Source organism: Kogia breviceps, chromosome 11, assembly GCF_026419965.1.
Source record: "Kogia breviceps isolate mKogBre1 chromosome 11, mKogBre1 haplotype 1, whole genome shotgun sequence".
Lineage (NCBI taxonomy): Eukaryota > Metazoa > Chordata > Mammalia > Artiodactyla > Physeteridae > Kogia > Kogia breviceps.
The window spans coordinates 29,784,659-29,856,588 of NC_081320.1; the positions used below are offsets into that span (position 1 = coordinate 29,784,659).

At 47.9% G+C, this 71,930-nt stretch overlaps 1 pseudogene; it reads left to right on the forward strand.

Annotated features, from left to right (window-relative positions):
* The first annotated feature begins 47,227 nt into the window (after positions 1-47,227).
* On the forward strand, positions 47,228-47,336 carry LOC131766122 (5S ribosomal RNA; annotated as a pseudogene).
* The last annotated feature ends 24,594 nt before the right edge of the window (positions 47,337-71,930 follow it).

Here is a 71,930-nt window from a genome sequence, read left to right on the forward strand (position 1 = left end):
ACCACTTGCCCACAACAACGCACTTGTCTTTTGCTAAGAGGCCCATCAGGAAAGGGTCTGAATGGAAGCATCCTGTAGCCCAAAGCGGAAGGCTATATTTATAAAGATCAGAAGCTTCCTGCACACTAGTCCGGGGCTGACCTTTCACTTGTCCTCAGCAGTGAGCACTGTGGGTCCTTGAAGGTGCCGCGGGTCACTGGTATTCGTTACAGCTGGGAAAGTGCTCAGGTGTATGTGCTGGGCAAGCCCCAGGGAACATGTGGCAGCCAGGGGAAGTTGTGCGTACACCATGCCTCTTGGACAGATGCCCGGTGTCGGTGTACCTCGTGCACTGCCCTCTCAGGGAACGTAGGACAGGTTAGAGTAAATGCAGAAGGTCTGGTGAGGGATTCTCTCTCAGACAACCAAAGAGATTGGTCTCTGGTGGAGAACCGGTAGGGAAGTATCTCTGAGGGCAGCAGCACGTTTGCATGGTTACCCTGCCATGGAAACTGTGAGAAGGCCTGTGAGGTCATCACTAGCCAGTGAGGTCCTATAAGGAACGTGTGAGTTGAGGGGCAGGCTTCAGGAGGAGGGGCAGTTCTGTGGAGGAGAGCAGGGTGGAGGCAGTGGTACTCTGCCTGGGCCCTCACACCGGGGCCTCCCCACCCATGCCCTAGTCTAGTAGACACCCCACGTGGGGCGTGCCGGTGGGCTGGCACAGCCCCAGGGGCCACAGGAGGGCAAGAGAGACCCACATCGTGAGATCGGCTTGAGAGGCAAGATGAACGTGAGGAGGCAGCTAGGTTGTAGGGCCCTGACCCTAAGAGGCAGAGATTTGTGTGGACTGGGGAATCAGGGAAGGCTCCTTGGCAGTGGGCCTGAAGGACAAGTGACATGTGAACCCATGGGGAAGAGAGGGCAGACATTCCATTTTGGAAGAAGAATAGCAGAGACACACTCTTCTCGACCTTGTCCTGCCCCAAATATAAATTCATAGAACCCTCCCATTTTAACACCCGAGGGCTTCAAAAACCCTAGAGGTGAAGGGGCCTCCCCAGTGTTAACACAGGTCGTGGAGAGGTGTTGCACTCAATGGTTAGGTTCATGTTGGGCCCCCGGATTCACAGCTGATAGGAACGTGAGGAAGAGCTCATGCCATTTCAAACATTTCCAAGGTGATACTGAGAGAGATGTTAAAGGTGCAAAATGAGGGTGCTGAATGACCCCACAAAGTGGGAATGGTGGGCCCACGTTAACGTGAAAGTCCAAACAAATTCCTGTCGAAAGGACATCATACCGAATGATCACATAATCATGACACTCGCCCTCTCCCCTAGAGGTAAATATCATTAGAATCCTCTCTCTCCCTCTCTCCACCATGAAAGGATGAGAGAAAGGCTCAGCAGCAGCCCCCGTGAAAGACACGGTCAACACTGTGAAGAGGTGTTACTAAGACGATTTGGTCCGACTCAGAGAAGGAAAGAGATGACTCTGCTCTTAGCCTGAGCAGGCCCACAGGAAGGAAGCACATTTGGGGCAGCCTTGGATAGTGTGGCAATGAGAGAGAACCTTCTTTAGGAAGGGACTCCCTGTTGCCGACCTTGCAAAAGCCAAAATGGGACATTCGTGTACTTGGGCTGTTGCAGAGGGGATGTGCCCAGAGGTGGGGCCACTCTGCTTGAGCATCACAGCACCTTGTAATCCTAGTAAGCTGCTTGACTCCTGCAATCGCCGGATTTTCGGTCTGGAGCAGCAGAGATCTCCGTCCAACTCCTCCGGAGCACGCTTTCTCTTCAGAGCTCGTCTGGGGACTGGCTTCTTGGCTTCCACCTTTGCTGGTGTGGCCAAAGGAACATCCCCGTAGGCCCGGTAGCCACCAGCCAGGCAGTAGGTCTCCCCGTGCCAGCCCAACTGCGTTTCTTCACATCCCCGGTAGAGGACGTGGTAGTGACCAGGTGTTGGAGGAGAAACGGGAGCCGCTGCTGCTGCAAAGAAAATCAGAAGTGATCAGTCCCTTCGGCTGTACACAGTCTCCTGGCAGGATTTCCCTCTCTCAAGTCTCTCCCAGTTTCTGGCCGAAGACCTTTCATCTACTGGACATCCAAAGCACAGCCTTGGCCCATCACCTCTCTGAGTCCCTGGAGAAGGGAAACTGGCTGCAAAGGCAATTCCTGGAGCCTACGGCTGCAGCCCATGAGGAAGTGTCTTCACCGTTTCCAGGGAAAACAGTAGAAGCCGAAAGTCATTGCACTCATGATCCTCTCCATCTGTCCCTTCCACAACAGAGAAACCAACCATTTCTTGCTGTCTGTCATTTCTGAGGCTTTCATGGAAATGCCTTTCAAGATTTCGAAAACAATCATCTAATATAACTTGGTTCAGGACCACTCCCACCTTGGCCACCCCTCTTGGGCCCCATGTATACTGCCTGTTTCAAACACACTGAACTCTCACCCTGGGATCCTTGTCTCTAGAGTAGCACGAGGTCCACTACTGAGGCAGAGTGAACAGGAGACTTAGAACCCGGCTTCTGGGTACCATATCTAGGCTCACATCAACCCAGCCTCCTGGGGCACCATCTCCTCAGCCCTCCGGTCTCACTAGCACTTCATCACCCCCCGCCCCTTGGTTCTTCCGCCCTTCCCATGACTATGGCACCACCCTCTCCCCTAGTACTCAGCAGCTCAGTATGGGATGTGTCTGAGGGGACCGATCTCGATGTCTCCGTGCCAGCACAGAGGTGCCTGGGTTTGAAGGTGTGGTTCAAGAGTGGCCCTCTTCCTCAAACTGCTCCATTTACCACTTGCCCACAACAACGCACTTGTCTTTTGCTAAGAGGCCCATCAGGAAAGGGTCTGAATGGAAGCATCCTGTAGCCCAAAGCGGAAGGCTATATTTATAAAGATCAGAAGCTTCCTGCACACTAGTCCGGGGCTGACCTTTCACTTGTCCTCAGCAGTGAGCACTGTGGGTCCTTGAAGGTGCCGCGGGTCACTGGTATTCGTTACAGCTGGGAAAGTGCTCAGGTGTATGTGCTGGGCAAGCCCCAGGGAACATGTGGCAGCCAGGGGAAGTTGTGCGTACACCATGCCTCTTGGACAGATGCCCGGTGTCGGTGTACCTCGTGCACTGCCCTCTCAGGGAACGTAGGACAGGTTAGAGTAAATGCAGAAGGTCTGGTGAGGGATTCTCTCTCAGACAACCAAAGAGATTGGTCTCTGGTGGAGAACCGGTAGGGAAGTATCTCTGAGGGCAGCAGCACGTTTGCATGGTTACCCTGCCATGGAAACTGTGAGAAGGCCTGTGAGGTCATCACTAGCCAGTGAGGTCCTATAAGGAACGTGTGAGTTGAGGGGCAGGCTTCAGGAGGAGGGGCAGTTCTGTGGAGGAGAGCAGGGTGGAGGCAGTGGTACTCTGCCTGGGCCCTCACACCGGGGCCTCCCCACCCATGCCCTAGTCTAGTAGACACCCCACGTGGGGCGTGCCGGTGGGCTGGCACAGCCCCAGGGGCCACAGGAGGGCAAGAGAGACCCACATCGTGAGATCGGCTTGAGAGGCAAGATGAACGTGAGGAGGCAGCTAGGTTGTAGGGCCCTGACCCTAAGAGGCAGAGATTTGTGTGGACTGGGGAATCAGGGAAGGCTCCTTGGCAGTGGGCCTGAAGGACAAGTGACATGTGAACCCATGGGGAAGAGAGGGCAGACATTCCATTTTGGAAGAAGAATAGCAGAGACACACTCTTCTCGACCTTGTCCTGCCCCAAATATAAATTCATAGAACCCTCCCATTTTAACACCCGAGGGCTTCAAAAACCCTAGAGGTGAAGGGGCCTCCCCAGTGTTAACACAGGTCGTGGAGAGGTGTTGCACTCAATGGTTAGGTTCATGTTGGGCCCCCGGATTCACAGCTGATAGGAACGTGAGGAAGAGCTCATGCCATTTCAAACATTTCCAAGGTGATACTGAGAGAGATGTTAAAGGTGCAAAATGAGGGTGCTGAATGACCCCACAAAGTGGGAATGGTGGGCCCACGTTAACGTGAAAGTCCAAACAAATTCCTGTCGAAAGGACATCATACCGAATGATCACATAATCATGACACTCGCCCTCTCCCCTAGAGGTAAATATCATTAGAATCCTCTCTCTCCCTCTCTCCACCATGAAAGGATGAGAGAAAGGCTCAGCAGCAGCCCCCGTGAAAGACACGGTCAACACTGTGAAGAGGTGTTACTAAGACGATTTGGTCCGACTCAGAGAAGGAAAGAGATGACTCTGCTCTTAGCCTGAGCAGGCCCACAGGAAGGAAGCACATTTGGGGCAGCCTTGGATAGTGTGGCAATGAGAGAGAACCTTCTTTAGGAAGGGACTCCCTGTTGCCGACCTTGCAAAAGCCAAAATGGGACATTCGTGTACTTGGGCTGTTGCAGAGGGGATGTGCCCAGAGGTGGGGCCACTCTGCTTGAGCATCACAGCACCTTGTAATCCTAGTAAGCTGCTTGACTCCTGCAATCGCCGGATTTTCGGTCTGGAGCAGCAGAGATCTCCGTCCAACTCCTCCGGAGCACGCTTTCTCTTCAGAGCTCGTCTGGGGACTGGCTTCTTGGCTTCCACCTTTGCTGGTGTGGCCAAAGGAACATCCCCGTAGGCCCGGTAGCCACCAGCCAGGCAGTAGGTCTCCCCGTGCCAGCCCAACTGCGTTTCTTCACATCCCCGGTAGAGGACGTGGTAGTGACCAGGTGTTGGAGGAGAAACGGGAGCCGCTGCTGCTGCAAAGAAAATCAGAAGTGATCAGTCCCTTCGGCTGTACACAGTCTCCTGGCAGGATTTCCCTCTCTCAAGTCTCTCCCAGTTTCTGGCCGAAGACCTTTCATCTACTGGACATCCAAAGCACAGCCTTGGCCCATCACCTCTCTGAGTCCCTGGAGAAGGGAAACTGGCTGCAAAGGCAATTCCTGGAGCCTACGGCTGCAGCCCATGAGGAAGTGTCTTCACCGTTTCCAGGGAAAACAGTAGAAGCCGAAAGTCATTGCACTCATGATCCTCTCCATCTGTCCCTTCCACAACAGAGAAACCAACCATTTCTTGCTGTCTGTCATTTCTGAGGCTTTCATGGAAATGCCTTTCAAGATTTCGAAAACAATCATCTAATATAACTTGGTTCAGGACCACTCCCACCTTGGCCACCCCTCTTGGGCCCCATGTATACTGCCTGTTTCAAACACACTGAACTCTCACCCTGGGATCCTTGTCTCTAGAGTAGCACGAGGTCCACTACTGAGGCAGAGTGAACAGGAGACTTAGAACCCGGCTTCTGGGTACCATATCTAGGCTCACATCAACCCAGCCTCCTGGGGCACCATCTCCTCAGCCCTCCGGTCTCACTAGCACTTCATCACCCCCCGCCCCTTGGTTCTTCCGCCCTTCCCATGACTATGGCACCACCCTCTCCCCTAGTACTCAGCAGCTCAGTATGGGATGTGTCTGAGGGGACCGATCTCGATGTCTCCGTGCCAGCACAGAGGTGCCTGGGTTTGAAGGTGTGGTTCAAGAGTGGCCCTCTTCCTCAAACTGCTCCATTTACCACTTGCCCACAACAACGCACTTGTCTTTTGCTAAGAGGCCCATCAGGAAAGGGTCTGAATGGAAGCATCCTGTAGCCCAAAGCGGAAGGCTATATTTATAAAGATCAGAAGCTTCCTGCACACTAGTCCGGGGCTGACCTTTCACTTGTCCTCAGCAGTGAGCACTGTGGGTCCTTGAAGGTGCCGCGGGTCACTGGTATTCGTTACAGCTGGGAAAGTGCTCAGGTGTATGTGCTGGGCAAGCCCCAGGGAACATGTGGCAGCCAGGGGAAGTTGTGCGTACACCATGCCTCTTGGACAGATGCCCGGTGTCGGTGTACCTCGTGCACTGCCCTCTCAGGGAACGTAGGACAGGTTAGAGTAAATGCAGAAGGTCTGGTGAGGGATTCTCTCTCAGACAACCAAAGAGATTGGTCTCTGGTGGAGAACCGGTAGGGAAGTATCTCTGAGGGCAGCAGCACGTTTGCATGGTTACCCTGCCATGGAAACTGTGAGAAGGCCTGTGAGGTCATCACTAGCCAGTGAGGTCCTATAAGGAACGTGTGAGTTGAGGGGCAGGCTTCAGGAGGAGGGGCAGTTCTGTGGAGGAGAGCAGGGTGGAGGCAGTGGTACTCTGCCTGGGCCCTCACACCGGGGCCTCCCCACCCATGCCCTAGTCTAGTAGACACCCCACGTGGGGCGTGCCGGTGGGCTGGCACAGCCCCAGGGGCCACAGGAGGGCAAGAGAGACCCACATCGTGAGATCGGCTTGAGAGGCAAGATGAACGTGAGGAGGCAGCTAGGTTGTAGGGCCCTGACCCTAAGAGGCAGAGATTTGTGTGGACTGGGGAATCAGGGAAGGCTCCTTGGCAGTGGGCCTGAAGGACAAGTGACATGTGAACCCATGGGGAAGAGAGGGCAGACATTCCATTTTGGAAGAAGAATAGCAGAGACACACTCTTCTCGACCTTGTCCTGCCCCAAATATAAATTCATAGAACCCTCCCATTTTAACACCCGAGGGCTTCAAAAACCCTAGAGGTGAAGGGGCCTCCCCAGTGTTAACACAGGTCGTGGAGAGGTGTTGCACTCAATGGTTAGGTTCATGTTGGGCCCCCGGATTCACAGCTGATAGGAACGTGAGGAAGAGCTCATGCCATTTCAAACATTTCCAAGGTGATACTGAGAGAGATGTTAAAGGTGCAAAATGAGGGTGCTGAATGACCCCACAAAGTGGGAATGGTGGGCCCACGTTAACGTGAAAGTCCAAACAAATTCCTGTCGAAAGGACATCATACCGAATGATCACATAATCATGACACTCGCCCTCTCCCCTAGAGGTAAATATCATTAGAATCCTCTCTCTCCCTCTCTCCACCATGAAAGGATGAGAGAAAGGCTCAGCAGCAGCCCCCGTGAAAGACACGGTCAACACTGTGAAGAGGTGTTACTAAGACGATTTGGTCCGACTCAGAGAAGGAAAGAGATGACTCTGCTCTTAGCCTGAGCAGGCCCACAGGAAGGAAGCACATTTGGGGCAGCCTTGGATAGTGTGGCAATGAGAGAGAACCTTCTTTAGGAAGGGACTCCCTGTTGCCGACCTTGCAAAAGCCAAAATGGGACATTCGTGTACTTGGGCTGTTGCAGAGGGGATGTGCCCAGAGGTGGGGCCACTCTGCTTGAGCATCACAGCACCTTGTAATCCTAGTAAGCTGCTTGACTCCTGCAATCGCCGGATTTTCGGTCTGGAGCAGCAGAGATCTCCGTCCAACTCCTCCGGAGCACGCTTTCTCTTCAGAGCTCGTCTGGGGACTGGCTTCTTGGCTTCCACCTTTGCTGGTGTGGCCAAAGGAACATCCCCGTAGGCCCGGTAGCCACCAGCCAGGCAGTAGGTCTCCCCGTGCCAGCCCAACTGCGTTTCTTCACATCCCCGGTAGAGGACGTGGTAGTGACCAGGTGTTGGAGGAGAAACGGGAGCCGCTGCTGCTGCAAAGAAAATCAGAAGTGATCAGTCCCTTCGGCTGTACACAGTCTCCTGGCAGGATTTCCCTCTCTCAAGTCTCTCCCAGTTTCTGGCCGAAGACCTTTCATCTACTGGACATCCAAAGCACAGCCTTGGCCCATCACCTCTCTGAGTCCCTGGAGAAGGGAAACTGGCTGCAAAGGCAATTCCTGGAGCCTACGGCTGCAGCCCATGAGGAAGTGTCTTCACCGTTTCCAGGGAAAACAGTAGAAGCCGAAAGTCATTGCACTCATGATCCTCTCCATCTGTCCCTTCCACAACAGAGAAACCAACCATTTCTTGCTGTCTGTCATTTCTGAGGCTTTCATGGAAATGCCTTTCAAGATTTCGAAAACAATCATCTAATATAACTTGGTTCAGGACCACTCCCACCTTGGCCACCCCTCTTGGGCCCCATGTATACTGCCTGTTTCAAACACACTGAACTCTCACCCTGGGATCCTTGTCTCTAGAGTAGCACGAGGTCCACTACTGAGGCAGAGTGAACAGGAGACTTAGAACCCGGCTTCTGGGTACCATATCTAGGCTCACATCAACCCAGCCTCCTGGGGCACCATCTCCTCAGCCCTCCGGTCTCACTAGCACTTCATCACCCCCCGCCCCTTGGTTCTTCCGCCCTTCCCATGACTATGGCACCACCCTCTCCCCTAGTACTCAGCAGCTCAGTATGGGATGTGTCTGAGGGGACCGATCTCGATGTCTCCGTGCCAGCACAGAGGTGCCTGGGTTTGAAGGTGTGGTTCAAGAGTGGCCCTCTTCCTCAAACTGCTCCATTTACCACTTGCCCACAACAACGCACTTGTCTTTTGCTAAGAGGCCCATCAGGAAAGGGTCTGAATGGAAGCATCCTGTAGCCCAAAGCGGAAGGCTATATTTATAAAGATCAGAAGCTTCCTGCACACTAGTCCGGGGCTGACCTTTCACTTGTCCTCAGCAGTGAGCACTGTGGGTCCTTGAAGGTGCCGCGGGTCACTGGTATTCGTTACAGCTGGGAAAGTGCTCAGGTGTATGTGCTGGGCAAGCCCCAGGGAACATGTGGCAGCCAGGGGAAGTTGTGCGTACACCATGCCTCTTGGACAGATGCCCGGTGTCGGTGTACCTCGTGCACTGCCCTCTCAGGGAACGTAGGACAGGTTAGAGTAAATGCAGAAGGTCTGGTGAGGGATTCTCTCTCAGACAACCAAAGAGATTGGTCTCTGGTGGAGAACCGGTAGGGAAGTATCTCTGAGGGCAGCAGCACGTTTGCATGGTTACCCTGCCATGGAAACTGTGAGAAGGCCTGTGAGGTCATCACTAGCCAGTGAGGTCCTATAAGGAACGTGTGAGTTGAGGGGCAGGCTTCAGGAGGAGGGGCAGTTCTGTGGAGGAGAGCAGGGTGGAGGCAGTGGTACTCTGCCTGGGCCCTCACACCGGGGCCTCCCCACCCATGCCCTAGTCTAGTAGACACCCCACGTGGGGCGTGCCGGTGGGCTGGCACAGCCCCAGGGGCCACAGGAGGGCAAGAGAGACCCACATCGTGAGATCGGCTTGAGAGGCAAGATGAACGTGAGGAGGCAGCTAGGTTGTAGGGCCCTGACCCTAAGAGGCAGAGATTTGTGTGGACTGGGGAATCAGGGAAGGCTCCTTGGCAGTGGGCCTGAAGGACAAGTGACATGTGAACCCATGGGGAAGAGAGGGCAGACATTCCATTTTGGAAGAAGAATAGCAGAGACACACTCTTCTCGACCTTGTCCTGCCCCAAATATAAATTCATAGAACCCTCCCATTTTAACACCCGAGGGCTTCAAAAACCCTAGAGGTGAAGGGGCCTCCCCAGTGTTAACACAGGTCGTGGAGAGGTGTTGCACTCAATGGTTAGGTTCATGTTGGGCCCCCGGATTCACAGCTGATAGGAACGTGAGGAAGAGCTCATGCCATTTCAAACATTTCCAAGGTGATACTGAGAGAGATGTTAAAGGTGCAAAATGAGGGTGCTGAATGACCCCACAAAGTGGGAATGGTGGGCCCACGTTAACGTGAAAGTCCAAACAAATTCCTGTCGAAAGGACATCATACCGAATGATCACATAATCATGACACTCGCCCTCTCCCCTAGAGGTAAATATCATTAGAATCCTCTCTCTCCCTCTCTCCACCATGAAAGGATGAGAGAAAGGCTCAGCAGCAGCCCCCGTGAAAGACACGGTCAACACTGTGAAGAGGTGTTACTAAGACGATTTGGTCCGACTCAGAGAAGGAAAGAGATGACTCTGCTCTTAGCCTGAGCAGGCCCACAGGAAGGAAGCACATTTGGGGCAGCCTTGGATAGTGTGGCAATGAGAGAGAACCTTCTTTAGGAAGGGACTCCCTGTTGCCGACCTTGCAAAAGCCAAAATGGGACATTCGTGTACTTGGGCTGTTGCAGAGGGGATGTGCCCAGAGGTGGGGCCACTCTGCTTGAGCATCACAGCACCTTGTAATCCTAGTAAGCTGCTTGACTCCTGCAATCGCCGGATTTTCGGTCTGGAGCAGCAGAGATCTCCGTCCAACTCCTCCGGAGCACGCTTTCTCTTCAGAGCTCGTCTGGGGACTGGCTTCTTGGCTTCCACCTTTGCTGGTGTGGCCAAAGGAACATCCCCGTAGGCCCGGTAGCCACCAGCCAGGCAGTAGGTCTCCCCGTGCCAGCCCAACTGCGTTTCTTCACATCCCCGGTAGAGGACGTGGTAGTGACCAGGTGTTGGAGGAGAAACGGGAGCCGCTGCTGCTGCAAAGAAAATCAGAAGTGATCAGTCCCTTCGGCTGTACACAGTCTCCTGGCAGGATTTCCCTCTCTCAAGTCTCTCCCAGTTTCTGGCCGAAGACCTTTCATCTACTGGACATCCAAAGCACAGCCTTGGCCCATCACCTCTCTGAGTCCCTGGAGAAGGGAAACTGGCTGCAAAGGCAATTCCTGGAGCCTACGGCTGCAGCCCATGAGGAAGTGTCTTCACCGTTTCCAGGGAAAACAGTAGAAGCCGAAAGTCATTGCACTCATGATCCTCTCCATCTGTCCCTTCCACAACAGAGAAACCAACCATTTCTTGCTGTCTGTCATTTCTGAGGCTTTCATGGAAATGCCTTTCAAGATTTCGAAAACAATCATCTAATATAACTTGGTTCAGGACCACTCCCACCTTGGCCACCCCTCTTGGGCCCCATGTATACTGCCTGTTTCAAACACACTGAACTCTCACCCTGGGATCCTTGTCTCTAGAGTAGCACGAGGTCCACTACTGAGGCAGAGTGAACAGGAGACTTAGAACCCGGCTTCTGGGTACCATATCTAGGCTCACATCAACCCAGCCTCCTGGGGCACCATCTCCTCAGCCCTCCGGTCTCACTAGCACTTCATCACCCCCCGCCCCTTGGTTCTTCCGCCCTTCCCATGACTATGGCACCACCCTCTCCCCTAGTACTCAGCAGCTCAGTATGGGATGTGTCTGAGGGGACCGATCTCGATGTCTCCGTGCCAGCACAGAGGTGCCTGGGTTTGAAGGTGTGGTTCAAGAGTGGCCCTCTTCCTCAAACTGCTCCATTTACCACTTGCCCACAACAACGCACTTGTCTTTTGCTAAGAGGCCCATCAGGAAAGGGTCTGAATGGAAGCATCCTGTAGCCCAAAGCGGAAGGCTATATTTATAAAGATCAGAAGCTTCCTGCACACTAGTCCGGGGCTGACCTTTCACTTGTCCTCAGCAGTGAGCACTGTGGGTCCTTGAAGGTGCCGCGGGTCACTGGTATTCGTTACAGCTGGGAAAGTGCTCAGGTGTATGTGCTGGGCAAGCCCCAGGGAACATGTGGCAGCCAGGGGAAGTTGTGCGTACACCATGCCTCTTGGACAGATGCCCGGTGTCGGTGTACCTCGTGCACTGCCCTCTCAGGGAACGTAGGACAGGTTAGAGTAAATGCAGAAGGTCTGGTGAGGGATTCTCTCTCAGACAACCAAAGAGATTGGTCTCTGGTGGAGAACCGGTAGGGAAGTATCTCTGAGGGCAGCAGCACGTTTGCATGGTTACCCTGCCATGGAAACTGTGAGAAGGCCTGTGAGGTCATCACTAGCCAGTGAGGTCCTATAAGGAACGTGTGAGTTGAGGGGCAGGCTTCAGGAGGAGGGGCAGTTCTGTGGAGGAGAGCAGGGTGGAGGCAGTGGTACTCTGCCTGGGCCCTCACACCGGGGCCTCCCCACCCATGCCCTAGTCTAGTAGACACCCCACGTGGGGCGTGCCGGTGGGCTGGCACAGCCCCAGGGGCCACAGGAGGGCAAGAGAGACCCACATCGTGAGATCGGCTTGAGAGGCAAGATGAACGTGAGGAGGCAGCTAGGTTGTAGGGCCCTGACCCTAAGAGGCAGAGATTTGTGTGGACTGGGGAATCAGGGAAGGCTCCTTGGCAGTGGGCCTGAAGGACAAGTGACATGTGAACCCATGGGGAAGAGAGGGCAGACATTCCATTTTGGAAGAAGAATAGCAGAGACACACTCTTCTCGACCTTGTCCTGCCCCAAATATAAATTCATAGAACCCTCCCATTTTAACACCCGAGGGCTTCAAAAACCCTAGAGGTGAAGGGGCCTCCCCAGTGTTAACACAGGTCGTGGAGAGGTGTTGCACTCAATGGTTAGGTTCATGTTGGGCCCCCGGATTCACAGCTGATAGGAACGTGAGGAAGAGCTCATGCCATTTCAAACATTTCCAAGGTGATACTGAGAGAGATGTTAAAGGTGCAAAATGAGGGTGCTGAATGACCCCACAAAGTGGGAATGGTGGGCCCACGTTAACGTGAAAGTCCAAACAAATTCCTGTCGAAAGGACATCATACCGAATGATCACATAATCATGACACTCGCCCTCTCCCCTAGAGGTAAATATCATTAGAATCCTCTCTCTCCCTCTCTCCACCATGAAAGGATGAGAGAAAGGCTCAGCAGCAGCCCCCGTGAAAGACACGGTCAACACTGTGAAGAGGTGTTACTAAGACGATTTGGTCCGACTCAGAGAAGGAAAGAGATGACTCTGCTCTTAGCCTGAGCAGGCCCACAGGAAGGAAGCACATTTGGGGCAGCCTTGGATAGTGTGGCAATGAGAGAGAACCTTCTTTAGGAAGGGACTCCCTGTTGCCGACCTTGCAAAAGCCAAAATGGGACATTCGTGTACTTGGGCTGTTGCAGAGGGGATGTGCCCAGAGGTGGGGCCACTCTGCTTGAGCATCACAGCACCTTGTAATCCTAGTAAGCTGCTTGACTCCTGCAATCGCCGGATTTTCGGTCTGGAGCAGCAGAGATCTCCGTCCAACTCCTCCGGAGCACGCTTTCTCTTCAGAGCTCGTCTGGGGACTGGCTTCTTGGCTTCCACCTTTGCTGGTGTGGCCAAAGGAACATCCCCGTAGGCCCGGTAGCCACCAGCCAGGCAGTAGGTCTCCCCGTGCCAGCCCAACTGCGTTTCTTCACATCCCCGGTAGAGGACGTGGTAGTGACCAGGTGTTGGAGGAGAAACGGGAGCCGCTGCTGCTGCAAAGAAAATCAGAAGTGATCAGTCCCTTCGGCTGTACACAGTCTCCTGGCAGGATTTCCCTCTCTCAAGTCTCTCCCAGTTTCTGGCCGAAGACCTTTCATCTACTGGACATCCAAAGCACAGCCTTGGCCCATCACCTCTCTGAGTCCCTGGAGAAGGGAAACTGGCTGCAAAGGCAATTCCTGGAGCCTACGGCTGCAGCCCATGAGGAAGTGTCTTCACCGTTTCCAGGGAAAACAGTAGAAGCCGAAAGTCATTGCACTCATGATCCTCTCCATCTGTCCCTTCCACAACAGAGAAACCAACCATTTCTTGCTGTCTGTCATTTCTGAGGCTTTCATGGAAATGCCTTTCAAGATTTCGAAAACAATCATCTAATATAACTTGGTTCAGGACCACTCCCACCTTGGCCACCCCTCTTGGGCCCCATGTATACTGCCTGTTTCAAACACACTGAACTCTCACCCTGGGATCCTTGTCTCTAGAGTAGCACGAGGTCCACTACTGAGGCAGAGTGAACAGGAGACTTAGAACCCGGCTTCTGGGTACCATATCTAGGCTCACATCAACCCAGCCTCCTGGGGCACCATCTCCTCAGCCCTCCGGTCTCACTAGCACTTCATCACCCCCCGCCCCTTGGTTCTTCCGCCCTTCCCATGACTATGGCACCACCCTCTCCCCTAGTACTCAGCAGCTCAGTATGGGATGTGTCTGAGGGGACCGATCTCGATGTCTCCGTGCCAGCACAGAGGTGCCTGGGTTTGAAGGTGTGGTTCAAGAGTGGCCCTCTTCCTCAAACTGCTCCATTTACCACTTGCCCACAACAACGCACTTGTCTTTTGCTAAGAGGCCCATCAGGAAAGGGTCTGAATGGAAGCATCCTGTAGCCCAAAGCGGAAGGCTATATTTATAAAGATCAGAAGCTTCCTGCACACTAGTCCGGGGCTGACCTTTCACTTGTCCTCAGCAGTGAGCACTGTGGGACCCTGAAGATGTCCCAGGTCACACTGGTATTACTTACATCTGGGAAAGCACTCGGGTGTACGTAGTGGGCAAGAGCCACAGAAACACGTGGCAGCCAGGTGAGGTTGTGTGTACCCCACGCCTGTTCCGCAGATGCCCTGTCTCGCTGTTCCTCCTGCACCGCCCAGCCAGGGAACAGAGCACAGGTTGGAATATGTGTAGAGGATCCGGTCACACATTCTGTCTCAGACAACCAAAGAGATTGGTCTCTGGTGGAGAACCAGTAGGGAAGTTTCTCTGAGGGCAGCAAACTTTGTTTGCACAGTTACACTGCCATGGAAACTGTGGAATGCCGGTGAGGTGCTCACTAGCCAGTGAGGTCATCGTATGGAACCTGTGACTTGGGGGTCAGGCTTGAGGAGGAGGGGCAGTTCTGTGGAGGAGAGCAGGGTGGAGGCAGAGGTACTCTGCCTGGGCCCTCACACCGGGGCCTCCCCACCCATGCCCTAGTCTAGTAGACACCCCACATGGGGCGTGCCGGTGGGCTGGCACAGCCCCAGGGGCCACAGGAGGGCAAGAGAGACCCACATCGTGAGATCGGCTTGAGAGGCAAGATGAACGTTAGGAGGCAGCTAGGTTGTACGGCCCTGACCCTAAGAGGCAGAGATTTGTGTGGACTGGGGAATCAGGGAAGGCTCCTTGGCAGTGGGCCTGAAGGACAAGTGACATGTGGACCCATGGGGAAGAGAGGGCAGACATTCCATTTTGGAAGAATAAAAGCAGAGACACACTCTTCTCGACCTTGTCCTGCCCCAAATATAGATTCATAGAACCCTCCCATTTTTACACCCGAGGGCTTCAAAAACCCGAGAGGTGGAGGGGCCTACCCAGTGTTACACAGGTCGTGGAGAGGTGTTGTGCTCAATGGTTAGGTTCATGTTGGGCCCCCGGATTCCCAGCTGATAGGAACGTGAGGACAAACTCATGCCGTTTCAAACATTTCCAAGGTGATACTGAGAGAGATGTTAAAGGTGCAAAATGAGGGTGCTGAATGACCTCACAAAGTGGGAATGGTGGGCCCACGTTAACGTGAAAGTCCAAACAAATTCCTGTCGAAAGGACATCATACCGAATGATCACATAATCATGACACTCGCCCTCTCCCCTAGAGGTAAGAATCATTAGAATCCCCTCTCTCTCTCCACCATGAAAGGATGAGAGAAAGGCTCAGCAGCAGCCCCCGTGAAAGACATGGTCAACACCGTGAAGAGGTGTTACGAAGACGATTTGGTCCGACTCAGAGACGAAAGAGATGACTCTGCCCTTAGCCTGAGCAGGCCCACAGGGAGGAAGCACATTTGGGGCAGCCTTGGATAGTGTGGCAATGAGAGAGAACCTTCTTTAGGAGGGGACTCCCTGTTGCCGACCTTGAGAAAGCAAAGATGGGACATTCGTGTACTTGGGCTGTTGCAGAGGGGATGTGCCCAGGAGGTAGAGACTGCTTGGACTACCATTTTAGAGGTCGGGCCACCCTGGTTGAGAAGCACAGCACCTTGTTCTCCTAAAGTGCTTGAATCAGCGGGTGCCCGTTAGGACAGACGAAGTCAGGCCTCATTGGAGCAGACTACCTTTGGGAGTGGTAGAAGGTGAAGTGTGAAGGGGAATGCTCTGGAGGAGGTTTGTCGTGGCAGGTGGGCCAGCATGAGACCATTCAGATTCTCCAAGGCTCCAGAGATGACTTGGCTGGGAGCATCCCTGTGATGTGGTGCGGGGACTCCAACCTTAACAGGACCTGGCTGGGCATCTGGGGGAGGCGGAATAAACGGTTTCTTAACTTAGGAGAGTGAGAGACTCACCTGGGGAGTTCCACAAAAGCACTTAAAAAGACTTGTACCTGGATTCTTGAGACAACCCTCAGAAAACTTATCTAGATGTGGAGTAGGGCTCAGGAAGCTGCAACTTGTGTGTGTGTGTGTGTGTGTGTGTGTGTGTATGTGTGTGTGGTGCGTGGGCCTCTCACTGTTGTGGTCTTTCCCGTTGCGGAGTGCAGGCTCAGCGGCCATGGCCCACGGAGCCAGCTGCTCCGCGGCATGTGGGATCTTCCCGGACCGGGGCATGAACCCGTGTCCCCTGCATCGGCAGGCGGACTCTGAACCACTGCGCCACCAGGGAAGCCCTAAGCTGCACTTTTTAAATAAGCTTCCTGGGCAGCCCCACCACAGTGGTCCATGTATAGAGTGACCAAATGATTGTGTCTTCTCGGTTGCTTTGGGGAGTCCAAGTGGGCCATATTTAAAACGGCAGCAGGCATACGTATAAACAGGGAAGATTCGAGGCAAACAGAGGTATGTGGTTACAGTATGCATGAATCAGATCTGAGAAAAGCTAGCCTGGTGGTTAAAGAACACAACGCTTAGGACAGACAGACCAGATTCTGTCCTACTTACTTGTGTGAGTTTGACCAAGTTCTTTTATCCTCCTGACTGTTTGCTCATGTGGAAAAGAGCTATGGCTGTACATTGAGCACAGTATTCTCTTTTGGCAAAGGTTGCTCTGGGTCCATTTGTGTTCTCTGCAATTCTTTCCAGTGTGCAAGCATTTTTAAGTTGTCTGATGAAGTATTACATTTGACTTTCAACTGTTCATTACTTTGGGCAAAGCTTCTGTAGTGCTGCAGAGACTAGAACCTATGCAGAGATAGTGAGAGGATGCTATGACCTTCTGCCGGTTTATAAAGAAGTTTAACCGTTTCTCCACTTCCTCCACCTGCCACCAAGAGATGAGAAAGAAGGCAGAGGCTGGAAATGCACACCAGGCAGTACTTGTGTGTCAGTTTGGCTTTTTCTTCCACTGCCAGTACTTCCCAGAGAGATTTCACCCAAAGCGCCTAAGCTTGCCATGGCCATTGTTGTGCAGAAAATTTCTCTCTATTGCTAGTCACATCCCCTTTTCCTTCTCCTGGGTCTAAATGGATGTTTGGGGGCAGGGAATAAAATGTAATACAGTGAAATGTCTATGCTGATTTAATTGGCTTGGGGTGAGGCCTGGCCATTGGTAGCGTTTAAAATCTCTCCAGATGATTCTCATGTACAGCGAGGTTTGAGAATCACAGTTATCGATGAAGCACTTTGGGAATTGCAAAGGCATTGCAGAAATAAAAAGTGGCTATTGGTATTCCTTCACTCTTCCTGCATTTTCTTTCCTGCCTGCATCAGGACTGTTGTGCAAGTGCTGATCATTTTCTTTTCAGCCCTTTTCGCTGTTTGCCTAGACCGTTCATCCCTCTTTCGAACCTGACACCCTCCCTACCTCCTTGTTGTCTTTCAGCCTGCAGTCCATCATCAGTTTGGGATTGATCGTAAACTTGGTGGGAAGCCATTGCAGGGTATAAAGAGAGAAGTGGGGTTGGCAGAGATGCCTTTTTCAGACACCGCACTGGCTACTGTAAGAGAATGGCTAGGAGAGGGCAGGAGTAGATTTGAGGAGACTCATTAGGAGACTGGCTTTGTGCACAGTGGTGGCCTTGGTGGTGGAGTAAAGCAGGCAGGTTAGAGTCCTATTTGGAAGGTTAGTGATGGCTTGGAGGTGAATAGGAGTTAGTGATGAATTGGATGGGGGGAATGTGGGTTAAGGGTGTGGAATTGGGTAAATGGAGGTGCTACTTACTGAAATGGGAAACGTTTTCTGCCCACATACTGGCCCGATAAACACCTTCTCACCCTTTAGACCTTGAATCAGAGATGCTTTCTTGTTTTATTTAGTTATATTTTATTTTATTGCATTTTTAATTGGGCTGCGATGCCAGCTTGCAGGATCTCAGTTCCCCAACCAGGGATTGAACCCGGGCCCCCTGAAGTGGACGCCCGGGGTCCTAACCACTGGACCACTGGGGAATTCCCAGCAGAGATTTTTACTTTTCGTTTCTTTCTTTTTTCAATATAAGTTTTGATTAATTATTTAATGAATGAATGAATTTTGGGTCGCATTGGTTCTTCATTGCCACGCCTGGGCTTTCGGTAGTTGCGGCGAGCAGGGGCTACTCTTCGTTGTGGTGCCCGGGCTTCTCAGTGCAGTGGCTTCTCATGTGGCGGAGCATGGGCTTTATGCTGCACGCGGTCCTCAGTAGTTTTGGCGCGTGGGCTCGGTAGAGGTGGCGCGCAGGCTTACTGGCTCCGTGGCATGTGGGGACTTCCCGGACCAGGGTGCAAACCCGTGTCCCCTGCCTTGGCAGGCAGATTGTTTGTTTTTGTTTTTGTTTTTAAACATCTTTGTTGGAGTGTAATTGCTTTACACTGGTGTGTCAGTTTCTGCTGTGTAACAAAGTGAATCAGCTCTATGCATGCCTATATCCCCATATCCCCTCCCTCCTGCGTCTCTCTCTCTCACCCTCCTGTGCCCAACCCTCTAGGCGGTCGAAAGGCACTGAGCTGAACTCCCTGTGCTGTGCAGCTGCTTCCCGCTAGCTAGGTATTTTACATTTGGTATTGTATATATGTCAATGCTACTCTTCTTTCATCCCAGCTTACCCTTCCCCCTCCCCGTGTCCTCAAGTTCATTTTCTATCTGCGTCTTTATTCCTGCCCTGCCCTTAGGTTCATGAGAACCTTTATATACATACATATATATATGTATATATATATATAGGTTTCATATATATGTGGTAGCATACGATATTTGTTTTTCTCTTCCTGACTTACTTCACTCTGTATGACAGACTCGAGGTCTATCCACCTCACTACAAATAGCTCAGTTTCATTTCTTTTATGGCTGAGTCATATTCTATGGTATGTATGTGTCACATCTTCTTTATCTATTCGTCTGTCGATGGACACTTAGGTTGCTTCCCGGTCCTGGCTACTGTAAATTGTGCTGGCAGGCGGATTCTGAACCACTGCACCACCAGGGAAGTCCCCAGAGATTATTTCTTACGGGAGGCCCTCCTCAAGCCCCACCAGTCTCTTCCCTGCTGACACAGACTCCCACAGCCTTACGTAACTGCTCCTTTCGAGCACCATACACAGTTTTAATTTCACAGACATTTGTAAGTTCCCTTTTTATAACCCTCTGTTCTACTGATCCTTTCCCTCCTGCCTCATCATTTTATCTCCAGTGCCTGCCAGTGCTTGGCATATCTTCGGGGCTCAGTAAGTGTCTGTTAAATCCCTAATTGGAGACAGAGGACAAGGCTTAGGAGGGAAGGTCAAGGCTTTATTTTTGTTTTCTACATGTTGAGAATTGGTCCTCGTGGGCGCGGCGCGAAGCCAGTGGCGCGGGCTGACAAGGGCCCAGCGTGAGGCGTACCGGCTGGTTCAACTCGGGCCGCCACGCGGAGATCAGCAGCAGCCCGGGTCGCACCAGCACCGGTCGCGGGGGGCTCCGCTGCCCGCTCTGCCGCTCTTCCTGCCGCCACTGTAGAGCCCGCGGGATGCGCACCACGGGCCGGGGCTCGTTGGGACCGCGGACCGTGAGGTCCCGGCGAAGCGCCAGAAGCAACCGAGCCACGAGCGACAAGAGCCGCAGCCGGGGTGCCAGAGCCCTTTTCCCCTTGCTGCCGGAGAGGCGCACGACAGTGACTTCACGGGCGCGCCAAGTTCTGGCGATCGGTGGCTGGCGTGGCTCAGTCAGGGCCACGGAATTGGCGAAGCGTGTGGAAGGAGCGGGATGTGTAGAGCTCAGCAGCGGCGAGGTGGGTAGGTCCGAACAAGGGCTGGTGACTCCAGGCCCTGGCCAACCTTGGGGAAGGGTGCGCGTTGGAGGCAGGACGGGGGTCCGAGGATACGCGGTGATGGGGCCCTGGCATTAGGAGCCAGGAGGGCGGAGGGCTTGTGGTGATCCGATGTCGGATCCCTGCAATGCTCTTTTGTCACCCTCACAGCTCCTGTCATGGCTTGGCCAGTTCGGGTCTCGCCCTGTAACTTATGAGGGTGTGGCGATGTTTTCCCAGATGGGGTCCCCGTGCAAGGTCTTTGAATACAAGTTATTTATTGAGAGTCTGAGTGAATGGTCAGGCCTGGGGTCCGACACCAGGGGTCCGGAGTCCTAGATCCAGGCTCACTCTTCCCTTATAGCTCCCCAGACAGCTGAGGGCGGCCCCGAGGGCAAGCTGATGGCCTTCAGCATATCTTCTCTTCAGTCAAGAGAACTCATCGCTTGGTACTTTTCCCCTTTCTTTTCAGCTGAGGCTCATTCTCCCCTCCCTTGTCACCCTTTCCAGCTTCTCATGCTGAGCCCACTGCTTTCTTGGCTTGTTCACCTCCACCGGCTTTCCAGTCAGCTGCCTCGATTCCGTAAATAGCAGCGAGGAGGGTCCTGCTACAGGTTTGCGGCTTGTCTCACAAAGCCAGGGTCAGGCAGGATATTCTACGTGAGTTCGGTTGTTCAGGTTGCCAGAAAGCCTTACACTACTGGTACTTCTTGAACGGATCCCGAAAATGGGTGTCAGATCATTTCTGTCATTTCCAGTGCCTGGGGTAGGAGATAAGGTAAATGCGGATTAAGCACCTGGGAGGTTCTTAACCTCTGGAGAAAGAGTATTCCTTTGGTGTCAGGAGATACCGTTATAGAGATAAATACTATTCAATTTCCTATAGCATTTTGATACACGATAGACTTTCTGGAGGGTTAGCTGTTAAGCCAGCAGAGGAGAGCGTTTTGAGTACTCATGGGTGAACAGCGCCATGGGATAGAGCAGTGGCTCTTGAGTGAGGGTGATTTTGCCCTCACTCTTCCCCCAGCACGTTTGACAATGGCTGGAGACATTTTCCTTGGTTCACATCTGGTCGGGGCGGTGCTGCAGGCATCTAGTGGGTAGAGGCCAGGATGGTACCACATATCGTACAAGGCACAGGACAGCCTTTCCCCACCACCCCAAAAGAATGAGCTGGCCCCAAATGTCAATAGTGTGCTATGGAGAAACCTTGGATAGAGGCTGAGGACTGAAGAGAGGCTGAGGTTGTCCGATGTACTCTCACGTCAGGTAGTCAGTCACATTTGCCAGACTGTTGTGTGGCCCTGCCCCTTTCCCAGAGTCTGTAGCAGGCACGTTGATGCCAATGCTTGTCATGTCCTTGGGGTGCGAAACCCTTGGGGGCTCCTGAAAGTCCTAAACACAGGAAGGAGTGATTTAGGAGGGTGACGTGGGAGCAGAGATCTTTAGGAAGAACAACATTGTCCTCATGTGTTTGGGAAATGTGCCAGATGGAAAAGAGATGAGGTGTGCCCTGGGGTGTCCCATTCCAGAAGGCAGCCTGGGAGTGATGCGTGCCAGGGAGTCAGATTGTGAATTTGATATCGACTGCTGTAGCAACGAGCAATGCCTGGATCTGTCTAGAGAGTGCTGGGTTGTCTGTCACTGCAGAGTTCAAGAGTTCCTGTATAGGCTGATGCCCACTGATTGGTGATATGATGGGGGGGCTGATATAAAGGATGCTCTAAGATCTTGTGATTCTACACTACTTTCACGATTCTTTCCCAGGACTCGGAGCTCCTCGTTCGTGAGCTGCAGAGCTCCTTGGAGGTCTGCTCTGACATGTTTCATCCGTTGACACGTGCCACTCCTTTTTCAGGTACCAAAGAAAGAATCGCTTTGCACAAAGCCCGAAAGGATACACTGAAAGAATGATCAGAAAGGAATAATGCATAGGTATGTATTTGCATTGACTTTCTCCAAATATCTGAGACAGGGTAGCTGGTTAGTGGCTGCTTTCTCGTGCTCGAGCCCTTCCAATGGGATCACCTCGGAATGTCACAGGGATTGGAGCCTGTCGGAGCCTGTCTGTCTCTGCCCGTGGCCCCTAGTTTCTTCCTGTCGTGGCTTTCGATAGTGTGTAAGGCCCTTGTCTTTTCCTCCTGCTCCCAGCAGACATTGAGTAACCTCTAGCTGTTACTGAGATGCGTATTTCCCAGTATAGTTCTTTAGAAACGAGAAAGGTTTACTTACTGTGGAAACCAGTGTGGGCTCCTGGGAGTGTTAGTGTCACTTGGTATTGTGTTTCCCACGGCTGCCATGGTAACTGTCGTTGCCTGGTGACTCCCTAAGGTTTGAAAAGAATTCTTCCTTGGATCTCAGGTGATAGTGGTGCATTCCTTCCTTCCTTCCTTCCTTCATTCATTCAGGAACTATTTTCTGAGCAGCACGTATGTGCCACTTACTTTTCATATGTCCAGTGAACGACACAGACAAAATTCCTGCCCCAGTGAACTGTATATTGTGATGTAATTGGTTTAGGGTGAGGCCTGGCCATTGGTAGTTTTTCAAATGTCCCCAGATGATTCTAATGTACAGCTAGGTTTGAGAATCACAGTTATCAATGAAGCACATGGGGAACTGCAAAGGGCATTGCAGAAATCAAAAGTGGCTCTTGGTATGCCTTCACTATTGCTGCATTTTTCCTGCCTGCATCAGGACTGTTGTGCAAGTGCTGATCATTTTCTTTTCAGCCCTTTTCGCTGTTTGTCCAGACCCTTCATCCCTCTTTCGAATCTGACACCCTCCCTACCTCCTTGTTGTCTTTCAGCCTGCAGTCCATCATCTGTTTGGGATTGATCGTAAACTTGGTGGGAAGCCATTGCAGGGTATAAAGAGAGAAGTGGGGTTGGCAGAGATGCCTTTTTCAGACACCATACTGGCTAGTGTAAGAGAATGGCTAGGAGGGGGCAGGACTGGATTTGGGGAGACTCATTAGGAGACTGGCTTTGTGCACAGTGGTGGCCTTGGAGGTGGAGTAAAGCAGGCAGGTTAGAGTCCTATTTGGAAGGTTAGTGATGGCTTGGAGGTGAATAGGAGTTAGTGATGAATTGGATGGGGGGAATGTGGGTTAAGGGTGTGGAATTGGGTAAATGGAGGTGCTACTTACTGAAATGGGAAACGTTTTCTGCCCACATACTGGCCCGATAAACACCTTCTCACCCTTTAGACCTTGAATCAGAGATGCTTTCTTGTTTTATTTAGTTATATTTTATTTTATTGCATTTTTAATTGGGCTGCGATGCCAGCTTGCAGGATCTCAGTTCCCCAACCAGGGATTGAACCCGGGCCCCCTGAAGTGGAGGCCTGGGGTCCTAACCACTAGACCACCGGAGCACCGGGGAATTCCCAGCAGAGATTTTTGCTTTTCGTTTCTTTCTTTTTTTTAATATAACTTTTGATTATTTGTTTAATGAATGAATTTATTTATTTATTTATTTTTCGTTGCGTTGGGTTTTCGTTGCCGGGCGCGGGCTTTCTGTAGTTGCGGCGAGCCGGGGCTACTCTTCTCTGTGGTGCACGGGCTTCTCAGTGGAGTGGCTTCTCATGCTGCCGAGCACGGGCTCTGAGCACGCGGTCCTCACTAATTGTGGCACGTGGACTCGGTCGTGGTGGCTCGCGGGCTTACTGGCTCCGCGGCATGTGGGAGCTTCCTGGACCAGGTAGCCGACCTGTGTCCCCTGCCTTGGCAGGCGGATTGTTTTTTTGTTTTTGTTTTTAAACGTCTTTGTTGGAGTATAATTGCTCTACGCTGGTGTGTCAGTTTCTGCTGTATAACAAAGGGAATCAGCTGCATGCATACGTATATCCCCACATCCCCTCCCTCCTGCATCTCCCTCCCACCCTCCTGATCCCACCCCTCTAGGTGGTTGCAAGGCACTGAGCTGATCTTCCTGTGCTGTGCAGCTGCTTCCCACTAGCCAGGTATTTTACATTTGGTATTGTATATTTGTCAATGCTACTCTCTTACTGCCTCCCAGCTTCCCCTTCCCCTTCCCCGAGTCCTCAAGTCCATTCTCTATGTCTGCGTCTTTATTCTTGCCCTGCCCCTAGGTTCATTAGAACCTTTTTTTTTTTTTGGATTCCATATATATGTATTAGCATACGGTATTTGATTTCCTCTTTGTGACTTACTTCACTCTGTATGACAGACTCTGGGTCTATCCACCTCACTACAAATAACTCAGTTTCATTTCCTTTTATGGCGGAGTAAGAGTCCATTGTATATATGTGCCACATCTTCTTTATCTGTTCGTCTCTCGATGGACACTTCGGTTGCTTCCCTGTCCTGGCCACCGTAAATAGTGTTGGCAGGCGGATTCTGTACCACTGCACCACCAGGGTAGTCCCCAGAGTTTATTTCTTAAGGGAGGGCCTCCTCAAGCCGCATCCATCTCTTTCCTGCTGACGTAGACTCCCACAGCCTTACATAACTGCTCCTTCATAGCACCATACACAGTTTGAATTTCTCACATATTTTTAAGTGCCTTTTCTATAACCCTGTGTTCTACTGAACCTTTCCCTCCTGTCTCATCAGGTTATGTCCAGTGCCTACCAGTGCTTGACATATCTTAGGGGCTCAGTAAGTGTCTGTTGACTCCATAATTGGAGAGAGAGGACAAGGCTTAGGAGGGCAGATGAAGGCTTTGATTTCTACATGTTGAGTAGAAGATGGTTCAAAGCAGGAGCCCTTGAACCTGAGCCTCCTCCCCGTTGAGCGGGGATCCAACCCGAGCCCCCTGCAGTGGAAGCGTGGAGTCCTAACCTCTGGACTACCAGGGAAGTCCCCCGTGTTCCTTTAACTGAGGTCACAAGCTCCAGCGCAGAATAGGAGGCACACGTGAGGCGGATGAGGTCGATTTGCTCCGGGGTGAGGCGCACGGCATCCCATTGGTGGGTCTGGCGTGGGACGTAGGCTGACCAGAAGTGAGGGAAGGCCAGGGCTTGGTTTGGGGCTTGGAACTCCTTGGGCTTCTCATCGCCTCCTCAGCTGGCACAGCGCTCACTGTGCCCAGAAGTCACCTGTAACGCGTTGATTTTTTCTGTGGTACTTGGATGCCCATCAGGGTGGCTCACGGTGACCCCTGTAGCCCCCAGCATCCATGGCATGGCACTTTCTAGGTCACTATGGTAACATAGTTCCAATGTGACTAACCTGTGGTCTCGGAGGCCCCCAAACTACCCCACTATTCCCCAGCAGCCACGGGGACACCTTGTGTGTCCCCTTGTTGCCTGCGCACCCACGCGACCGTCTTTCAGCCCGTCCAAGCTGGTGTGGCCGTGGCTGAACTTGCGCAGATTAACAGCCTGGAGCCCATTGTGGTGCAACAGCCTCAGGACCAGGGGCATGTCGTTGTGGCTGGAGGGAGGTCAAGGCAAATAGGTGGGCCCCTTAGGTCTTGGGATCAGGCAGGATACATTGCCTGGCCTGGGGCAGCCTGAGGGAGCCTCACACCACGCTTGTGTGGGCACCTCCGGACCTCCTCCGCTGCCCAGGGCCAGGCTAGGCCCCCAACGGCCCCAAGCAGCCCTCACACACTGCAGCCACCCGTCCACAAGCGGGAAGTCCCGCATCAGGGCCCGCGTGCGCTCCCGCGGACTTGGGGTGCTGGAGGTGGCCGGCGTGGTGTGCACACGGGTTACCGGCCGCAGCAGCAGACCCAGCAGGAGCAGCAGACCCAGCAGAGGCCGCTGGCTGAGTGCGCGGGGACCCTCGAGGCCCCCCGGGTCGCAAGCTGCACAGGGCCAGGCAGGCGGGCAGAGGCGGCGGGTCTGAGAGGGGCGGGCGATGGGGTTGTGCCCGTCGACACAGGCCACCCAGCGGCGCGGCCTCGCGAGGGGCCCTGGGTGAGGGAGGCGATACAGGGTCAGAGGACCCTACGACCCGTGTGCGGAGAGCCGTGATCCACGAAGCCCGGAAGCCACAGGGCAGCACTGCCCTCCCGGCCCCTGCTCAGAGGCAGGTCCCGCGGGCTCAGCTGGCCTCTGCTGAGAGCCCACTGGCCTCCCATCGTGGGTGCCCTCTGCCCCCGGCCCTCTTGCCACTCCCACTGCTCCGAGGGGGCGCCGTAGTTTGGTCTCCCACGCCTCTAAACTTCCTGTCCAAGCTGGGGTGCTTCTCTCAGGGGGCCACCTTCAGGCCGAGGCCTCCCGGGAGCACACCTCGTCCCCATCCGCCTGCAGCAGGCCCCGCCCACCCCGAGGGCTGCGTGCGAGTGTCTCTGTGGCCACAAGTGCTCTGGGCTCCCGGTTTCCCAGTACTGGGCCATTGGGGCTGGTATGGGGGAAGAGATAGTTTCTGGAAATGGTGGGGGGTAATAACCTTGTGAGCTCTGGATTCAGGTAGGGGCCCTCTGCCCCCGGCCTTCTCTCTCCACCTACTTGACTCTCCAGCCTTCATGACCATTCTCTGGGGACTTCAACCAGCACCTGGGACCTATCAGGAACCTCCCCCACTTCGGTCAGCCAGCCTCAGGAAAGAGCGCCCTCAGGAGTTGCTACACCCCCCCAGGGCCCGAATAGAGGGACTTTGGGGATGTGAAGTGAACAACCTTCTGGGGAGAGTCAGTGACCCTTGTACTCACCAGAGCAGGAACCCAGTCCGTACGGTATTTGAGTGGAAGGAAATGAAGTCATTTCCATGGCAGCAGAGCCCCCAGTGCAGCACCCTTCCTCCCAGAGCTGCCGCTGGCTGTCCTTCTGGCCAGGATCGCTCCTACCTCAGTGTGGAAGGCCCGGCCTCGTGGAGAAGTATAGGTTCTGAGGAGAGATCTGGCACCTGGCTTCTGCTGCTCCACTTGCCTTCTCTCGTGGCCCTTGTGGCTCTAGCTTTCCCAGAAACCTCAAGGGCTAAGTGCCTGTGCTCGCTCAGAGGCCACACGCCATTCCCCATTTCCAGCCTCAGGCCCTCCCCCTAGCTGCCTCCTCTAGGGACCCCTTCCCCCCACCACCTCCCCACACAGTGGGGATGTGCCTTCTCACAGAAGCTCAACCACTGAGATGCTTTCGGGACTGTGCCCAAACTCCTTCATCCCCAGCCTCTCAAGTTTTTGCTCTGATCGTTGGCACCCCCTGGAGCTGCTCCACCTTTGGAACCTTTCCCGGGTGGCAGGAGTGCCTAGCACAGGGGTAGTGACCTAAGTCTGAGCTGTGGCGACCTTTAGAAATCTGTTACAGAAAAACACTTTGCCGAGCATTAGGGGACCCCACTGGGGACAGAAGGGGCTGGGAATAAAGGAGCATGTGAACCTCGGGGCAGGGTGCGTGCTGCTTGACTCTCCATCCTGTTCTTGCTTCGGGGGCAGGAAATGGTGCGTTGGGGGGGTGGCGGGTGGTAACCTTGTGAGCTTTGCCATGGCCCTCTCTTGAGAATGGCTCAGCCAGCAAGATTCTGTGGAGTCCGCCTCCTGGCACCATGCTACAATCGCCGGATTTGGGGTCGGGAGCAAAGATCTTCGTCCGAGTCTTGCGGAGCGCGCTTTCTCTTGGGCGCAAGTCTGGCGACTGGCTCCTGCTCCGCTTCCACCTTTGCTGGCGTGGCCGAAGGAACATCCCCGTAGGCCCAGTAGCCACCAGCGTGGCAGTATGTCTCCCCATGGCAGCACAACTGCGTTTCCCCACACCCTCGGTTGAGGACGTGGCAGTGACCAGCTGTACGAGGAGAAACGGGAGCCGCTGCTGCTGCAAAGAAAATCAAAAGTGATCAGTCCCTTCTGCTGTGCACAGTCTCCTGGCCGAATCTCCCTCTCTCATGTCTCTCCCAGTTTCTGGCCAGAGACCTTTCATCTACTGGACATCCAAAACACAGCCTTGGCCCATCACCTCTCTGAGTCCCTGGAGAAGGGACCCTGGCTGCAAAAGCGATTCCTAGGGCCTACGGCTGCAGCAGATGAGGGAGTCCCTTCACCTTTTCCAGGGAAATCAGTAGAACCCGAAAGTCATTGCAAGCATGATCCTCTCCATCTCTCCCTTCCACAACAGAGAAAACATTTCTTGCAGTCTGTCACTTGTGAGGCTTTAATGTAAATATCGTTCAAGTTTTGGAAAAAGATAATCTAATGTAAATTGGATCAGAACCCCTCCCACCTTGGCAACCCCTCTTGGGTCCCATTTTTACAGTGCCTGTTTCAACCACACGGAACTCTAGTCCTCTGATCCTTTTATCTCGATAAGAACAAGGCCACATACTGAGGCAGAGTGATCGGGAGACTCAGAACCGGGTTCTGGGTACCATGTCTAGGCTCACATCAACCCAGCCTCCTGGGACACCATCTCCTCAGCCCTCCAGTCTCACTAGCACTTCATCACGCCCCCTTGGTTCTTCCGTTCCTGCCATCAATAGGGCACCACCGTCGGCCCTAGTACTCAGCCGCTCAGTATGGGATGTGTCTGACGGGAATGAGCTAGATGTCTACACGACAGCACAGAGGTGCCTGGGTTTGAAGGTGCGGTTCAAGGGTGGCCCTCTTCCTCAAACTGCTCCATTGACCATTCGCCAGCAACAACGCACTTGTCTTTTGCTAAGAGGCCCATCAGGAAAGGGTCTGAATGGAAGCATCCTGTAGCCCAAAGGGGAAGGCTCCTTTGATAAAGATCAGAACCTTCTTGCACACTTGTCCAGGGATGACCTTTCACTTGTCCTCAGCAGTGAGCACTGTGGGTCCTTGAAGGTGTCCCACGTAACTGGTATTCGTTACAGCTGGGAAAGTGCTCAGGTGTATGTGCTGGGCAAGCCCCAGGGAACATGTGGCAGCTGGGGGAAGTTGTGCGTACACCATGCCTCTTGGACAGATGCCTGGTCTCAGTGTACCTCGTGCACTGCCCTCTCAGGGAACGTAGGACAGGTTAGAGTAAATGCAGAAGGTCTGGTGAGGGATTCTCTCTCAGACAACCAAAGAGATTGGTCTCTGGTGGAGAACCGGTAGGGAAGTATCTCTGAGGGCAGCAGCACGTTTGCATCGTAACCCTGCCATGGAAACCGTGAGAAGGCCTGTGAGGTCCTCACTAGCTAGTGAGGTCATCGTATGGAACTTGTGCGTTGAGGGGTAGGCTTCAGGAGGAGGGGCAGTTTTGTGGAGGAGAGCAGGGTGGAGGCAGACGTACTCTGCCTGGGCCCTCACACCGGGGCCTCCCCACCCATGCCCTAGTCTAGTAGACACCCCACGTGGGTCGTGCCGGTGGGCTGGCACAGCCCCAGGGGCCACAGGAGGGCAAGAGAGACCCACATCGTGAGATCGGCTTGAGAGGCAAGATGAACGTTAGGAGGCAACTAGGTTGTACGTCCCTGACCCTAAGAGGCAGAGATTTGTGTGGACTGGGGAATCAAGGAAGGCTCCTTGGCAGTGGGCCTGAAGGGCAAGTGACATGTGAACCCATGGGGAAGAGAGGGCAGACATTCCATTTTGGAAGAAGAATAGCAGAGACACACTCTTCTCGACCTTGTCCTGCCCCAAATATAAATTCATAGAACCCTCCCATTTTAACACCCGAGGGCTTCAAAAACCCTAGAGGTGAAGGGGCCTCCCCAGTGTTAACACAGGTCGTGGAGAGGTGTTGCACTCAATGGTTAGGTTCATGCTGGGCCCCCGGATTCACAGCTGATAGGAACGTGAGGAAGAGCTCATGCCATTTCAAACATTTCCAAGGTGATACTGAGAGAGATGTTAAAGGTGCAAAATGAGGGTGCTGAATGACCCCACAAAGTGGGAATGGTGGGCCCACTTTAACGTGAAAGTCCAAACAAATTCCTGTCGAAAGGACATCATACCGAATGATCACATAATCATGACACTCGCCCTCTCCCCTAGAGGTAAATATCATTAGAATCCTCTCTCTCCCTCTCTCCACCATGAAAGGATGAGAGAAAGGCTCAGCAGCAGCCCCGGTGAAAGACATGGTCAACACCGTGAAGAGGTGTTACTAAGACGATTTGGTCCGACTCAGAGAAGGAAAGAGATGACTCTGCCCTTAGCCTGAGCAGGCCCACAGGAAGGAAGCACATTTGGGGCAGCCTTGGATAGTGTGGCAATGAGAGAGAACCTTCTTTAGGAAGGGACTCCCTGTTGCCGACCTTGCAAAAGCCAAAATGGGACATTCGTGTACTTGGGCTGTTGCAGAGGGGATGTGCCCAGAGGTGGGGCCACTCTGCTTGAGAATCACAGCACCTTGTAATCCTAGTAAGCTGCTTGACTCCTGCAATCGCCGGATTTTTGGTCTGGAGCAGCGGAGATCTTTGTCCAACTCCTCCGGAGCACACTTTCTCTTCAGAGCTCGTCTGGCGACTGGCTTCTCGTCTTGCACCTTTGCTGGTGTGGCCAAAGGAACGTCCCCGTAGGCCCGGTAGCCACCAGCCAGGCAGTAGGTCTCCCCATGCCAGCCCAACTGCGTTTCTTCACATCCCCGGTAGAGGACGTGGTAGTGACCAGGTGTCAGAGGAGAAACGGGAGCCGCTGCTGCTGCAAAGAAAATCAGAAGTGATCAGTCCCTTCGGCTGTACACAGTCTCCTGGCAGGATTTCCCTGTCTCAAGTCTCTCCCAGTTTCTGGCCGAAGACCTTTCATCTCCTGGACATCCAAAACACAGCCTTGGCCCATCACCTCTCTGAGTCCCTGGAGAAGGGAAACTGGCTGCAAAGGCAATTCCTGGAGCCTACGGCTGCAGCACATGAGGAAGTGTCTTCACCGTTTCCAGGGAAAACAGTAGAACCCGAAAGTCATTGCACTCATGATCCTCTCCATCTGTCCCTTCCACAACAGAGAAACCAACCATTTCTTGCTGTCTGTCATTTCTGAGGCTTTCATGGAAATGCCTTTCAAGATTTCGAAAACAATCATCTAATATAACTTGGTTCAGGACCACTCCCACCTTGGCCACCCCTCTTGGGCCCCATGTATACTGCCTGTTTCAAACACACTGAACTCTCGCCCTGGGATCCTTGTATCTAGAGTAGCACGAGGTCCACTACTGAGGCAGAGTGAACAGGAGACTCAGAACCCGGCTTCTGGGTACCATATCTAGGCTCACATCAACCCAGCCTCCTGGGGCACCATCTCCTCAGCCCTCCGGTCTCACTAGCACTTCATCACCCCCCGCCCCTTGGTTCTTCCGTCCTTCCCATGACTATGGCACCACCGTCTCCCCTAGTACTCAGCAGCTCAGTATGGGATGTGTCTGAGGGGACCGATCTCGATGTCTCCGTGCCAGCACAGAGGTGCCTGGGTTTGAAGGTGTGGTTCAAGAGTGGCCCTCTTCCTCAAACTGCTCCATTTACCACTTGCCCACAACAACACACTTGTCTTTTGCTAAGAGGCCCATCAAGAAAGGGTCTGAATGGAAGCATCCTGTAGCCCAAAGCGGAAGGCTATATTTATAAAGATCAGAAGCTTCCTGCACACTAGTCCGGGGCTGACCGTTCACTTGTCCTCAGCAGTGAGCACTGTGGGACCCTGAAGGTGTCCCAGGTCACTGGTATTACTTACATCTGGGAAAGCACTCAGGTGTACGTAGTGGGCAAGAGCCACAGAAACATGTGGCAGCCAGGTGAGGTTGTGTGTACCCCACGCCTGTTCCGCAGATGCCCGGTCTCGCTGTTCCTCCTGCACCGCCCAGCCAGGGAACAGAGCACAGGTTGGAATATGTGTAGAGGATCCGGTCACACATTCTGTCTCAGACAACCAAAGAGATTGGTCTCTGGTGGAGAACCAGTAGGGAAGTTTCTCTGAGGGCAGCAAACTTTGTTTGCACAGTTACACTGCCATGGAAACAGTGAGAAGGACTGTGAGGTCCTCACTAGCCAGTGAGGTCATCGTATGAAACCTGTGACTTGGGGGTCAGGCTTGAGGAGGAGGGGCAGTTCTGTGGAGGAGAGCAGGGTGGAGGCAGAGGTACTCTGCCTGGGCCCTCACGCCGGGGCCTCCCCATCAATGCCCTAGTCTAGTAGACACCCCACGTGGGGCATGCCGGTGGGCTGGCACAGCCCCAGGGGCCACAGGAGGGCAAGAGAGACCCACATCCTGAGATCGGCTTGAGAGGCAAGATGAACATTAGGAGGCAGCTAGGTTGTACGGCCCTGACCCTGAGAGGCAGAGATTTGTGTGGACTGGGGAATCAGGGAAGGCTCCTTGGCAGTGGGCCTGAAGGACAAGTGACATGTGAACCCATGGGGAAGAGAGGGCAGACATTCCATTTTGGAAGAATAAAGGCAGAGACACACTCTTCTCGACCTTGTCCTGCCCCAAATATAGATTCATAGAACCCTCCCATTTTTACACCCGAGGGCTTCAAAAACCCTAGAGGTGAAGGGGCCTACCCAGTGTTACAAAGCTCGTGGAGAGGTGTTGCGCTCAATGGTTAGGTTCATGTTGGGGCCCCGGATTCCCAGCTGATAGGAACGTGAGGACAAACTCATGCCGTTTCAAACATTTCCAAGGTGATACTGAGAGAGATGTTAAAGGTGCAAAATGAGGGTGCTGAATGACCTCACAAAGTGGGAATGGTGGGCCCACTTTAACGTGAAAGTCCAAACAAATTCCTGTCGAAAGGACATCATACCGAATGATCACATAATCATGACACTCGCCCTCTCCCCTAGAGGTAAGAATCATTAGAATCCCCTCTCTCTCTCCACCATGAAAGGATGAGAGAAAGGCTCAGCAGCAGCCCCCGTGAAAGACATGGTCAACACCGTGAAGAGTTGTTACTAAGACGATTTGGTCCGACTCAGAGACGACTCTGCCCTTAGCCTGAGCAGGCCCACAGGGAGGAAGCACATTTGGGGCAGCCTTGGATAGTGTGGCAATGAGAGAGGACCTTCTTTAGGAGGGGACTCCCTGTTGCCGACCTTGAGAAAGCAAAGATGGGACATTCGTGTACTTGGGCTGTTGCAGAGGGGATGTGCCCAGGAGGTAGAGACTGCTTGGACTACCATTTTAGAGGTTGGGCCACCCTGGTTGAGAAGCACAGCACCTTGTTCTCCTAAAGTGCTTGAATCAGCGGGTACCCGTTAGGACAGACAAAGTCAGGCCTCATTGGAGCAGACTGCCTTTGGGAGTGGTAGAAGGTGAAGTGTGAAGGGGAATGCTCTGGAGGAGGTTTGTCGTGGCAGGTGGGCCAGCATGAGACCATTCAGCTTCTCCAAGGCTCCAGAGATGACTTGGCTGGGAGCATCCCTGTGATGTGGTGCGGGGACTCCAACCTTAACAGGACCTGGCTGGGCATCTGGGGGAGGCGGAATAAACGGTTTCTTAACTTAGGAGAGTGAGAGACTCACCTGGGGAGTTCCACAAAAGCACTTAAAAAGACTTGTACCTGGATTCTTGAGACAACCCTCAGAAAACTTATCTAGATGTGGAGTAGGGCTCAGGAAGTTGCCAGGTGTGTGTGTGTGTGTGTGTGTGTGTGTGTGTGTGTGTGTGTGTGTGTGTGTGTGTGTGTGTGTGTGTGTGTGTGTGTGTGTGGTTCTTGGGCCTCTCACTCTTGTGGCCTTTCCTGTTGCGGAGTGCAGGGTCAGCGGCCATGGCCTACAGAGCCAGCCTCTCCGCGGCATGTGGGATCTTCCCGGACCGGGGCATGAACCCGTGTCCCCTGCATCGGCAGGCGGACTCTGAACCACTGCGCCACCAGGGAAGCCCTAAGTTGCACTTTTTAAATAAGCTTCCTGGGTAGTCCCAGCACAGTGCTCCATGTATATCGTGACCAAATGATTGTGCCTTCTCGGTTGCTTTGGGGAGTCAGAGTGGGCCGTATTTAAAACGGCAGCAGGCATACCTATAAACAGGGAAGATTCAAGGCAAACAGAGCTATATGGTTACAGTATGCATGAATCAGATCTGAGAAAAGCTAGCCTGGTGGTTAAAGAACACAACGCTTAGGACAGACAGACCACATTCTGTCCTACTTACTTGTGTGAGTTTGACCAAGTTCTTTTATCCTCCTGACTGTTTGCTCATGTGGAAAAGAGCTATGGCTGTACATTGAGCACACTATTCTCTTTTGGCAAAGGTTGCCCTGGGTCTATTTGTGTTCTCTACAATCCTTGCCAGCGTGCAAGCATTTTTACGTCGTCTGATGAAGTATTACATTTGACTTTCAACTGTTCATTACTTTGGGCAAAGACTGCAGGGCCCCATCGGGGGTCCTTGATGTGCGGCCCGGCCTGGGGCCCCGGCCACTGTGGCCACTGCCCAGGCCCTTTTCCTGGAATCCTACAAAAAAATGTTAGAAAGATACACAGTCTATTGTAAATATTCACAAATGATTGTTGTTGCTTGCTTACTATCCTATTAAACGTGTAAAATCCATAAAACACTTTTCATTCACAGTTAAATATGAATTTTTACCTTTCTAATTATGTCTCTGCTCTTCACAATTGTCCTTAATGAATCAGAGACTGTGACATCACTAGTTAAAATTGAGCTTGTTAAAAAAATAAAACTCACGCCCACCGAACCTACTGAAACACAATCTGCACTTTTTCAACCTCCCTGGTGTACTTGTATACCCATGAGGAGTTGAAAGTTACATTTCTACCTCGACATGTGTTCTCTGTCTGAGAAATACACACATTTTATCCACTTTGATATAAATAAAAGACTCAAAAATGCATATGCCTCTTTTGAAACCATCATTTTATCATTTCTTTTCCAGATAAGTATAGTCTCTATACTGGTTTTGTGGATCACATGCCATACTCTTTTCTTGTACTTAGACATAAGGTAGAGAAAGTTACTTTGTAAAAAATATATATATATTATATATATGTATACATATCTATATATATATATAATTGAATAATGGAAGACACTCTTCTAAATCAAAACCAGTTCTCTTAACTTGCTGTTTTCTTCTTGGGTCACATTATGAACTCTTTCCGTGGCCACAGGGCACGTGTACTTTTAATTTCAAGGACTGCTGATATTCCAGGACGTGGCCATTGATTTCTTTCAAGAGAGGTGAGAAAGCCTGGACCAAGATCAGGAGGAATTATACAGGGATGTGATGTGAGAGAAGTATAAGAACCTTCTCTCCTTGGGTGAGGATACCTTCCTTCCAGAATTCCTTCTCCAACCAGAGGGTTTAGAGTCCTTCATTGGCAGAATGTCTCCTGGAATCTTCTGCTTCCTACAATAGGGTTTCAGATTGCAACGTTTTAGGACAGTTTGGGAGTTTGTGGGTATAATTCATCTTCCTTTTAAATTGCAGCCTCCATTTTAATATACTTTGGAACTGCTTGGGATGTGTCTCTATGAGCTGAGTACTATTGCTTCTCATTTTCTCTAACAGTTTTCCATGGATTCTTTCGGTTTAAGGTATATTAGAAGGGAAACTTCGATTCTGGGAATTTCCTGGTGATGCAGTGGTTAAGAATCTGCCTGCCAAGGCAGGGGACATGGGTTCGAGCCCTGGTCTGGGAAGATCCCACATGCCGCAGAGCAGCTAAGCCCATTCGCCACAAGTACTGAGCCTGCAGACCACAACTCCTGAAGCCCACACCTCTAAAACCAGTGCTCTAAAACAAGTGCAACAAGAGAATCCACCGCAGTGAGAAACCCGCACACCACAACAAGGAGTAGCCCCCACTCGCTGCAACTAGAGAAATCCCGTACGTAGCAACGAAGACCCAACGCAGACAAAAATTAATTTATTAATTAATTATTTTTTAAAAGAATTATATCCTTCTATACAACTTCTCTGGGAAGAACAGAGAGATGCCGTGGGAGAGTGAGAAAGACCGATATTTCGTGCACATCTCTCATGCAGGTGCTCTGCTGGCTCAGGTAGATTTATCCCCACCTTACAAATGAGGAAATAAGCTCAGAGAGGTTTAGTAATTTTCCCACAGCCAAACAGCTCTTCAGTGACAGAACCGAGTTATGAACCAAGTCTGTTACCTTCATAGCCTAAGTCCTCATCACAACAAAACTCAACTAATATCTACATTTATCCAATTACATTGCAACCTGGGGAGTTCTTGGCCCAATCCTGAATAAGAGTGAGAAAGAAAGAAACAGCAATGTTCCTACAGTCAACAGAAATTTTTGGAGCAGCCGCTAGATGCCTGGCCCATTTGGAGGTTCAGCAGTGATCAAGAAAGGAAGAGTCCTGCTTTCATGAACCAGGTAGTGGGGAGGAGAGATGGGTGCAACTTGGGTGAGGGATTTCACCTTGCTGGACCTCTGTTTGCCCATCTGGAAAATGGGATGGGTGTTCCTCATTTTCTGGGATTGTCCAGCCCTCACATTCTCTGATTCCATAAGAAGCATTTCTTTTCCTGTTTCTGTAAAATTCATTCAGGCCATGAGCTGTGATGAATGTGGTTAGCTGCTCCCCAAATCACTCTGTTCCCACCCTTTTCCTGTGATCAGGTCTTTCCCGAAACATGACTCACAATCAATCGAGTCACAGAACCTAAGGGGCACCCAGCAGAAAACTTCCAACCCTGACTTCTCAGGAGCTCTGTGGCCTACCTGCCAGGTAAACTTAACTCACCTGGCACAAGGTGGCCATCCCTGGTTTCACATCAACATGATCGCAGGCACAAACCTCCTTGTTTTTCCATTTTGTCTTTCAGTTACTTGTTGAAACAACTGCACAAATATGCCTAGGATATAAATTCAGGCATCTTCTGGCCCCAGTGCCTACTAATAAATGATTTTCTGCTACTTGAATGATAAAGATAGAACATTTTATCATTCTGCTACCCTTACTATTTGTCATTTTTGTTGATATTTCTATTGAATACATCTTTCACTATTTTAACAATGGAACATTTATTTACGTTGTTCCAGACCCAGCCTTTAGTGGTAAAGCTTTCGTTGTTATATTTCTATTGGGTTTCCTTTAAAAATTATTATCTTATCTAACTGGATTAAGTCAATTCTATAAGCGTTTATCTTAGGATATTGCTGAAATTAATACCTAGAGGGCAGGCGTACAAGGTGATTGGACTTGAGAAACTCTATTAGCACAATTAAGTATAAATATTACCTATATGTAAACCAAAGTACATGCCGAGTGAGACTCTCTGACTCTTTTTTACTGTCTGCCCCTCAAGCCTGTGAGAAAGGGAATATTCCCTGCCATCTCAGTAAACAAAGGACCTCACAGTCATCAGCACTTGCAGCCCTCCAATGGGAGCTGGCGGGCCCTGAGGAACTCAGCATATGCAAATACAGAATACTGGCCCCAGAGAGCTGAGGTGCATATCAAAGGAAGGATTTCAGTGAGCCCAGACTCTGGCATCTTCCCATACAAAGAAAAGCGCTGCATTCCTCACCTTGGGAGAGCTGGTTTTCCTTAGTTAACAATCACCTTTGGATGTTCCCCATTACTTGTGCCAGTCCCCCGCCCTGCCTGCTCCCCAGGGTACTTTAGCTCAGGGAGGAAGGAGTGCAGAGGGGCTCCGCTGAATAAGGGGCCTGTGAGCCTCGGGAGGAGTTTTCGGCCGCAGCCGGAACCTGCACCTCCCTTGCCCCGTTTCCCCTCAGGACGCTCAGGCCGAGCCCCTCCCCACGTCCCCAAGACCCCGTGAGCCAGGCCGAGGGTGGGGGCGAGAGGAGGGACCAAAGTTTCCTGGGACCAGACGCTGGGGTCAGCTCTTTCTGCACAGCAGCGGGGGGTGGCAGCAAAACCCTGCCCCTCAGAAACTGGTCTTTCGCGGCATCCCGGGCACTGGAACAGGCGGAGGGTCCGCGCCCACTTACCCGGCCCGCCGTCCCCACGACTGTCGCGACTTCATCTGCCAGGGCCCCTTCAGAGCCGGCAGCCTCAGTGAGGCCGCACTCCCCTCAGGCTCCAGGGCAGTTCCCTGACGGCTGAGGGAAGACACCCCGAGCAGGGAGTTCCAGCTCTGCGGAAACGCTGGCTCTGTTCTGGGCGCAGGGGATGGGGCCCTCCGACCTGATGCCTTCCGGGAGCGAGGGGGGCGCCCAGGGCAGGAGCCACCAGGACTGCGGGGCCCCATCCGGGGTCCTGGAGGTGCCCGGCCTGGGGCCCCGCCCACTGTGGCCACAGCCCAGGCCTTTTTCCTGGAATCCTACACAAAAATGTTAGAAAGATACAGTCTATAGTAAATATTCACAAATGATTGTTGTTGCTGTGCTAACTATCCTATTAAATGTGTAAAATCCATAAAACTCTTTCAGTTTAAAGTTAAATATGAATTTTTATGTTTCTAATTATGTCTCTGCTCTTCACAATTGTCCTTAATGAATCAGAGACTGTGACATCACTAGTTTAAATTGAGCTTGTTAAAAAAATAAAACTCAGGCCCACCGAACCTACTGAAACACAATCTGCACTTTTACAATCTCTCCAGTGAACTTGTATACCCGTGAAGAGTTGAAAGGTACATTTCTACCTCGACATGTGTTCTCTGTCTGAGAAATACACACATTTTATCCACTTTGATATAAATAAAAGACTCAAAAATGCATATGCCTCTTTTGAAACCATCATTTTATCATTTCTTTTCCAGATAAGTATAGTCTCTATACTGGTTTTGTGGATCACATGCCATACTCTTTTCTTGTACTTAGAAATAAGGTAGAGAAAGTTACTTTGTAAAAAAAAATATATATATATATATATACACACACACATATATATATATATATATATATATATATATATAATTGAATAATGGAAGACACTCTTCTAAATCAAAACCAGTTCTCTTAACTTGCTGTTTTCTTCTTGGGTCACATTATGAACTCTTTCCGTGGCCACAGGGCATGTGTACTTTTAATTTCAAGGACTGCTGATATTCCAGGATGTGGCCATCGATTTCTCTCAAGAGGAGTGAGAAAGCCTGGACCAAGATCGGGAGGAATTTTACAGGGATATGATGTGAGAGAAGTATAGCAACCTGCTCTCCTTGGGTGAGGATACCTTCCTTCCAGAATTCCTTCTCCAACCAGAGGGTTTAGAGTCCTTCATTGGCAGAATGTCTCCTGGAATCTTCTGCTTCCTACAATAGGGTTTCAGATTGCAACGTTTCAGGACAGATTGGGAGTTTGTGGGTATAATTCATCTTCCTTTTAAATTGCAGCCTCCATTTTAATATACTTTGGAACTGCTTGGGATGTGTCTATATGAACTGAGTACTATTGCTTCTGTTAGAGTCCTTACAATATTTTATTGTCTTATTTTCTGTAACAGTTTTCCATGGATTCTTTGGGCTTAAGGTATATTAGAAGGGTGACTGCGATTCTGGTACTTCCCTGGTCTTGCAGTTGTTAAGAATTCATCTGCCAGTGCAGGGCACTCGAGTTTGATCGCCAGTCCGGGAAGATCCCACGTGCCACCGAGCTACTAAGCCTGTGGGCCACAACTACTTAGCCAGAGTGCCACAACTACTGAACCCGGTGCGTCTTGAGCCCGTGCGCCATTTATTTTTTGGAGAATAAACCCACCTCTGAGTGATTAAAATTTAGACCAACTAGTCAAAATGGTTTATCACCTGTTCTTCTAAAACACTGATCAATGGAACAAGTTGTACTAGGGATAACAGTGGAATTGTATTCTGGAGTTCTTATCGGCAATATGGTTTATGTCCTTGATGCTGGATCACGACATTTCAATTGTATAACTGCTATTAATTTTCTCTTTGTTCAACGATTAAATTCTCACGTGATCTGAGTTCACACTGGAGTCATCCTTGTTGGTTTCTGTCTATTGCAGATTTCTTCCAGTATGAAAGGACAAGAGCAATTCGGCTTACTTTACAAAATGTCTTCAAACTAAATGATGATATAATCTACATTCAATTAATTTATACATACCTTACTGTAGATCAGGGTTTGTTATGGTGGCAGAGCCCGACACTTATGTAATACGGAAACCTTTATGTGCACTGGTTCAAGTCCTCTTCTTAAGAATATGTGTATAATCAACATTCTTTCACAAATTACCCAATTTAATTCACCATAGCATTACTCATATTAACTAAATGGAAAATCCTTGGCTATATACAGATCCAGAAAGGGCCAAAAATCATCAGCCCCCATGGATTATTACAACCCATTGCTGAGGTATTCAAATTACTTTTTAAAGAACCACTATGTCCATCAACATCATCTATTTATATATTATTGCTCCAATGCTAGCCTTAACCCTGGCTCTCACAAAATGAATTCCTCTTCCCATATTTTATCCACTAATTAATATGAATGTAGTCATATTATTTATATTAGTCATATCACACCTAGCCATTTATTCCATCCTCAGATCTGAATGAGCTTCACATTCAAAATACTCACTCACTGGAGCTCTAGGGACAATAGCACAGACAATCTCATACGAAGTAATGTAGCAGTTATCCTATTCTCAGTCTTTCTAATAAATGGATCATTTACACTTTCAACAGTAATTATTACACAAGAACACCTATAGCTAATTTTATCCTGACCCCTACCCAGAATTTGATTATCTCCGCAGTAGCAGAAATCCAATGAAGCCCCACTTGATTTAACAGAAGTAGAATCAAAACCTGTATATGTCTTCAATGTAGAAAATGTAGCAGGCCCGTTCACGCCATCCTTCCTAGAGAATATGTCAATTTCCTTATAATAAACATTTCCACAACAATCCATTTTTAGGAGCATTTGACAATCCCTAGGTGCCAGAACTATAGATTCTTTCATCTGTGTCTATAGTTTTTTTTCAAAAGTAATGTTTATAGTTTTACTACCTTTAAACAAAATGTACTCCATTGCTGTGGAGTATCCCTTCATAGGGGCGTGCATGGTTCATTTCTGCATCCGTTTATGGTGGCCTTCAGGTTCTTTCAGGTTTGGCTCCTGTGGCTGCGGAGTCCATGTCCATGTGTTCTGGTGCAGGGCTGGTGGGTTTGTGTTCAGCTGGGAGGAGCACTGCGGGTCTGTGTTGTGCAGGGACTTCGCTATCTGAGGCCCGATTGTCTCAGAAGTGATTGCGTTCCCCCGCTGCGTACCAGGCTTTCCATTGGTCCACATCCTGCTGATATTTGATACTATGTCTTTCATGTCTGCCATTCTGGTAGGTGTATGCACAGTATTTTTCTTATGGTTTTAATCCCTCAGGTGTTAGAGAAGTTGTGCATCTTGTAGTATTCATGGACTATTTCATGTAGTTTTATAAAAGTTTTAAAAATTGTGGTCCAATACACATAACGTAAACTTTACTATCTTAACCATTTTTAAGTGCACATTTCAGGGTCAAGAAGTAATTCGCACTGTTGTGCAAACCTGACCGCCTCGTCCTCCAGCTTTTTCATTTGGCAAAATTGAAACAGTCCCCCTTAAACACACACTCCCCATCATCCCTCCCTCAGCCCCTAGAACTCAACATCCTACTTTCTGTCTCTATGTTTCCAACTGCTCTAGGGGCCTTGTATGAGTGGATCAAGCACTGTTTCTTTTTGTGTGTGTCTATCTTCCATCACTGAGCATAATGCCTGCAAGGCTCATCCCTGCTGCAGCCTGTGTCAGAATTGCCTTCCTTTTTAGGATGAATAACATTCCCTTGTATTGATAGACCATGTTTTTCTTCTCCATTCATCCATTAGTGGACACATGTAATATCTATATTCATTTCTCCTGTCATAATATTTGTGGAATAACGTCAGAAAGTCCTATGAATCAAAAGTCATTTGTGGGCTTCCTTGGTGACGCAGTGGTTGGGAGTCTGCCTGTGGATGCAGAGGACACGGGTTTGTGCCCCGGTCTGGGAAGATCCCACATGCCACGGGGTGGCTGGACCTGTGAACAATGGCCACTGAGCCTGCGCATCCGGAGCCTGTGCTCTGAAACGGAGAGGCCATGGCAGTGAGAGGCCCGTGTACCGCAAAAAAAAGTCATTTGCCATTAACTTTTTTCTTAAACAATTTTTTTTTTTTTGTGGTACGTGGGCCTCTCACTGTTGTGGCCTCTCCTGTTGCAGAGCACAGGCTCTGGATGCACAGGCTCAGTGGCCATGGCACACAGGCCCAGCTGCTGCGTGGCATATGGCTGTTCCCGGACTGGGGCACGAACCCATGTCCCCTGCATCAGCAGGCGGATTCTCAACCACTGCACCACCAGGGAAGCCCCTTTCATAAACTTTTTATTGTGAAAAACATCAAAGCTAAGAAAAGGCAAAAATACATGTCAGCTTCACTTGTGTCCAGGAATGAATGCTTTACCGATTCACTTTATTCCCTGTGTGTGTGCTATGCGTGTGCATGTGACTGTTTGCATATATATGCTGTGCATGTGCTTAGTTATGTGCACTTGCACACATTAGTGTGTGTATGGGCATATGCATGCATGTGTGTTCATATGCTAGTGTGTGAATATATTTGTGCTGTGCACGTGCATATGTTTGTGTGTGTGTTGCGCTTGCCTGGGTGCACACCTTTGTGTTTGCTGGAACCACTTGCAAGTTGGTTGCAGACTGAATTGTGCTCCAGATATGTCCACACGTACCTGCTCTAACAATCCTGCATAGCCACGTAAAGGTCACAGATCTCAGGGATTTAAATGGATGGAGCAGGATGGCCTGACACAGAGTTAGTCTTCCAATGACTGTCACTACCTCAGTAACATCCTTCATACCTTCTTTAAGCCCCATTCAGGGTCCAGTTTAGACCCCCATTACATTCACTCACTTGCTCCAGGTCCCCTAAAGCTACAATGTCACAGTTGGAGAGCCCAGCCAAGGCTGGGGGTGCCCCTCCAGTTAGCCTGGCCTCCAGGCCCTGCAGTTGGCTCCTGTGTTCCCATCTCTCAGCCAGGCCCCGACTTGGATGGGGCCACCACCTCTTTCCTCACAGGGTCCCATCGCCCAGTCAAGGGGGTTCATTCTCCCCAAACACAGTATCAGGAGTGGGGCAGTGACAGTGACAGTCCCCACTGGGTCTCCTTCATGTGAGACCCTGTGCTGTGGGAAGAGCAGGTGCCCTGCCCTCAGGAGTGGGGGGCTGGGGTGTGACCTGCGGCCCACGATGGGCAGGCAGGTCCCCGGGTGGGGCGAGCCAGTGTGCAAGGAGTTCCACGGTGGATTCTCCTCTCCAATGGCTTCTGTGTCCCTACTTCTCCCCGTGCCTCCCCTCGAAGACAGCTCAGTGTCCATGCTGGCTGTCAGCCCCAGGGCATGAGGTCACCTGACCGGAAGCCATGGGAGCCATCAGCCACCGCCTCCTCTACACACACACACAGACGCACACGCTGCAGGGAAGCAGGACCTGAGTGCAGGGCTCTCAGCGGCCCTGAGCGCCCTGCCTGGAATCGGCCAGCAGAATGGACAGACCGGATCTCCCGGCCCGGAACATGCAGGACTGTCCTGCCTGGGCTTCCAGTGTGGCCACCTCCTTCTGGAAGCCTGGGAGTCTGGAATCAGGCCACTTGTTGTCTGTCCTTGCAGCAGACTGGGCTGCACTATAAGAAGAAGTTCACGGCTCACCCGTGGATCCTGACCATCAGGTGGCCAGAGAAATTGGTAACATTTCTGTTTTGCCTGTTGAAATGATTAATGACAAAGATTTTGTTCAGTTTCCTGATGTGGGTATCCAAAGATGAGAGACCCATGTGTGTGATCTGTACCTCCTATGAGATCAGCCCTAAGCTAGTTTAAACATGATCAAGTTTTGTCTATGTGGTACATTTAGAGCTCTGCATGTCCCGTCTACTGATTATGTTTAGAGCTAACCATGTGTTGTCTATGATAAGAACATTTCGACCTGACCATGTCTGTGCCAGGACTATAGGGACCTGGGTAGAGACCCGGCCTGGCCTCAGCACTGGGAAGCTCCATGCCTGCATCTGAAGGTCAGTGCTTAGATGTCCGGGGTCTGGAGCTGAGGTGGGCTTGTCTACATGACAGCTTCTCTTCTGAGTGTGGTGACCTGGTCCTCCCAAGGGTCAGTGCTATGGTCGGGGCCTTCGTCTTAATCCCTGCAAGGCTCACCTTCCCTGGGGCTCGTGGAGAATCCTCAGGAGGGCTACCTGGCAATAATTCCAATTCACCAGCATGTACATGGTGCATAGAGAGGCAGGTTTAGCTGGTGAATTGATTGCCGGATACCTCAGAGTGGGCAAAAGGCCGATGGGTAACAGCTGAGGCTGCTGCTGACCTCTCCTTCCAGTCTACTGTCCCTACTCAGCAGTGTCCAGAGCTGCCCCTTGGCTTTCAGCCCTGCTGCCCTGTGAGTTTTCTCAATATGTAGGTGAGACGAGAAAGGACTGAGCCTGCCAGCACCAAGGTCGTGTGTTCAACTCTAGCATGAAAGCTTTAAAAGCAGTTAAAATCACACAGAACCAAAGGGAAAAGAGGAGTTCTCTGGGACAAGTGTGGTGAGAGGAGACCCACCTGACACTTTTTCCCATCCCAGGAGGTCCCAGGAACCCAGCTTGTTTCCACATTAGGGGAGCCACCAGCAGAGCCATGGTGTCCTGACCAAGGGGACGTGTGACCCCAGGTGCAGGGTCTGCGGAGGTGAGGTCACCCTGGGACTATGGACATGTGACCCAGGTGGAGGTGTCTGGGGAGGAGGGGTCACCTGTTGAGAGAGAAGGTGTGACTTTAGGTGCAGGGTCTGGGGAGGTGTGTCACCCTGGTGAGTGTGGATGTGTGACCCCAGGTATAGGGTGCGGGAACTGTGTGCATCTTACCACATCTTCATGGGTCAGGATCACATGTACGGGGAGACTGCATATGTGATCTTTGCCTGCACTGCGTCCTGTCCCCTTTGAGATTTCCAAACTGCATTAACGGTGTTGCCCTAGTTAACCTGTGGTTCCTTTACTTCTCTTAATCTGGTCACAATCATATGAGGTCAGTCATGTTTGAGTGTGCTGCTACTCTGTGTTCTGGTGAGTGACAACACTTGGTGGTATCCTATTAATATCATAGCATATCATATGCCTAATCTATGGGGGTCACCACGGCCTGGGTCCCCCTGGACAGAGGTCAGCTGAGCACAGACTAGCGCCCCCCCCTAAGAATGGTCTCCCACATGCTCTGTGAGGGTACCGTGATGGCCCCTAAGGTAGGAGACTGTGTCTGGGCCTCCAACATCTGTGATGAAGAGGAGTCAAAATGGAATCTCAATTAACAAGACATAATTTTAAGAATTTATTTTAAGTGAAATAAAACACGTCACGTACCCTTTACCATCATCACCATTTTAAGTGCACGTTTCTGAGGCATCAGATCTATTCACTTTCTCGTGGAGCCATCACCACCACCCCTAGAACTTTTCATCTTGCAAAACCCAAATTCCACAACCATGAGAGTCTCCCTCTCCATTCCCTCCCACTGCCCTGGCCCCCATATCCACTTCAGTCCCTGAGTTGTCGACTCCAGGGCACCCACTGGAGTGGAATCCTGCAGTGTTTGCTCACGGGTCATTTTGGAAGAGCTGACTTTCAGTCTGAAGCTCTGCCTGTTTGCATCTGAAGAATTTGCATTTAAGGAGAGGGTGTATGAGGAAGGGGGTGTATGAGGGACAAAGGTGTCCGGGGTGCAGATGAGCCAGGACCTGACCAGCTGCCTTTTGGGTCCTCTGGTCCCATCTCTTGGTCTGTGCCTCATCTGCATCATCACTGCCCCCACTGGCACCGCTGGGCTGTTGTTGTCTGAGTGAGATTCCCCTGGTGCCCTTGCTCTCCTCCCCTCCTCCTGCTGGTTGGGGCGGGAACTGCTTGCTCTGTGGTCTCTACTCCTGAGGCACGAAGGACCCTGTAGCATGGACCTGAAGAGTGTGGGGTGTGGTCCCAGGAGCATGGGGCCCACATAGGACACAACATCAGGGCGTGACAAGTGCTAGGGCTGCCTCATCACTGACAGAGAATGTTGCCAAGATCCTGCTTGGGAGGGCATGGTGGGTGGCGTGGCACCCTAGAGGCCCCATTCCTATCCTGGAGCTTGCAAAGTGCATCCCCATGGGCTCCAGATTCACTCCATATCTCAGCCATATCACTCTGTCCAGTCTTGAACTCACAAAAACGAGCTCCCTTGTCCACAACATAGGCCTGGTCCTGTTGGTATTAGGATTCTTTAATTTAGGCGTCCTGGGATAGCAGCTCTTTTTAGGCCTGAGAAGGAACAGCTCAGGAGCGTACAACAATTTCAGATGAAACTAATATTCAACGACTATCTCTAACTACTCAGTTGTTGACTTCTATCAGTATTTATTCTCCTGGTTTTAGCTCCGATGTGGGGATTACAGAGAAGTCAACATTTAAATCTTCATTATCTGTGTATTTGTAGCTTCAGTATCATTACTGACCCATAGTTTTTTATGGTTTGAAAGAGTTATTCATTTCATGTATCATGTAGAGGATTTACAATGATGATAGGGCAATTAAGATTACAATAATGGCTAGTAAATTGTTCACATTTTCTCTACCTGTGCATCTATTGTATGTATATGAGCTAGTTTAGATGTCAATATTAGTGAAATAATATAGAGGACTAGAGAACTTATTTTAAAAATCACTATTAATGTGTGATGATGAAAATGTAAAAGTTCTTCCATAATCGGTGATGTTGTATCTTGAGAACCTAGATGAAATTTATATGCCATAGTGATAAACAGGATTTTATCCTATGATTTAACTTTGACCAATCTACATTACTTTTTACTTTTATCTCATTTATTGAGAAAGGCATAATTGTTATGGTGTTGGCTTGAAACTGGTTGAAAAGGACTTGAGTCCTTCCTTATTTTACACTTACATAGATAGGATTCTTGAAACATAGGATATGGTGGAGAGCATTTGTGTAACCATTCTAGGTTAGGAGTAGGAGTTTCCACTGCTAAGACTTCTTGTTTAGATGCAAATGCTTTTCAAAATATGAAGAGTATTAGCATTACTGCTGCTACTGAGATGAATGAGCCTAAAGACAAAATATTTCATGTTGTGTGTGCCTCAGGGCACACAGACTAATGTAGTGACATCCCTGAGAGGCCAAGAAAGTGCTGCAGGAAGTCATATTTACTACTACAAATATACTTGTGAAGTGAATTTTTGCTCATGCTGAGTTAACTGTAAAACCTGAGAATAGTGGGAATCCGTGTAGGAGCCTCCCATAATAGTGAAGACTGCTCCCATGGACATTAGGTCATGGAAGTGTGCTACTACATAGCATGTATCCTGGAGCACAATGTCTGGGGTTGAGTTGGCTAAGATGATTCCTGTCACGTCCCCGGACATGTTCCGGGGCCACATCCCTGTGAGAGACGAGCGGGATCTGGGGCGGGGCGCCAAGCGCCAAAGGGTTTGCTGGGTCCCTCCCGCCCTGGGCTGGGAGGTCTCCAACCCCTCCACCACCCCGCGGTACCCGAGACCTCCATTCCCCTGGCTGGGCGGGCAGCGGGGCCCTGCCGGGGCGGGCTGGCCGCGGGGCTGGCGGTAAGGCGCACGCGCCAGAGAAGCTGGGCCTCAAGAGGCAGCCCGCGGTCCCCAACCCTGCGTACGGCCATACCACCCTGAACGCGCCTGATCTCGGAAGCTAAGCAGGGTCGGGCTTGGTTAGTACTTGGATGGGAGACCACCTGAGAATACTGGGTGCTGTACGCTTTTTGCCTCCCGCCCCGCCTTCTCCTTTAGTCGCCCGGGGCTGAGGCCGCCTCCGCCCCGGCCGGGCACCGCTGCAGGCCCCCACCTCCTCAGGCCCCTCCCACCACAGCGCGCGCCAGAGGGGGCGCTCCCCGCCGGCCTGGCCGGGGCTAGGGCGGCCAGAAGGCGGCTCTGGAAGGCAGCGGCACACCAGACGCTCTGGCGGTGGCTGGCCCGGATCCAGACTCCGCCGCAGGGTCGGGGCTAAGATACACGCCCATGAGTGGAAGTGCCTTATGCGCTGTAGCTCTGTTTTTTAGATGTCTTAGGAAACACCATACACTTCTGCAGAGTGGCCGTTTGCAATTTACATCCCTTCCACCAGCATAACAAGGCTCCCTTTTCTCCATGGCTTATCCTGCATTTCTGGGTTTTACACTTTTTCACGATGGCCGTTTGACCGATGCGAAGTGAGACTTCTTTGTAGTACTGATGTGCATTGCCCGCTTGTTTCGTTAGCCCAAAAGGGCGTATGCGTTTTTTCCCTGAATATATTCAGGAAAAAACCGCATACGCCCTTTTGGGCCAACTGCATCATTGTTGAAATTCTGCCGCTTTTCAGGTGCTTTAAAGGCGACTCCAATCTACCTCTTGAAAACTGTTTCCTCCAATACTGCCTTGATCTCAAATCCTCTTCATTTCCTTACCTCAGTATATTTTTGGACAATTGTTATCATTTATAACACTGCAGGTTTGTGAATTGCAGTGCCCCTGAGCTCCATTTTTCAACTCGCCTTTTTGGAGTTGGCCGCAAAACCACAAGATTGCTTCAGGCCCTTTTCTGGTTCCAGGGGGCAGGCTGAGCCTTTGGTTAATTCTTCTTCCTGATTGGAAATTAGAGTGACATGTGCCTGTCCAAACACCTAGAGCTGGTCTCTCATTGGTTCCCCCTCTTCCCGTTCATCCTCTGGACAAATTGCAAACTGTACGAAACAGGAGGTTAAATAAAGGTGCTGATTCTCCAAGTGCGGAGATTGTTAATAAAGCGGCTGGAATGGCAAACCCGAGCACCAGGGATGAAAAATGAGATGTGTTTTAGAAACATTTCCCGATCACACAATGTACCATCCTATGAGTTTCCCATGCATGTTTTAGCTGTAGGAAGATTCCCTTGAACCTGGAGAGTTGGGACCCATGGAATGGGTACCACGCAGTATTACTTTAAAGGGTCTGCATTTGCTCACCCAACCTCACCAATCCTCTTGGCCCCAAGAGTGTCCAGCCTTATGTCTCATCCAGTTGTGTGTCTAGATGTGGTCAATCAGGGTTTCATCACAGCCCCTGAAAGAATTTTGTAAGAATGTTTCTCTCTTTCACTGTTTGTTTTTTTAATTTTTATTTTTTTATAATTTATTTTTTAATGGGGTTCAGCTGATTTTCAATGCTGTGTTTATGCCGTTTTACACCCAGCTGATTCACTTACAGAGAGATATCAATAAATACTTTTTTTTTTTCGTTACGCAGGCCTCTCACTGTTGTGGCCTCTCCCGTAGCGGAGCACAGGCTCCGGACGCGCAGGCTCAGCGGCCATGGCTCACAGGCCCAGCCGCTCCATGTCATGTGGGATCTTCCCGGACCAGGGCACGAACCCATGTCCCCTGCATCGGCAGGCAGACTCTCAACCACTGCGCCACCAGGGAAGCCCAATAAATACTTTTTAAGATTCTTACTAGGCAGATGTATTCTTCTGCAGTGAATAGGATGTGTTGAGTCCAGTTCATTGAGCAATGAGTAGGTCATGTCTATTACATATTTGGTTTATGGAACGGTATCTGTGCTCACTTGAAACTCTCGTTTTATGCATCACCCCACCTCACCTTTCCCCTTAAGCAGCCATAAGTGTGTTTTCTAAATGTGTGACTCTGTGTTCTGTTTTGTAATTCAGTTCATGTGTAGCAATTTTTCGAAAACCCCGGTAAGTGATATGTTATCATAAGTTTCTTTTTCTGTCTGACTTATTTTACTTAACATCATCGTTCCTAAATATACTCATTATGCTGTTAGTAGCCTTATGATATTGATTTCATGGCTGAGTTATATTCCATTGTACATAAGTACCACAACTTGTTTACCCATTTTTCTCTTTCCTAGGATATTTTCAGTGTACCCAAGCTGAGGTCCTTGCAAACCAAGCAGCCCTAAACTTTGAGGTGCCCGTGTTCTGTCGATTTTTGGTTCTCTGAATATATACGCCAATGAGTGGAAGTGCCCTATGCATTGTAGTTCTCTTTTTTAGATGTTTTAGGAAACACCATACACTACTCCAGAGCGGCCGTTGGCAATTTACATCCTGCTCATCAGTGTCACAAGACTCCCTTCTCTCCATGGCCTGTCCTGCATTTCTGGTTTTTACACTTTTCCAGGATGGCCCTTTTGACAGATGGGAAGTGAGACTTCTTTGTAGTGCTGATTTGCATGCCCTGATTGTTTGGTTGGCCAAAAAGAGTGTATGCATTTTTGCTAAATATATTTAGGAAAAATATATGTTTTGGCCAACTGCATCATTTGCGAAGTTCTGCCACTTTTCATGTGCTTTAAAGGCGACTCCAACGTACCTCTTGAAAACTTTTTCCTGAAATTTTGCCTTGCTTTCGAATCTTTTTCGTTGCCTTACCTCAGTGTATTTTTGGAAGATCGTTATCATTTATAACCCTGCAGGTTTGTGAATTGCAGTGCCCCTGAGCTCCATTTTTAAGTCCTCTTTTGGGAACTGGCCACAAAACCACAGGATTGCTACAGGCCCTATTGTGGTTCCAGGGGGCAGGCTGAGCCTTTGGTTAATTCTTCTTCCTGATTGGAAATTAGAGTGGCATGTGCCTGTCCAAACACCTAGAGCTGGTCTCTCATTAGTTCCCCCTCTTCCCGTTCATCCTCCTTACAAATTCCTAACTGTACAAAACAGGAGGTTAAATGTGCTGATTCTTCAAGTGGGGAGCTTGTTAGAAAAAAGGCTGCAGGGGTGAACCCGACTACCAGGAGCTGAGGAGATGACGTGTCATTTCCAAACTCTTCCCGATCAAACGGTGTACCATCTTCTGGGTGTCAGGCATGTTTTAGCTGTAGGTAGAGCCCCTTTCATGTAAGGAGAACACCAGGGATTTTTCCAAATCAGTGTCTCCCCGAACCCCAAATTGGGAAATTTTTAAGCTACAGGTACATGTATGATCATTAAGGGCCTTGGGCAGTAGGCAGAGTCCGAGCTTTAGATGATTGAAATCTTCAGGGCAGAAGAGCTCACCATCGACCTCCTTTAGGTTACATTTTATCTATCGTTGATAGATGATGTAGATATAGTTATGTATTCTTTTGCAGATTTTTTCCCCTTATAGGTTATTACACAATATTGAATGTTGTTCCCCGTGTTATACAGAAGTTCCTTGTTGACGATCTATTTTATACATCACAGTTTGTATGTGTTAATCCTAAACTCTTAATTTATCCCTCCTCCCGCGTTTCCCCTTTGGTAATAATACGTTCTAAGATTTTATACTTCTCAGACATGGGGGAGTTGAAGGAGAGGTATCATTTTCAATGGAAAAGCATTCAAAACAAGATTGAAGCTTCAGCCAAGATTATTAGATGTATTGTACATCGTTGGAAAGAAATCACGTCATTTCTCTAATGTTGACCTGACAAATAAGACAAAGCCCTCCACTGAACTTGCTTATAATAAAGTGATGGAAATATCAAATGGAAGTGTTAGAAACATCTTATTTTACACGAGCCTTACACACTGCTCTATGTTAATTACAGTTTGGCTCACACATCTGTTCATTGAAGGTACAATGGTCTCAATTTCTGTTACTGATCCTACAGAGTGGTCCCAACAAGGGTCCCCCTGCCCAGGGTCACTGGAGCCAAAAGAACGAGACTGAGTTTGCTTCAGAAGCAAAGGAAACTTTATATTTTGATCAGAGAATGGAGAGGTGAGAGCGTGCGCTCCCCCGTGGGCTGTGGGACAGGCTGCTGGGTAGGGATCCCGGCAGCGTCAGCGGGAGGGAGGGGGCAGAGCTCTCCACGGCCCGGGTTGGCTGGAGCTCAGGCTCTATGTCGCCGAGTCTGCACGGGGCCCCGAGAGCTGAGGTGTCGGCCCAGCCATTTTGCAGTAGGAAATCGGGTCTGAAGTGCTGGGTGTGGGACCTCTGCATGTGGAAACCTAGGAGCATGTGAAATTAGACAAAGCACAAAGGAAAAAAAAGGTTAGATTTTATTTTATTGCCCAGATTCTATTTTTATCTCCCAGGAATTTTTAGTGGGCTTTGCCGGCGACAAACCCCTCCTCTGCCTTTTGTCCCGTTCCTCATTCTTGGGGGGCTGAGGGTGCAGACCCCTCTTCTGCAACTGCTTCGTGCTGAGTTGGGAGTCCTCATACCTGTGGGGGAGGGGCAGAACTTCTCCCTGGCAGCCTCCAGGTGAGGTTGATTGTCCCCAGGCCTCCTCTCTCACTGCTTGTCTGCCTGAGCACCAGCATTGGAAGTGCTTAGATTCTAATGACTTTTAAGGGTCCAGGAAAGAGATGTGCAGAGTTGCTGGGGGGCGGCAGCTTTACCCCACCCCACATTTGTTTGGCCACCTTAGGCTGAGGGTTTCTGCCAGCCTAGATGCTCTGACCAGTAGTCTGCGCTTTCTTCAATTAGGCCCCTGAATTAACGTACAAACAGCACCAGGTGTCAGAGCCCTGCCTGCTCAACTCCCAGACAGTCCAGGGCCGGTGATGATCCAGGACCATGACGGCCACTGAGTCAACGGCCTTTTGAAGTAGCCAGGAGTCCAGCCGGTCTCATTGGCTGCCATCACTGCGGTGTCTGTAGGCTTTTCTATGGTGACAGCGTTATTTACGGTTTCCCCGCCAAGCTTATTAGCTCCGCTCTGGGTGCAGTAAGTCCTAAAAGCAATAGTCTGCTCTTTTGGGGCACACTCTTGTTGTTTTCTGAGAGAAGCTCCAGGTCAAGTGATGGTCACACGAGTCGTCATGGGGGTCTGTTGCCCCCGGTTGTCTCTCTGGAGGCTGGAGTTGGAGGGCCTCCTCACTCGAGGTCAGTGTGCCCACGGAGCAATCCCTGCAACTTCAGGGCCTGGTGGGTGGTTAGGATCACCACGTGGGGTCCTTTTCTCTTGGGAGGGACCTGGCCTTGCAGGCTGCTGATTTCCAGGTTTTTCGATACCCCCAGTATCCTGGCCGGATGAGGTGGCGGGCCAAGCCCTTGGTGACCGTAGTTTCTCCTACCTGGAGGGCATTCTTGCGTTGTTCCATTTCAAGTGGTCCCAGTTTTTGCACTGATACTCCAAGGGCGATTCACCTTCGACTGGGAATGTAAAGGTCAAAGGGTTTAGTTAAATTAGGGAGTTCCAGGGCAAGGGTCTGAATTGACTGCTCTTTCCATTCTTCAATGGCCACTTCTGGATTCTATTCAAAAGGATCATCATCTTTTCCTTTCAGTGTTTCATATCGAGGCCCAGATATTAGACTGAAGTTAGGATCCAGATGCAGTAAACCCTGGCCTCCCCAGGAACCCCTAAGCTGTCTTCTAGTTTTAGAAGGGGTACGGCTGCAAATGGCTTCTTCCCTTTCCTGGGATGGCCTTCTCTGACCTTCTGTGAGAGTGAAGCCCAGGCAGGTCACCTTAGTCTGTGATATTTAGCCTTTTTCTTGGACACCTTCTATCCTTTATTGGCTAAGTAGTTCAGAGACCTCCTTAGGGCTGGCGATCAGAATGTCATCTGCCTATTGAAGGAGGGTTCCCTTTTCCAGAGGTAGAATTTTAGGTCTTTAGCTAACGTTTCCCCAAAGATGGTGTGGGAATTTTTGAACCCTTGGGGCAGGACGCCTCAGCGGTATTGTTTCTGTTGTATGTTGAGTCCTGCCACTCACAAGCCAAAATTTCTTGTGACTCTGGGATAATGGAATACAGAAGAAGGCATCATTGAAGTCTAATACAGAATAGCATGTTCTGGTGGATGGTAGAATGACCAGCAGTGTGTAGGAATTAGGAACTACTGGATATATATCCTCGGTGGCTTCACTGACTGTCCTGACATCCTTTACCAGGTCACCAGCAGCCCATGGGGCTCTCGTGGTCAGGCCAATCTCAGGATATGGAGCTTACCTGGGCAGGTACCCTGCAGCCCACGGGGCTCTCGTGGTCAGGGCCCTCCCAGGATATGGAGCTCCCCTGGGCAGGTACACCGGCAGGGCTGGGCACACAAAAACTGTGCACATAGCCCTCATTGCAGAGCACCCCCAGCTCACCTGTTGGTCAGAGCTGCCCCAGAGCACCTCAGAGCAGAACTTGAACTAACAAACAGCGGCTCCGACAGGTCTGTGACCCTGACCTTCACTCTGTGCGGCCTCCCTCTGCCAGGTCTCCCAGAAGCTTCCACTGCAACCAGGGCACCAGGCTTTGTCTCCACCCACCACCCCTCCTCTCCCTGACTCCTGGGTTCCTCTCATTAAGAGAGGGTCTTCTTGAAGTTGTCTCCCACTCATGGACCAGATAAAATGATTAGAAAACAAGCTAGAGCTGCAGCCCCTTGTCTATCCTGACCCTCAGGACGCCACACCTGTTCCTTGGACCTGGCCGGTGCAGCAAGGCCCATTTTCTGCAACTGTGAGCCCCTGAGAGGCGAGGATTGGCTGACCTGGGCAGCCTGACCTGGCCGGCCAGCCCTTCTCAGCTGTGCCTGGGCTGAGGTCAATATAAACACCCCTCCAGGCAGCAAGAGTCCCTGCAGCTGTACCTGACGTCATATTCTCTGCCCTGTCAGCAGTCTCAGGGCTGGGCTTGTGGGAGGGAGTAGGGCCCGCGGCTCTGTGGGTGCCCCAGTGTGAGTGGGGCTCTGCTGGACTTTCTGAAGGAGTTGCCAGGCTGCCACCTGCTAAAGAAGAGGATGTATTACCCATACCTGCCGCTGGAATTTCTCCCCGGGCAAAGGTGAGGAAGGAAAAAAAAACAGTGAGGGCTGGGACAGGAGGGGTACGTCAGGCAGGGAAATAGAAAGCTTCCATAAGAGTGCCTGGGGCCAGGACCAGCCTGGCTGACCTCCAGGCACCAAGTCGGCCTGTGTACCATGGCTGTTGTGGCTCCACGGCCCTTCCTCTAGGCTTTCAAGTACTTGCACACATTTTTACCTGGGAAGAGTGGGAACAGTTCAGTAGCAGCTAGCCTGGGGCTCAGCTCACGTTTACTCAGAGATGCCTCGGCACCGTCCCCCAGCTTTGCAATGAGGACGCTCCTTGCGGGGGCGCTGCTGGCTGCATGGGAGATGATTCCCCACCTCTGACCAACTTCAGAATTGTTCACCACTGGAGCAAGTGCCCTGATAGGGTTTTCCTCTGTATGACCAGTGGGTTATGTTTTTCTTCTTTTTTGGTTCAAGGTAGGTTTTATTCCTCTTCTTGTATTTATAGATATAAACATGGAAATAATTCATTCATATAAATATGTCTATGGGAAGGAAAACGCTTTTTTCTCTTTTTAAAATATTATTTTATTCTTTGAATTTAATTTAATTTAATTTTTTATACATCAGGTTCTTATTGGTTATCTATTTTATACATATGTGTGTATATGTCAGTCCCAGTCTCACAATTCATCCCACCACCACCACCCCACCACTTTCCCCCCTTGGTGTCCATACATTTGTTCTCTACATTTGTGTCTCTATTTCTGCCTTGCAAACCGGTTCATCTGTATCGTTTTTCTAGGTTCCACATGTATGTGTTAATATTTGTTAATATTTGTTTTTTCTGTTTCTGACTTACTTCACTCTGTATGAGAGTATGTAGATCTATCCACGTCTCTACAAATGACCCAATTTCATTCCTTTATATGGCTGAGTAATATTCCATTTTATATATGTACCACATCTTTTCCATTCGTCTGTCTATGGGCGTTTAGGTTGTTTCCATGACCTGGCTATTGTAAATAGTGCTGCAATGAACATTGTGGTGAATGTGTCTTTTTGAATTATGGTTTTCTCTGGGTATATGCCCAGTAGTGGGATTGCTGGGTCATATGGGAATTCTATTTTTAGATTTTTAAGGAACCTCCGTACTGTTCTCCATAGTGACTGTATCAATTTACATTTCCACAAATAGTGCAAGAGGGTTCCCTTTTCTCCACATCACCTCCAGCATTTGTTGTTTGTAGATTTTCTGATGATGTCCATTCTAACTGGTGTGAGGTGATACCTCATTGTAGTTCTGGTTTATATTTCTCTAATAATTAGTGATGTAGAACAGCTTTTAATGTGCTTCTTGGCCATCTGTATGTCTTCTTGGGACAAATGTCTGTTTAAGTCATCTGCCCATTTTGGGATTGGGTTGTTTGCTTTTTTTTACTGTTGAGTTCCAAGAGCTGTTTATATATATTGGAGATTAATCCTTTGTCTGTTGATTCATTTGCAAATATTTTCTCCCATTCTGAGGATTGTCTTTTCATCTTGTTTGTAGTTTGCTTTGCTTTGCAAAGCTTTTAAGTTTCATTTGGTCCCATTTGTTTGTTTTTTATTCCATTACTCTAGGAGGTGGATCAAAAAAGATCTTGCTGTGATTTATGTCAAAGAGTATTCTTCCTATGTTTTCCTCTAAGAGTTTTATAGTGTCTGGTCTTACATTTCAGTCTCTAATCCATTTTGAGTTTATTTTTGTGTATGGTGTTAGAGAGTGTTCTAATTGCATTCTTTTACATGTAGCTGTCCATTTTTCCTAGCACCACTTATAAAGAGACTGTCTTTTCTCCATTGTATATCCTTGCCTCCTTTGTCATAGTTTAGTGGACCATAGGTGTGTAGGTTTATCTCTGGGCTTTTTTTTTCTTTTACATCTTTATTGGAGTATAATTGCTTTACAATTGTGTGTTAGTTTCTGCTGTATAAAAAATCAGCTATACGTATACATATAACACCATATCGCCTCCCTCTTGCACCTCCCTCTCACCCCCTTATCCCACCCCTTTAGGTGGACACAAATTGCCGAGCTGATCTTCCTGTGCTATGTGGCTGCTTCCCAGTAGCTATCGATTTTACATTTGGTAGTGTATATATGTCCATGCCACTGTCTCACTTTGTCCCAGCTTACCCTTCCCCCTCCCCGTATCCTCAAGTCCTTTCTCTACGTTTGTGTCCTTAATCCTTTCCTGCCCCTAGGTTCTTCATGAACTTTTTTTTAGATTCCATATATATGTGTTAGCATACGGTATTTGTTTTCCTCTTTCTGACTTACTTCACTCTGTAGGACAGACTCTAGATCCATCCACCTCACTACAAATAACTCAATTTCGTTTTTCTTTATGGCTGAGTAATATTCCATTATATATATGTGCCACAACTTCTTTATCCATTTATCTGTCAATGAACACTTGGGTTGCCTCTATGTCCTGGCTATTGTAAGTAGAGCTACAATGAACATTGCGGTACATGACTCTTTTTGAATTATGGTTTTCTCAGGGTAAATGTCCAGTAGTGGGATTTCTGGGGCATGTGGTAGTTCTATTTTTAGTTTTTAAGGAACATCCATACCGTTTTCCCTAGTGGCTATATCAATTTACATTCCCACCAACAGTGCAAGAGGGTTCCCTTTTATCCAATAAATGTCTCTCCAGTATTTATTGTTTGTAGATTTCTGGATGATGGCCATTCTGACTTGGTGTGAGGTGATACCTCACTGTAGGTTTGATTTGCATTTCTCTAATGATTAGTGATGTTCAGCATCCTTTCATGTGTTTGTTGGCAACCTGTATGTCTTTTTTGGAGAAATGTCTATTTAGGTCTTCCACCCATTTTTGGATTTGGTTGTTTGTTTTTGTGATATTAAGCTACATGAGCTGCTTTTTGGAGATTAATCCTTTGCCATTTGCTTCATTTGAAAATATTTTCTCCCATTCTGATGGTTGTCTTTTCATCTTGTTTATGTTTTCCTTTGCTGTGCAAAAGATTTTGTTTCATTAGGTCCCTTTTTTTTTGTTTTTGCAGTACACGGGCCTCTCACTCTTGTGGCCTCTCCCGTGGTGGAGCACAGGCTCCAGACGTGCAGGCTCAGTGGCCATGGCTCACCGGCACTGCCGCTCCGGGCATGTGGGGTGTTCCCAGACTGGGGCATGAACCCGTGTCTGCTGCATTGGCAGGTAGGCTCTCAACCACTGCGCCACCAGGGAAGCCCCATAGGTCCCATTTTTTAATTTTTGTTTTCATTTCCATTTCTCTAGGAGGTGGGTTTAAGAGGATCTTGCTGTGATTTATGTCATAGAGTGTTCTGCTTAAGTTTTCCTCTAAGGGCTTTATAGTGTCTGGTTTTACATTTCAGTCTCTAATCCATTTTGAGTTTATTTTTGTGTATGGTGTTAGGGAGTGTTCTAATTTCCTTCTTTTACATGTAGCTGTCCAGTTTTCCCAGCATCACTTACTGAAGACACTGTCTTTTCTCCATTGTATACCCTTGCCTCTTTTGTCATAGATTAGTTAACCATAGGTACGTGTGTTTCTCTGTGCTTTCCATCCTGTTCTATTGATCTATATTTCTGTTTTTGTGTCAGTACCATATCGTCTTGATTACTGTAGCTTTGTAGTATAGTCTGAAGTCTGGAAGTCTCAATCCTCCAGCTCTTTCTTTTTTCCTCTAAAGACTGCTTTGGCTATCCAGGGTCTTTTGTGTCTCCCTACAAATTTTAAAATTTTTTGTTCTAGTTCTGTAGAAGATGCTGCCGGTAATTTGATAGGGATTGCATTGAATCTGTAGATTGCTTTGGGTAGTATAGTCATTTTCACAATATTGATTCTTCTAATCCAAGAACATGGTATATGTCTCCATTTGTTTATATCATCTTTTATTTCTTTCATCAGTGTCTTATAGTTTTCTGAGTACAGGTCTTTTACTTCCTTCGGTAGGTTTATTCCTAGGTATTTTATTCTTCTTGTTGCAGTGGTAATGGGATATTTCCTTAATTTCTGTTTTTGATCTTTCATTGTTAGTGTATAGGAATGCAAGAGATTTCTGTGCATTCATTTTGTATCCTGCAACTTTATCAAATTCATTGATTAACTCTAGTAGTTTTCTGGTGGCATCTTTAGGATTCTCTATCTATGGTATCATGTCATCTGCAAACAGTGACAATTTTACTTCTTCTTTTCCAATTTGTATTTCTTTTTCTTCTCTGATTGCTGTGGTTAGGACTTCCAAAACTATGTTGAATAATAGTGATGAGAGTGGACATCCTCGTCTGGTTCCTGATCTTAGAGGAAATGCTTTCAGTTTTCCACCATTGAGAATGATGTTTGCTGTGGGTTTGTCATATATGGCCTTTATTATGTTGAGGTAGTTTCCCTCTATGCCCACACTCTGCAGAGATTTTTTATCATAAATGGGTGTTGAATTTTCTCAAAATCTTTTCCTGCATCTATTGAGATGATCATATGGTTTTTATTCTACCATTTGTTAATATGGTGTATCACATTGATGGATTTGTGTATATTGAAGAATCCTTGCATCTCTGGGATAAACCCCACTTGATCATGGTGTATGATCCTTTTAGTGTTGTTCGATTCTATTTGCTAGTATTTTATTGAGGATTTTTATATCTATATTCATCAGTGATATTGGCTTCTAATTTTCTTTCCTTGTAGTATCTTTGTCTGGTTTTGGTGTCAGGGTGATGATGGCCTCATAGAATGAGTTTGGCAGTGTTCCTTCCCCTGCAATTTTTTGGAAGAGTTTGAGAAGGTAGAGTGTTAGCTCTTCTCTAAATGTTTGGTAGAATTCACATGTGATGCCCTCTGGTTCTGGGCCTTTGTTTGTTGGAAGATTTTTAATCACAGTTTCAATTTCATTGCTTGGGATAAGTTTGTTCTTATTTTCTATTTCTTCCTGGTTCAGTCTTGGAAGGTTATCCCTTTTGAAGAATGTGTCCATGTCTTCCAGGTTGTCCATTTTAGTGGCATAGAGTTGTATGTAGTAGTCTCTCATGATGCTTTGTATTTCTGTGGTGTCTGTTGTAACTTCTCCTTTTTCATTTCTAATTTTATTGATTTGAGTCCTCTCCCTCTTTTTCTTGAGTCTGGCTAAAGGTTTATCATTTTTGTTTATCTTCTCAAAGAACCAGCTTTTAGTTTCACTGATCTTTCCTATGGTTTTCTTTGTTTCTATTTCATTTATTTCTGCTCTGATCTTTATGATTTCTCTCCTTCTACTAACTTTGGGTTTTGTTCTTCTTTCTCTAGTTCCTCTAGGTGTAAGTTTACATTGTTTATTTCAGATTTTTCTTGTTTCTTGAGGTAGGTTTGTATTGCTATAAACTTTCCTCTTAGAACTGCTTTTGCTGAATCCCAAAGGTTTTGGATCATCGTGTTTTTGTTGCCATTTGTCTCTAGGTAGTTTTTGATTTCCTCTTTTATTTCTTCAGTGATCTCTTGGTTATTTAGTGACGTATTGTTTAGCCTCCACGTGTTTGTGTGTTTTTACGTTTTTTTCCCTGGAATTGATTTCTAATCTCATAGCATTGTGGTCGGAACAGCTGATTAATATGATTTCAGTTTCCTTAAACTTACTGAGGCTTTATTTGTGACCCAAGATGTGATCTATCCTGGAGAATGTTCCATGTGCAGTTGAGAAGAACGTATAATCTGCTGTTTGGGGATGGAATGTCCTATAAATATCAATTAAATCTATCTGGTCTATTGTATCATTTAAATCTTGTGTTTCGTTATCAATTTTCTGTCTGGATGATCTCCATTGATGTAAGTGAGGTGTTCAAGTCCCCTGCTATTATTGTGTTACTGTCAATTTCCTTTTTTATAGCTGTTAGCAGTTGCCTTATATATTGAGGTGCTCCTATGTTGGGTACATATATATTTATAATTGTTACGTCTTCTTCTTGGATTGATCCCTTGATCATTTTGTAGTGTCCTTCCTTGTCCCTGGTAACATTCCTTATTTTAAAGTCTATTTTATCTGATATGAGTATTGCTACTCCAGCTTTCTTTTGATTTTCATTTGCATGGAATATATTTTTTCATTCCCTCACTTTCAGTCTGTTTGTGTCCCTAGGTCTGAAATGGGTCTCCTGTAGACAGAATATATATGGGTCTTGTTTTTGTATCCATTCAGCGAGCCTGTGTCTTTTGGTTGGAGCATTTAATCCATTCACGTTTAGAGTAATTATCAATATGTATGTTCCTATTACTATTTTCTTAATTATTATGGGTTTGTCTTGGTGGGTCATCTTCTTCTCTTGTGTTTCCCACTTAGAGAAGTTCCTTTAGCATTTGTTGTAGAGCTGGTTTCATGGTGCTGAATTCTCTTAGATTTTGCTTGTCTGTAAACCTTTTGATTTCTCTGTCAAATCTGAATGAGATCCTTGCTGGGTGGAGTACTCTTGGTTGTAGGTTCTTTCCTTTCATCACTTTAAATTTATCATGCCACTCCCTTCTGGCTTCTAGAGTTTCCGCTGAGAAATCAACTGTTAACCTTATGGGAGTTCCCTTGTATGTTATTTGCCATTTTCCCCTTGTTGCTTTCAATCATTTTTCTTTGTCTTTAATTTTTGTCAATTTGATTACTATGTGTCTTGGCATTTTTCTCCTTTGGTTTATCCTGCCTGGGACTCTCTGTGCTTCCTGGACTTGGGTGGCTATTTCTTTCCCCATGCTAGGGAAGGTTTTGACTATAATCTCTTCAAATATTTTCTCGGGTCCTTTCTCTCTCTCTTCTCCTTCTGGGACCCCTATAATGCGAATGTTGTTGCGTTTAACATTGTCCCAGAGGTCTCTTAGGGTGTCTTCTTTTATTTTCATTCTTTTTCTTTATTCTGTTCCATGGCAGTGATTTCCACCTTTCTGTCTTCCAGGTCACTTATCCATTCTTTTCCCACAGTTATTCTGCTACTCATTCCTTCTAGTGTATTTTTCATTTCAGTTATTGTATTGTTCACCTCTGTTTGTTTGTTCTTTAATTCTTCTAGGTGTTTGTTCCTTAATTCTTCTCAGTCTTTGTTAAGCGCTTCTCGCATCTTCTCGATCTTTGCCCTCCTTCTTTTTCCAGGGTCTTGGATCATCTTCACTATCATTATTCCAAATTCTTTTTCTGGAAGGTTGCCTTTCCCCACCTCATTTCATTGTTTTTCTGGGGTTTTATCTTATTTCTTGATCTGGTATAAAGTCCTCTGCATTTTCATTTTCTCTATCTTTCTGTGAATGTGGTTTTCCTTCCACAGGCTGCAGAATTGTAGCTCTTCTTGCTTCTGCTGTCTGCTCTCTGGTGGATGAGTCTCTCTTAGAGGCTTGTGCAGGCTTCCTGATGGGAGGGACTGGTGGTGGGTAGAGCTGGGTGTTGCTCTGGTGGGCAGAGCTTTAACCTGCTTGTCTGCAGATTAAATAAAACTTTAATAAAAACTTTAATCCACTTGTCTGCTGATGCATAGGGCTGGGTTCCCTCCCTGTTGGTTGTTTGGCCTGAGGCGACCCAACACTGGAGACTACCTTGCTCTTGGCGGGGCTAATGGAAGACTCTGGGAGGGCTCACGCCAAGGAGTATTTCCCAGAACTTATGCTGCCAGTGTCGTTGTCCCCACAGTGAGCCACAGCCACTCCCCGCCTCTGCAGGAGGCCCTCTGAAACTAGCAGGTAGGTCTGGTCATTCGCCTACAGGGTCACTGCTCCTTCCCCTGGGTCCTGATGTGCACACTACTTTGAGTGTGCCCTCCAAGAGTGGAGTCTCTGAGTGCAGTTGAGACTCTGAGACTCTGAGTGGAGTCGAACAGACTCTGGGTCCTGTAAAGCTTTGATGCTTTGTGTTCTAGAAATCCTATAGGAGAAGGTCCACAGCAGGTGAAGCTAATGCTGTCAGTAGAGGTGGTGAAGCCAAAGACCTGAATTTCCGACTAGAGGTGCTGATGTACATACAGGACAAAATCATTTCGTGTCAATGTAGTTCAGGCACGTTTAAGATGAATGCAGTCACGTTAATGCCTAATGTATTCTATCCTGTGTGTCTCCTCAGGGGCCCCCTCCTCAGTTCCCGAGGCTCCTGTAAGTCATGTACAGGGGAATGGAGAGTGGGCTCTGTCCATTCTGAGCCCTGAGTTACCCTGTGTGTATCTTAGGATACTTTGTATTTCTGTGGTGTCTGTTGTAACATCATCTGTTTCATTTCTGACTTATTTGGGCTCTCTTTTTAAAAAAACATACTACTGTTGTCTTTTATTTTTTACAGAAGTTTAATAAGTGTTTGATCTACTACCCTTACTCTATGTGTACTTTTTGCAGTGAGATTTTTACTTTTGTTTCTTTTCTTGTTGCTATCAATAATTAGTGAGACTTCTTTTAAGCTACCTTCAACATTGCTTTTAAAGCTGCTTTCTTAGTGATGACACGGCGTTAATGGAAGTCGTGTTCTGGTTGTAAATTAGAATGCAGTGTGCCAGCAAAAAGCCCCTTAAGTTTATGTCTCATTACTTCTTGTTCTTTTTTTAATTTAATTTTTATTTTTACTATTTTTTTAATTAATTAATTAATTTTTGGTTGCATTGGGTCTTCGTTTCTGTGCGAGGGTTTTCTCTAGTTGTGGCAAGCGGGGACCACTCTTCATTGCGGTGTGCAGGCCTCTCACATCGTGGCCTCTCTTGGTGTGGAGCACAGGCTCCAGATGCACAGGCTCAGTAGTTGTGGCTCACGGGTCTAGTTGCTCTGCTGCATGTGGGATCCTCCCAGACCAGGGCTCGAACCCATGTCCCCTGCATTAGTAGGCAGATTCTCAACCACTGTGCCACCAGGGAAGCCCTAATTTTTATTTTTTATCAGAGCAAATTTGATTAAAATGTTTTGTTTGTTCTAGGTGTGCAAGATGTGGTTCTTTTACACATATACATATATCTACTACTTCGGATCGTTTTCTCATGTAGGTTATGACACAATGTTGAGTAGGCTTCTCTTGGTATGCTGTAGGTCTTTGGTGGTTATACATTTCACATGTGTTTGTATATCTGTGTTAACCCCAATATCGTAATGTATCTAATCCTCACAGCTTTCCATTTGGTGAACCATAAGCTTGTTTAATGAATCTGTGATTGCCTTTCTCTGTGGAAATATCTTCATTGGTATCAATTTTTAGCTAACACCTATAAGTGATACTATAGGATATGTGTCTTTTGCTGTCTAACTTGGTACAATTTGCCTGATTACCTCTAGAATCATCTACGGTGCTGAAAATGGCATTTTTTCACTTTTTTCCCTAGCGAATATTCCATCTGTGCATGTATCAGTTCTTCTTTGTCCACTCAACTCTTGATGTACTTTATGGTTGCCTCCATGTCTTAGCTATTGTAACACCGCTGCGATGCACATTTGCCTGCCTGTGTCTTTCCAATATTGTCTTCTTATGTTATAGGCCCAGGAGTGGGCCTCCTGTATCATATGGGAGCTCAGTGTTTACCTTTTAAAGGCACCACCATTCTGTTCTCATTAGTGGCTCTTTCCAGGTTACATCCCACTTAAAGTTGAGGGTATGCATTTCTCCAAAACACCTTCAGCATTTATTGTTTGTAGATTTCTTGCTGATGGTTATTCTTCCTGGTGTGAGTTGATACCTCTTTGTGGTTGAATTTGCATGTGTCTCATAATCCGTTGAAATTGAGCTTTAAGGCATGTCCTTTTTCTTTTTCAAAGTGTGATTACAGCTTAGTTCTTCAAAGTGTTTTTTTAAAGTATGTGTCACATTTTAAATTATTTGGCCATTACCTCCCTCAAGATGTTTTGAGGGCAGGTTTCGTTAACAGCCCTGCAGTGCTTATTCATATGAAGTGACCATTAACACAGGCTTTAAATTGCGTTTGCAGGTAACGGCCAGAGGGTGGCAGCCTTTCTCCATTCCCCACGCTGTTACTAGGGAAACAGACCTTGTGGCCAGTGGTGTTCCTTGGTTATAAATTAGAGTGGAATGTGCACGGATAAAACCACAAAAGCTGATGTCTCTTTACTTCTGTTTGTTTTTTAAATTTAATTTATATTTTTATTGGAGTAATATTCCATTATGTACATGGACCATTTCTTCTTGGTGCATTCCTCTGTTGATGGACTTATTCATTGCTTCCAAGTGTTGGCTATGTTAAATATTGCTGGAGTGCAGTATTGCCAGCCTGTGACTTTTTGTTTCTCATTTTCTGAAGTGATAGGTCCAGCAGTGGGTGTGACTGATTGACTAATCGCTCAATGTGTACCTTTTCAAAGCACCTCCATTGTGTTTTCATTAGTGGCTCTTACCACGTCCCCCTCAGAACCTAGGTTACGCATTTCTCCACAATCCCTTTAACATTTATTGTTTGCAGCATTTTTGCTTATGGCCATTCTGACTGCTGTGAGCTGATATGTTTTGTAGTTTGGGTTTGCATGCCTTTAAAAATTCCTAAAATTCATCATTTTCCACGCCTTTTTCTTTTCTGTTAAGAAAAAAAAGAAAAAAGTTTGAGTATAATATACCTCTTGAAATTGTCTTCTTGGAAGGTTGCTCTGTTTTGAATTTTCGGTCGATTTTCGACCTCAGGATTTTTTTGGAGGGAAGGTGTCATTTACAGGCCTGCAATGATTGTGAATATTTAGTGACCATTAGCACTGGGTTTAAAGCTGCTGTTGTGGGAAACGGCCAAAAAGAGGCAGCATTTCTCCATTCCCAAATCTGGGTACTAGGGAAGCAGAGTTTTTCTGGGAGTCGTGTTCCTAATTTGTAAGTTAGAATGGAATGTGCTAGGAGAAACGTCCATAAGTTTATGACTCATTACTTGTTGTTGGTTGTATTAATTTTTGTAATTAGGGTAATGATTAGAATATTGTTGGTCCTAGGTGTACACAATCATTTGTACATTTTATATGTTTATTCACGTACAGATCCTCTTCCCATGTAAAATATTAGAGTGTTCCGTAGACCTCCCTTGCTAGATGGTTGGTCTTTTGATATATGTATATAGTAGTTATTGTTATATGTATAGTAACACTAATCTTAATTTATCCATTCCCCCCACCCTTTCCTTTTAGATAAGCATAGAATTTTCTAAGTCTGTGAGTGTCTTTCTCTGTGGAAATATGTTCATTTGTTTCAGTTATTAGATAATGCCTATAACTGATACCTTAGGATATAGGTCTTTGCTTTCTGACTTACTCACGTTCTGTGATTATCTCCAAGCTCACTTATGGTGCCTCAAAGAGCACTGTTTCATTGTTTTCCATGGCTAATATTCCATTGTGTACATGGACCACTTCTTTATCCATTCATCTGTTGATGGACTTTTTCGCTGCTTCACACTCTTGGCTATTGTGAATAACGCTGCAGGACAGCTTTTGCAACCCGGGTTTTCTCGATTCTGCTCTTCTCAAGTGAGAGGCCCAGTGCTGGATCGAATGGTACCTCCATTTTTACTTTTAAGCGCAGCTCCTTTGTGTTCTCATTATCGGCTGTTACCACTTTACATCTCACCAGCAGCTAGAAGTTACACAGTTCTCTAAAAACGCTTCAGCATTTATTGTTTGTAGCCTTTTTGCTGATGGTCAGTCGACTGGTATGAGTTGAAACCTTTTTGTAGATTAGATTTGCATGAGTCTAATAATTCCTGAGGTCGAGCTTTTATCCATTTTCCTTTTTTTAAAGAGAGTGAGTAAAACTTACCTCTTCAAACTATCTTCTTGAAAAATTGGCCTGTTATGAATTTTTTGGTCCATTCCCTACCTCAGCAAAATTTTTTAGGGCTAGTGTCCTTTACAGCCCTGAGTCCTTCTGAATGTTAGGTGACCATTAGCTGTGGGCTTAAAGCTGCTCTTGTGGGAAACAGCCACAAGGCAGAAGCATGTCTACATTTCCAATCTGGGTTTTTAGGCAACAGAGCCTTCCTGGAAATTCTGTTAGTAGGCTGCAAATTAGAGTGGAATGTGCCAGGGCACACACCCATGAGCTTATGTCTCCTTATCTCTTGTTTGTTTTTTAAATTTAATTTTATATATTTTCAGAGCAAATTGGATAAAAATATTGTGTTTGTTCTAGGTATACAGAATCTGGTTCATTATATCTATGTATCTAGCTATTTATCTTTGGTTCCTTTCCTGTGTAGGCTATTACAGAGTGTTTAGTAGACCTCTCTTGATATTCCATAGGCATTTTGTGATTATATATTTCATGTGTTAGTACATGTCTGTTAACCCCTATATCCTAATTTATTCATTCCTTATGCTTTTCCATTTGGTTAAACATAATTTTGTTTTCTTAATCCATGCGTGTCCTTGTCTTGGAAATATGTCCGTGGGTATCAATTTTTAGGTAACACCTAGAAGTGATGTCATAGGATATCTGTCTTTCAGTTTCTTTCTTACTTCAAGTTGGATGATTATGTCTAGGTCCTTCTATGGTGGTACAAATGGCACTGTTTCCTTCTTTCCATGGCTAATATTCCATTGTGTACCTGGACCACTTCTTCTTTGTGCATTCATTTGTTGATGGACATTTTGGTTGCTTCCAAGTCTCGGCTATGGGAAATATTGCTGTAGTGCAGGATTCCCAGCCTGTGTCTTTTTGACTCAGGTGCTCTCAGGTGATAAGACCAGCAGTTGGGCTACCAGATCGTATGGTAGCTCAATTTTTAACTGTAAACGCAGCGCCATTCTCTTCTCACTACTGGCTCTTATCAGTTTACGTCACACCAGCAGCTAGAGGGTTCACAGTTCTCTAAAAGCCCTTCAGCATTCATTCTTTGTAGACTATTTTGCTGATGATATCTCTGATGGCTGTGAGGTGAACGTTTTTAGAGATTGGGTTTGCATGGTTTTATTAGTTCCTGATATTGACCATTTTTCCATGCACTTCTTTTAAACAAAAAGAAAAATAAAAAGAGAGAAAAGACAAAATGTGCATAAAATATGTCTCTTGATATTGTCTTTTTGAAATTTTGACGTCTTTTGAATTTTCTGTTCGATTTATGACCTCAGGATTTGTTTTGTTTTGTTTTGAGTCCCGGTTTCCTTTAGAGTCCTGCAAATATTTTGAATGTTCAGTGACCATTAACGCTGGGTTTAAAGCTGCATTTGTGTGTAACGGCCACAGGGAGGCAGCATTTCTCCATTACCAAATCTGGGCACTAGGGCAGGAGAGCCATAATGGAAGTTGTGTTGTAGGTTGTAAATTAGAATGGAATGTACCTGGAAAAAGCCCCTTAAGTCTATGTCTCATTACTTGCTCTTTGTTTTTTTAATTTAATTTTTATTTTGTATTGGACCAAATTTGATTACAATGTTTTCTTTGTTCTAGGTGTGTAAGATGTGATTCTTTTACACATATACATATATCTATTCTTCTTCGGATCCTTTTCCCATGTAGGTTATGACACAATGTTGAGTAGGCTTCTCTTGGTATGCTATAGGTCTTTGGTGATTATATATTTCACATGTGTTTGTATGTCTCTGTTAACCCCAATATCGTAATGTATCCAATGCTCACACCTTTAAATTTGTTAAACCATAAGTTTGCTTAATGAATCTGTGATTCCATTTCTCTGTGGAAATATCTTCATTGTATCAATTTTTAGGTAACACCTATAAGTCAGATCATAAGATATGTGTCTTTCGCTTTCTCACTCACTATGAGTTGCATGATTACCTCTAGACTAATCTATGGTGCTGCAAATGTCACTGTTTCATTTTTTTCCTTGGCTAATATTCCATCTGCACATGTACCAGTTATTATTCGTCCACTCATCTCTTGATGGACTTTTTGGTTGCTTCCATGTCTTGGTTATTGTAATACTGCTGCAGTACCGATTTGGCTGTCTGTTTCTTTCTAATTCTCTCTTCTTAGGTTTTAGGCCGAGGAGTGGACCTGCTGGATCATCTAATAGCTCAATGTTTACCTTTTAAAGGCACCTCCATTCTGTTCCCATTAGTGGCTCTTACTAGGTTACGTCCCACTTCAAATTAGGGTATGCATTTCTCCACAACCTCTTCAGCATTGATCGTTTGTAGTTTTTGTGCTGATGGTTATTCTGAGTGGTGTGAGCTGATACCTCTTTGTGGTTGGATTTGCATGTGTCTCATAATCATTTGAAATTGAACTTTCAGGCATGTCCTTTTATTTTTCAAACTGTTATTACAGCTTACTTCTTCAAATTGTTTTCTTGAATTCTGTGCCACATTTTGAAATTTTTTGGCCTTTACATGCATCAAGGCATTTTGAGGGCAGTTTTCATTTGCAGCCCTGCAGTACTTGTGAATATGAAGTGACCATTAGCACAGATTGCATAGCTGCTGTTGTAAGTATCGGCCAGAGGGCAGCAGCATTTCTACGTTCCCCACTGTGGTGCCTAGGTAAACAGACCTTCCTGCCAGTGGCGTTCCTCAGTTATAAATTAGAGGGCAATGTGCCCTGATTGACCCCCAAAATGTTATGTCTCCTTACTTATGTTTGTTTTTTAAATTTAACTTATCATTTTTATTGGAATAATATTTCATTGTGACATGGACCACTTCTTTGTTCATTCCTCTGTTGATGGACATTTTCGTTGCTTCCAAGTGTTGGCTATGGTAAATATTGCTGGAGTACAGTGTTGCCAGCCTGTGACTTTTGCTTCTCATTTTCTCAGGTGAAAGGCCCAGCAGTGGGTGTGCTTCATTGACTGGTAGCTGAATGTTTACCTTTTCAAAGCACCTCCATTGGGTTTTCATTAGTGGCTCTTACCACGTCCCACTTAGCACCGAGGGTACGCATTTCTCCACAACCCCTTCAGCATTATTGTTTGAAGAATGTTTGCTCATGACCATTCTGACTGGTGTGAGCTGATAGGTTTTTGTAGTTTGGATTTGTATGTTTTTAATATTTTCTAATGTTCAGAATTTTTCCATACCTTTTTCTTTTTTATTAAAAATAAAAGGAAAAAAATGGGAGTACAATATACCTCTTGAAATTGTCTTCTTGGAAGGTTGTCCTCCTTTGAATTTCTTGGTCGATTTTTGACCACAGGACTTTTTTTGAGAGCAGGTGTTATTTACATGCCTGCAATGATTGTGAATATTTAGGGACCATTAGCACTGGGTTTAAAGCTGCTGTTGTGGGAAACGGCCACAAGGCGGCAGCATTTCTCCATTCCCAACTATGGTTACTAGGGCAGCAGAGCCTTTGTGGAAGTCATGTTCCTAGGTTGTAAATTAGAATGGAATGTGCCAGGAAATACCCCATGAAGTTTGTGTCTCCTTACTTCTTGTTTGTTGTTTTAATTGTTTTAATCGGGGTAATGATTAGAATACAGTTTGTCCTAGGTGTACACATTCTGGTTTATTTCTACATCATATGTATCTATTAATGTACAGATCCTTTTCCCATGTAAAAGATTACAGAGCGTTCCATAGACCTCCCTTGCTATGTGCTCGGTCTTTTTGATATATGTACTTAATCTGTATTTGTATAGGTATGGTAAACCTAATCTTCATTTATCCATTGCCACCAACTTTCCTTTTAGATACACAGTGTGTTCTTTAAGTCTGTGTGTGTCTTTCTCTGTGGAAATATGTCCATGTTTGTTAGTTGTTAGGTAACACCTATAAGTGATATCATAGGATATATGTCTTTTGCTTTCCAACTTGCCTCATGTTCTGTGATGATCTCTAGGCTCATCTATGATGCCTCAAAGAGCAGTGTTTCATTGTTTTCCATGGCTAATATTCCTTTGTGCACATGGACCACTTCTTCTTTATCCATTTATCTGTTGGTGGACATTTAGGTTGCTTCCATGTCTTGGCTATTGTGAATAAGGCTTCAGTGCAGCTTTTGCAGCCTGTGTCTTCTCGATTCTGGTCTTCTCAGGTGAGAGACCCAGCGGTGGGCCTGCTGCATCGAATGATACCTCAATTTTTACTTTTAAACACAGCTCCTTTCTGTTCTCATTATTGCCTGTTACCACTTTACATCTTACCTGCAGCTAGATGGTAAACAGTTCTCTAAAACCCCTTCAGCATTTATTGTTTGTAGACATTTTGCTGATGGTCAGTCGACTGGTGTGAGTTGAAACCTTTTTGTAGATTAGATTTGCATGTGTCTAATAATTCCTGAGGTCGAGCTTTTATCCATTTTCCTTTTTTTAAAAAAGAGAGTGAGTAAAACTTACCTCTTCATATGTTCTTCTTGAAAATTTGCCTGGTTTGAATTTTTTTGGCCATTCCATACCTCAGGACATTTTTTGAGGCCAGGTGTCCTTTACAGCCCTGAGTCCTTTTTAATGTTCAGTGACCATTAGCTGTTGGTTTAAAGCCCCTCTTGTGGGAATAGGCCACAAGGCAGCAGCATGTCTACATTTCCAATCTGGGTTTTTAGGCAGCAGAGCCTTCCTGGAAATTCTGTTAGTAGGCTGCAAATTAGAGTGGAATGTGCCAGGGCACACACCCATGAGCTTATGTCTCCTTATCTCTTGTTTGTTTTTTAAATTTAATTTTATATATTTTCAGAGCAAATTGGATAAAAATATTGTGTTTGTTCTAGGTATACAGAATCTGGTTCATTATATCTATGTATCTAGCTATTTATCTTTGGTTCCTTTCCTGTGTAGGCTATTACAGAGTGTTTAGTAGACCTCTCTTGATATTCCATAGGCATTTTGTGATTATATATTTCATGTGTTAGTACATGTCTGTTAACCCCTATATCCTAATTTATTCATTCCTTATGCTTTTCCATTTGGTTAAACATAATTTTGTTTTCTTAATCCATGTGTGTCCTTGTCTTGGAAATATGTCCGTGGGTATCAATTTTTAGGTAACACCTAGAAGTGATGTCATAGGATATCTGTCTTTCAGTTTCTTTCTTACTTCAAGTTGGATGATTATGTCTAGGTCCTTCTATGGTGGTACAAATGGCACTGTTTCCTTCTTTCCATGGCTAATATTCCATTGTGTACCTGGACCACTTCTTCTTTGTGCATTCATTTGTTGATGGACATTTTGGTTGCTTCCAAGTCTCGGCTATGGGAAATATTGCTGTAGTGCAGGATTCCCAGCCTGTGTCTTTTTGACTCACGTGCTCTCAGGTGATAAGACCAGCAGTTGGGCTACCAGATCGTATGGTAGCTCAATTTTTAACTGTAAACGCAGCGCCATTCTCTTCTCACTACTGGCTCTTATCAGTTTACGTCACACCAGCAGCTAGAGGGTTCACAGTTCTCTAAAAGCCTTTCAGCATTCATCCTTTGTAGACTATTTTGCTGAAGATCATTCTGACGGCTGTGAGGTGAACGTTTTTATAGATTGGATTTGCATGGCTTTATTAGTTCCTGATATTGACCATTTTCCATGCATTTTTTAAACAAAAAGAAAAAGAGAAAATGTGCGTAAAATATGCCACTTCATATTGTCTTTTTGAAATGTTGACGTCATTTGAATTTTCTGGTCGATATCTGACCTCAGAATTTTTTCTGGGGCCCAGTGTCCTTTACAGTCCTGCAAATATTTTGAATATTCAGTGACCTTTAATGCTGGGTTCAAAGCTGCATTTGTGTGAAACGGCCACAAGAAGGCAGCATTTCGCCATTACCAAATCTGTTTACTAGGGCA